Genomic DNA, 72,089 nt, shown 5'->3' with positions numbered 1-72,089 from the left:
CACATGAGCTCATTTGCTAAAGAAGTTGAAGGATGTTTAATTGCTGGTAGCCACGTAGGGGCTTTTGTCATTACATTTTGCATCTTAATCCCTCGAAACTAAGTACATGCAGTATTAGTTTATAGATAACATATTTTGTTGTTGCTGTGAGCTTATTCATATGAATTTTAGACATGCTTCTCATATGTTTCTGTCATATTATATGCTTTACTGAAGAACAGCAAATGTTGAGTTTATTGGCAAGAGAGGTTGATCATTACTTTACATTTAAGTTCATTGAAGTGCCGGAGCATAAACTTGTCTTGAAATATTAGCATCCAAAACCCTCCAAACCAAAAACGTGCAATACTAGACACGACAGGAATTCCTTGTTGTTGTGAGTTATGTTTCTTAAAAACACTGAATTTTTCTGCTTTTGCAATCTACTATGTTCAAAAACACTCTTGCACAATTTTCAGATTTCGTTTCTTTCTTAAGAGAAGAAAACGATGAGGTCATGTGAAGCATGTTCCTATAAGTTTTATTTCGTTAATAATTTTTCTTTACCCATCTCCTCAACCGTAAGGTGATACGGTACCTAAAAAGTCATAGGCCAAACGTGTTGAGCTTCACTTCCCCTTTTTAAAGTAAATCTAAGAGCTGGATCATTACTTCTATAAAGTTGGCATTTTAAGTTATGTACACCGAGAACGAGTCTTGCTGAATGGATTTCTTGTTGCAGTAGAATTGTATTTTTTATGAGCTTGATGGAGTATTAGACAATTGTATAAAGTGTTTGCAAAAACTGTTAATGTATTCCCTTTTGCTAATGTCCAAAGAGTTCATTTGCCAAGTTTTGATTGTCTTTTGTTTTAATCATCAGGGGTTTGTTTTATCATGGTCATAGAGGAAAGATACTTAATTATAAAAAAGCCTTCATATAAGAAGAGATACTGTAGGACACAATTTCATCAAAAGTTGTGATTTTCAACATTTCCAAAATGCAATTGATGAATATTTCTCCCCAGGGCACAGAAAGAAAGTAGTTACTGGTCTTGTTTTTTTTTTTTTTTTTTTTTTTTTTTTTTTTTTTTTTTTTTTTTTTTTTTTTCACGTCAGTATGTTTTAATACCCGCGGGTTTACGCCCATCCCACCAATTTCCCTCCGGATACTGTACCCGGCCCTGTTTTTTTTTTTTTTTTTTTTTTTTTACCCACACCGATGAAAATCGGCAGGGGGTTATGTGAAGGGTTCCGTATGTTTGTTTGTTTGTTTGTTTGTTTGTTTGTGTACAAGATAACAAGAGAACGGGTAAACGGATTTGCACGAAATGTTTGGGGGATGTTTGGATAATGGCAGGAAAGAATCGATTAGATTTTGGTGATAATCGGTTGACCCTTGCAAATTCTGTGTGACCTTGAAGTTTTGACCCCATGGTATAGTGACCACTCCGAAAATTTCCCGTTTCTCACTTTGCGATTTTCCGCTACCATACGAAAACGTAAACTCCCAAACGATCCGACTTCGCTGCTCAAATGTTCGTAAGAATTCCGAAAATTACGTTTAGGCCTATTTGAGGGACTATGTCCTTCTAGATTTATGAAAGTTCGTTCTCCGTCATCACAAACTGGCCCGTATTTTGATGATTTTTCAAATTAACATTGATTGTTTTTTTTCGTTGGAGGAGCATTTGCTCGGTCGCAGTCACACTGCACGATATGCGCGCTCAATGTCAATGCGTGTGCAAGGCCGCTGAAAATGCATCGCGCTCTACACTGTTGGTGCAAAATTGCATCGGGGACGTTGCGGCGCTCGTTGGTGGCCGAATACTGGTGCAGTAGACATTTGCATTCAACCCTTGCATTGAATAATTCCCGTAGACACTAATCATAGGGGTAATTGCCTAGGGGGTACTGGTGTACGTAAATTTTGTTTTTCTTTTGCACTTTTGTGGATACCATCAAAGATCGTACACTCATACGACCTTTGATATCATCACACTCTCGGCTTGCTATAATCAAAATATCCCGCAAGAAAACGGCGTATTTCTCGATTTTTAGCGCTTTTTCGGCGACCCGTCGCGTAGACAATACTCTTAAAACTGGACTTAATTCGCGCGCGCTTGGAAAAGTTCCGATTCTGCACTTTTGACGGAGGAATTTGGGATTTTCGATGGATTTTTGGAGGAGACTTGAGGACTTTCCTGTACGTGAATGAGTGTTAATACCGTATGTGTAATGATGTGATTTGCGTGTGATGTGACTGTAGAATCAAAGATCGTACACTTCAGTGTACGATCTTTGGTAGAACTCACTGGCTGATGATAAAGCACACTGGCAATTAAGTGGCCGAATTCTGGTAGATGACCGAATGCACATTATGTTTACCCCGACTTTGTACTTATAGGCGTGGGTCTGCCGCCTTTGACGGCCCCTCTCTAGTTTTTGTTTGTTTTACACTGCAAAGAAAATGAGAACACTGATGTTTCAGAAAAATCCCGACATGTTTGATTGGGCAATTCTTTTTTGATGTCTATTATTCTTTCCAAATAAGTTTTTTTTTTGGTTATCACTGAGGACAAATACAGATACCCTATTTCTTCTACCAAACCACAGCACTGTATATTCTCATATTTCTACAGTATTTCGTCTCAACACTTGCCCTATTGATATTTCAAAGCATGTTTCCCTGTGCGCTCAAGAAACTCCCCCATTAAAGGAGACCTCCGGGTGATTCTCAGATTTTTACATTTTTTACAACTATGAATTAGTTATACTGAGGACAGAGTTTCAGAATTTGTGATAATTGGGATGAAGAATAAGAATATTTTCAAAAAATAGAACAAATTGCAATGAACAAGGATGATGACATGGGAGAGTCACCATAAGAATGCATGAATTGGGGCTCATAAGGAAGCAGAACAAAAGAATAAGGCATGCATAGATTATAGACAGGTGAACTCGCAAGTAAGCGGTATTGTTATGGAATTACACTGCTATCATTTTCTGAAATATGTGAACCTTATAGCTGGTAAAATTGGGGTCTTTGATGTTTGAGAGCGTCTGGGGGGCTACGCCCCACCACTTAAAGCGTCTGGCAACGGTCATGCGTTTATTCTGTAAGTGTAAAAACAAGTTCCAGTGGGTTTCATGGGGTTACTTTCCTAATTTTCAGCTAGGCTAGCCTAGCTGGTAAGAGTTTGGTCTTTGGGGCGTCTGGCGGCTATTGTCTGGCAACAATCATTCAATTATCCTTTGAGTGTATCACAAGAACAAGTTCCAGTGGGTTTCAGGAGGTTATTTTTCCAGCTATGATAGGCTAGTCTAGCTGGTAAAATTGGGTCTTTGAGGGCGTCTGGCGGCTACCCCCCCCCCCCCACCATTTAAAACGTCTGGCAACGGTCATGCATATATCCTGTAAGTGTAAAGAACAAGTTCCAGTGGGTTTCACAAGGTTACTTTTTCAGCTAGGCTAGCCTAGCTGGAAAAATTGTGGTCTTTAAGGGCGTCTGGCGGCTACCCCCCACCACTTAAAACGTCTGGCAATGGTCATTCATTTATCCTGTAAGTGTAACGAACAAGTTCCAGTGGGTTTCATGAGGTTACTTTTTCAGCTAGGCTAGCCTAGCTGGAAAAATTTGGGTCTTTAAGGGCGTCTGGCGGCTACCCTCCACCACTTAAAACGTCTGGCAATAGTCATTCATTTATCCTGTAAGTGTAACGAACAAGTTCCAGTGGTTTTCATGAGGTTACTTTTTCAGCTAGGATAGCCTAGCTGGAGTTGGGCCTTTAAGATCGTCTGGCGGCTACCCCCCACCACTTAAAACGTCTGGCAATAGTCATTCATTTATCCTGTAAGTGTAATGAACAAGTTCCAGTTGTTTTCAAGGGGTTACTTTTCCAGCTAGGCTAGCCTAATTTTGGGGGGTCCTTTTTGTGGCCGTCCTGGTCACACCCACCACCGATGACCAGCCAGACGTGCATTTCCATACTCGGGGGCATATGTACTAAATTGCTATACACATAAAAATTGGTAACCTTTTCAGCTAGGCTGACCCCCGCTGGCTCCCGGACTACAACGTAACAAGAACTTCCTTTTCATAAATGGTATGTAGACAGTTGCGTGAAATGTGTTTCCAAGGAGATGTATGTAAGTAAACTGTTGTTTTGTACATTGAATATGACTTTCCTACAATAGTTAAATGGTACCTCTTGGCTATAAGGTATTACGACCTTTAAGAGTGGCAAACGGACATCGTAATGTACAATCGAATATGTGACATGTTAACATACACACAAGATTAACATTCACAAGTAAGCGAAACAACAACAGCAACAACAACAACACAAGAAACCTACTTTCATATTGCAGGAATAAAACCGCTGATGTAGCAGTTTCTTTTATGTTGAATAAGGTCAAAGTAAAGTAAGCAAGTTTTCCGCATCACAGGCTATAATCATTACTGGATGTTTTGTTCAGATCAAAACGTACATTGCACGATTTAAAAGAAATGTGTTACTCCAAATTATATATCATATAATAGGCCTACATGACGAAAAAAACCAAAGCAAGGTGTTTTTTATTATAATGAGAGCAATTTTAAACTTTACGCTCATGCATTTGCAATCGATTGCATGTTGCGATTAATTTTTCTTCGCTAAATAATTTCTCAATGAAATTGTACAAAACCTATTACAGTTTGCAACGGCACATCAGTGCTAATGCCCTCTCGTTTCCACGCAGTGGTATCAAACTCACCTTTACCAGAATTGCAGGGAGAGAGAGAGAGGGAGAGAGAGAGAGAGAGAGAGAGTCAGTGAGAGAGAGAAAAAAAAGAATGAATAGGATATTTGCAGTTATCCATGTAAACTTTAACCCAAAGCATTTACGAAAAAGCGTTTAGTGAAGTACTGGTGTGCTTTTTAATGTGGAGTGATTCCTTGAAGGAGACCTCCGGATGATATTCAGATTTGTTTTCATTTCAGCAACTATATGCCGGGTGACGAGTTTCAGAACTTATAGTGATTGGGATGAGGAACAGGAATGTTTTCAAAATCAAGAACAAATTACAATGAACAGTGATGATGACGTGGTAGCCTCACCATAACAATGTATGAGTTGCTGCTCAAGGAAGCAGAACATAAGAATAAGGCATGCATGGATTATACACAAGTGAACTTGTTAAGCAAGTGGTATTGTAATGGACTTTAATATTGCTACATTTCTGAAACATAAACATTATGTCATCATCACCAGTGATCATTGTTCAGTTAAATTTGTTTAAGGTTTGTCAAAGATTAAATTTCTCTGCTCAAGGACCACAATAAATTTAACAAATCAATGTACAGGGAGTTGTCGATGTGAAACGCTCCTTTAAGTTAATAAAGTGAATGTAGAAATACTAGATGAACACATTTCAGTGAAACCTTGAGGAAAATCCGACGATTTGTTAAAAAGTGATGAATTACTAAAGTTTTGGTGCCGCTACTTGTGGATATTAAGTGGACTACAGCAAAGCAATGAATCCAAAAGCAACGACACTCAACTCTATAGGGGGGGGGGATGCCACTTTCTTTCCCTTTGTAATAATCCTGGCAGGCTTCAAAACTGGTCAATATGCGGTATGCCTTACTATTAAGTTTTGTTACAAGCTAGGCTTTTAAAAGCCTAGAGCATTTCTAGATCTAACAAACGTTATAGTTTGACACTTCAGTCAATTTTAGGCCTAGGGTCCACTTAGTACTACAGCAGTCGTCCATTGTTAGTGTAGAACAATGTCCTAGCCAACATTTGGATGTTTTCTGAACGTCCTTGAAACGTTCCAAGTTCGTTATTTGCATGTTTTGTGAAACGTGTTCAGAACGTCTTTTTGTGGAAGATTTACGACATAATTTAAAACGTTTCAAATGAACGTTTTAAAAACGTTTTTTAAATGAAAAAAAAAATAAAAATCCGGCCCTTTCGGAATTTTTCAGGACCTGTAGAAAACCTTTTGGACGTTGTAGATGTCAGCAAAACTCTTCATGTGCCACGGTGGAAACCCCCGTGTGCCGCATTATTCTGAGATACCAACGAGTTTATGCGTTGAGAAAACAGTGTGTTTTTCAAACTATATAACTTTTGTATATTTATGTTAAATTGTAGACGAAGTGAGCAAAGTTGTAAAGAAAATGCCAAAACTATACATCGATGTAAATTCTGTGACAAATCTATAATTCCTTTTCTTTCAAATGCCCAGTAGCTACAATACCGTAAATGAATGACTTTTGCACCAAAAGCAGTGACAGATAGTTAGAATTTGCACGCAAATCCAGTGTGAAACACTGCTTGTTAGTCAATCAACCGGAATCCCGAGAAACGCTTCCATTGTACTGTGGCATTTGGTGATTTATCGATCGGTTTGGGCGGGTTTGTGCGTTTAAACGGAATATGCGAAGATGGCATGCCGCTTACTGTGTCGGATGTGCGAACGTGGCACATAAAGCCCCTGTCACACTTTGCCGGATAGGCCCACCGTACAAGAAACGGGAGATATTTTGCTCATCCGTTGTTCAAATTGTTAGTCCGGTGGACGAAGTGCAATGTTTCCGTTTTAGAGGAGCGTACATGCTCGGTTTAGGGGCCGAACAAGACGAAGAAATAATGCACCTGGTGCGATTATGTACAGGACAATGGAACGTAAGCAGACGCATGAGAAACGAATATGAACTGCTTGACCACAGGACAAAACGCGCGAGGAACATAGGCCTATATCCTTGCTAACGTTGTGAGACTTGAAAGTGAAGAGTGTGTAAAGCATTTCAAGAAATGACAAGGGGACTCTGAGACATTCCCGATCTTTATTCTCCCCCATAAAAAGGTTGTAGAAAAAACTGCTGAAAACACACCTTCTCATCAATGTTATGATCCCAAATTAAAGAATAATGTAGAAGAAGGATAGCTCTTTCAGAAAATATGAAAAACTCAATATTGACTCGGTTGACCCATTTCAAGCTTTGTGAGTCCTCACGTAAAATCAAGGGGTGCGATTTTTTTATTCGTTTTGTGATGTGCAGTCATATATATGAAAATACCTCTATGTAACACAATTTGAAATTGTGAATAACTGAACAATAACGCAGAAAAATTTATTTCTAACACATAAAGTTTGAACCCAGCATAAATCCTTAGATTTCAATCTCTTTTATCTAATTTCACTACTTTTCAACTCTTATATTTTCTATTTTGGATATTCATGATAAAGAAAACCAATGAAGAACACAAAGCGGAGCAAATACAATTTTTCTTTAAACGTTCATATTCATGCAGATTATCTTATTAGTAAAATTTCGAGGTGTGTCAGGATAGTGCACAAAGTAAAATATTGTTTGCCATTACGTGCTCTTATCATTTTGTATAATTCATTGATATTACCATATCTAATATATTTTGTGGTTGTTTGGGGAAATTGTAGTCAGTCTCAAGTAGATGCATTCATAAGGTTGCAAAAGAAAGCAGTTCGTATTTGCTCTTGTAGTGATTTTCTTGCTCATTCAGCTCTTTATTTATTTCTCAAATATATTGCGTAAATAACAGCAGCCATCATAGTGATACTCGTAAAAGTAATTTATTTCATAAAAAGTTATCTTTAAGGTTAATACAACTTTTGCTAAAAAATCTGTCCGTTTTAATCTCCCCGTTGTTTGGAATTCTTTTGTCAAATGACATAAGCTGTCAAATATTTTTAAAGATGTTCAAACAATATCTCAAAAAGTACTTTCTTGGCAAATACCGAAACATATCTTTTTCTGCACTTTTTCATATTGATTGTAACATCTATGTTTTTTTTTGTTTTGTTCTGTTCTTGTCTAGAAACTGTAAAACACTCAGTGTGTCTCCATATTCTAGTGCTCATACATGTACTTGAAAGAATGTATTTCATACAAGACCTCAAGGCTTTTCTCAAGTTATCTTGTTCATTTCTATGAACTGTTTGATTTGGCAAATATGTAAATTTTAACTTTGTCTGTCTGCATTAAGGTACTTATTTAATTTCGATAGATTACTGTTTAATGTGTTTTTAAACTACTAACTTTTTATTGGAATGAATTAACGAAATGATTAAACATAACAATTAACCTCGGAGCGGCATGTTTATTGATTATTTCTAAAAAAAAAATGTTTTATCCTGTTGCCATGGCACCAGTATTATCCAATCAGGAATCAGCTGTCGATAACTTAAAAACTAAAGCCCATAATTTCAAAAAGCTCAGTAAGCATGTCCTTCTGCATAAAGTGTACCACATTTGGGAAGAAAATATTGAAGCATTCTCAAGTAACAGCAAAATTTGTAAACAAAGGTATATAAAAACACATTTTGAGAAAACGGCCATTGAAAGGAAGATAGCATTTTCGTTAAAAAAAAAGGAAAATGCATAAAAAAAGTTGCATCCGTCGTACTTTCAAAACATATTTGACTTCAAAGTACAGGCAAGTGTAGTTCCTAGTAATGTATGGACACAAATATCCCTTCAAAATATATGTGAATACAGAGAGCAAAGCCAATGATCTATTCTAATGTTAGCTTTTGTGAGTATTACAGAGGGATGGTTATTCGAAACAACCTTGGAAAAAAGCAGAAGAAAGCAATTGATTTTCATGTTCTTACATAAATGTATTCGAAAATGCAGATAAATTCCAGTTTATTTACAGAAGGAATATATACGTACATTGTATTATCCACCATAGGAATTAATCTGCTCCATACGGTAACCTGGTGGCCTGTGCATTAAGTCTATGGGGATTTCAGAATTTAGTATGGAACGGGTTAAAAGCGTACTTTTGTGTGGGTAAGCTATTGTAAAAAGAAAAATAATAATGACATGTAAATTTGTTTTAAAACGTGGGAAAATCTTGGGCGTCCTTTCCCTTTTATCCACGCTAATTTTATAGTGTCGAGGTAGGTAGTTTAAGACCCCATCTACAATGGGTGATGTGCACGAAAGGCAAAGAGACAAACGTGTGTGGATTCAAGATATATTTTGTTTGTTTGTTTTTTCACTTTATCCTACTTTGTTGTGGCAAAATTATAAATGACTATTGTAAAATAGAAAGTTGTCTGACCCCGAAATTATTGGATATGTAAGATCATCATTTGTACTTGTACACCAATACAGTAACATACAAGGAAAAAAAGGAAGTTGACCCTCAGCATGGTTTTCACTAGTGTAATATTGTTCGAATGCGTATGAACACAAATGAATAGACATCAAAATCATTTTAAAAAAATGACAATTCTATCAAATTGTATAGGTTGAAAAATAACTTTTACGTTACACATTTACGACAACCTTGACAAATGGCTGCTATCTTGATTTTTTGTGTGGATGTTATTTTTGTCTTAAAATATGACACATTTGAAAAATTAATGCCAAATTTCCAGCTTTTATCCATTATTGAGAGATACCCTCTGTTCAATCTTATCTGCTTCTTAACAATCTATTTTAAAATGATAGCGAACAGCGTCACATACCACTTGGAATGAACAGCAAAGGCCGTACTGTCACACATTTCCGGGCAAGCCTTGCGTGCAACTTGCGAAGAACATTTTTTTTTTCTAACACGGAGTTCCCCGCAGATAACCCGCACATGACAGTACCTGGTATCTCGCCCGTAGTTACCCGTAGTTGCTCACGCAAGTCCTATTTATCCGCGGTCATGTTTAGGCCCTGTCACACCCTGTCACACACTTACGTTCGTCTTAAGTGCATTCCATGTGACCTGCTTGTCAGGCGCATGGGTGGCGAGTGAGGGCAGACAACTTGGTGAAGGAATTCTTCTGAACGAAATTGATTTACGTAGATCCAAGGGCAACTTACATACTTCAAGTGGGTCAACTACTTGTGACTTGCGGCAGCTAAGGGCCTCCTACTGGTGTTCTGCGTGGACCTTTGCAGGCGACGCCCTCGACTCACTCGGAAAAAAAGTTTTGGTTATGATCAAAACTTGGCTGCGGGTAAATCGGACTAGCGTGGGCACCTCCGGGCAACTATGGGCGAGATAGGCGGTAAGTATTGCCATGCAGGCTGGGGCCAACTGGGGGAGCTGCGGGTAGCTATTTTTTTTTCCCAACAAGTCAACCCTCAAGGCTTCCCCAGCCACGGTTTGACAAGGCCTTAAACATGCTCAAAACTTGTTCCGGGTGAGTCGCAGAGGTAAACGCAGAACACAAGTAGGAGGCCCTTAGTGGCAGCACCTCGATCGCAGGCAACTCCCACGCAGATATTTCACATTCCCCTTATGCCTCTCGTAACTGAAAACGGGTCGGTTTCGAAGCTTTCACGCAGGAGACAGGGAATGCACATACTACCTGGGGATGTTCCTGGAGGTCCCATCTACCACCCTGTGTGGTCAAACCTTTTCTGCGGGGAGGGTTGATTTATCAATTCTCCGTATGGCAACATTTACATTTTTTTTTTGTTTCAACATAATCAAACATAATAATATTCAAATATGAAACTCATTATAGCTAGTTTCAACAATTTCAACAATTTTGATTACAAATACATTTAAGACAAAATTACAATACAAGTCTTATGAATAACCATACAGAACGGTCGCCAATAATAAGCTATAAGCTTGACCCTTTGGCAACCGATAATACAATACGTTAATGCAATAAAAGAAGGGGGTCCAACATGATGCTCGTGGGTTAGGGGGATAATAGGAGAAACAGAAAGAGCAGGAAAAACGAACGAACTCCTTAAGCCCCTTACAAAAACTAGCGCCTTGACTAAATCAGGCTGAACTGCGTATCTCCTATAGAGACTTACGCAGTTCTGGCTAATTAACCAGGGCACGTCACCAGAGATACGCAACAATTCTGCCATATTACGTCGGCAGCAATTTGGCTGCGAATAATCAGGCTGAGCTGCCTAAGTTTTTTATATGGTTGATTATTACCATTAAAAAGGTCAAAATGCCTTTTTTCCCCCGGTTTTTTTTTTTTTTTTTTTTGCTGGTAATCAATTATCTCGACCATTGATGACCAAGAAAATAAGAAATTTGCAACTTATGATATCCCAGATAAGAAAGATTTCTGGTGTACTGGTTTTAAGGAGATAAGCAGTTCTGCCAGATTACGGCCGAATTTCATTTTCATTTCAATGTGTCATTTAATTATCTTAATTGTCACTTTCAATACATCACATACAGTAGTATAGATATAACATTAAGAAAAATAGCCATTATGCCAGAATATCTTCAGGATGATCTTAGGGGTCCTATACGTTATATGCAATATTGATCAATTTTGATTCCATTACTTAGTTCCCCGTGTCAATATCATAGGTTGCCTCAGCTGTTTAGATAAACCTATTTCACCAAAGGGTTTTATCGCCAGTTTTTCTCGTTGTCAAGGTCATGCTTCATTCACTAATTTTGTCCGTATTCGAGATGTTCATGCATACTCTGTAATGTAGCAGCGGATACAATCGTGTGAGAATAAAGTGTAAGTGCATGTGTTTGAAAGAGGAGTTAAACGAGTTATTAGTTAGTATGATTTTAAAAAAAAATCACATTTCAAGGCATATTAAGTTTGCATATTCAAACAGCTGAGTGACTACATAGAATAAAAACAAAAAAAAACACAAAAAAACTGCCCATTTTTTTTGCAGTTGTTTGCCTTATCATGGACTTGAATTCCTTTACGCTCTCCACGGCGGTGCTGTTGCGAATTTGAATGCGTTGCACTTGCATTGTTAATTTGAATGCCCTTTTTACACCCTTGTGTGTGAAACTTATGAAATCGCATGCTGATGAAACTGAATTGAATGAACTAGTTACCTTTCTGAATGTTGATCTCGGTGATCATTCAACTTCATTCGAACTTGAATGACGGCATCGCTAGTTCGAATGCAAATCCGATGAAACTGGGCGGAAATTTATAATATTACTATGGCTCTCGAGAATTAAACAACAGAGGACACTCTGAGCCCCCTTACCCCTAATGCTACTGTTGAGACCAATAGTCCCATCAAAATTGGGAGGTACGGTAGAGTTTACGCAACTAAAATACACTCTTATTTCTGCGGCGTCAAGAATAACTCGGAAAGTGTGAAATGTGACTCGGAAATGGCGCCAGCTGGGAGTCAACTCCTTCCGAGTGAAAGCTACTCGGACTTCCGAGTCAAATGATTTCACTCGGATTCCGAGTCACTTTCCGAGTCATTTCTGTGGCGTCAAATTAACTCGGAAAGTGTCAAATTTGACTCGGAAATGAGGTCAGTTTGGTGGAATCTATTCCAGCAAAATGACACGGATTTCCGAATCAAAAGATCACAATTTTACTCTGATAGGGTGTCGTTTCCCGCATTGTAAGTAACCCATTTTGGTGTAGTAATGACTCGGATTTGGTGTGCACTTTTCTAGAGGAATGCGGAATGGAGGAATACATAGGAGCTTTTATCGGTGAGTACCCACCTCATTCACAACACTCATATGAATAATTGCCTGAAACATGGTCTAAACAGTCAGTTTTATTTAGGGCAAAATGAACTTTCGACACGGACACATTTACTGGTAATGGCGTAGCCGTAGGCGGCCGTACGGTAGCTCGAATTAGCAATCAAGATCGTATATGTATTGTATGCATGTACAGTGGAGGTGTAGCTGGGTAGGTTCACATCTATTGTAGATTGGATCTAACGTATAGCATATAGCCTAGGGCTACGTACAAAAGGTACGAGCTACCGTACGGCCGCCTACGGCTACGCCATTACCGGTCAGTGTGTCCGTGTCGAAAGTTCATTTTGCCCTAAATAAAACTGACTGTTTAGACCATGTTTCAGGCAATTATTTATATGAGTGTTGTGAATGAGGTGGGAACTCACCGATGAAAACTCTTACGTATTCCTCCATTCCGCATTCCTCTCGAAAAGTGCACACAAAATTGTCCATCTTGAAGACAAAAAGTTGCAAGATATCTCGCGGCCGCGGCGGATCGTCGAGAAATGACGCTTTTTTTTTTTCGCGGGGGTACTACGTCACATAGGACACATGACATGTTTTGTCCAATTGTAGCGCGCGTATGTCATGTACATTGCGCTGGGTATTTCTGATGTGACTCTGCGCAGGTGTAAAAAGTCCGATAACCAAAATGATAACTCGGATTTGAGTCAGAAGTACACGGTTGGTGTTAAATTTACACGGATCGGAGTGAAACATTTTTGACTCGGATTCAGAGTTGAAATTTTGACTCGGCAGAAATAAGAGTGTACGAAGTAATAAAATGTAGCATCTGAATATGACGCAAGCAATGTCGTTTTGAGTCGTTTAACTTCCTTCTTATCTAAGGACTTCAGGATTACATACAATTGGCATTTCACCTTCATGTGTAATGCCCCTGTCACACTTTGGCAGATAAGGCAAACGCATGGGAATCGAAGGTCGATTTTTGGCATCAGTTGATATCCGTTAAAATGCGTTTCATGTCCTTTTTATCCTTAGGATGGACTTTTAATTTCCGGTGATATCCGTCAGTGCGGCCAGAAAACTTTGGGCATGCACAAAGTTTTTCCACACCAAAAATGGATACCGCGATCCAATCCTTGTGCTATACACGTTTTCTCCTGTAATGTACTATACTTTGTCGTTTTCCACAGGTTTCTATCCGCTAGGCCTCCTGTAAAGTCCGTTGCTGCAAAAGATGTAATGGATAAAACTACTTTGTACAGAACATCGAAAGCATATCCACGGCATAGCCACACGATAATTACCGGGCAAAACGCGTGTTGTTACGGATGACAAACTAATAGGACGGTCAAAAGTGATGATTACAGCACATCTACAGGATATCTACAGCACATCCACAGTAATGAATGGGAAATGAAGCTGATGTTTAACGAATGTATACCGCCTTCCTACAACTGAATCCTTAAAGGACATAAAACACACACACACAAAAAAAAAGTTGTAGGACCTCACCCTTTTCATCTGATGCCTCCTTGTCTCGATGAACTACAACCGGCTCCAAGTTGTACATCGATACAGGGCAGCCTTATAGGCAGATCTGTGCCTGCAGAATGCAAACATGACTCTCCGAAAGTATATTGCCGCCTGGATGAGGCAACGTAAGCAACTGAGAAGGCAGATACGATCCAGGAAGTGGCAACTTGGTCCTGAGAGATGCAGACAATTTGGTTTATATGACAGATTGTCATAGACACAAAGGCGAAACAAATTCCAACAACTTTGCTAAGTCTCCCATGGAAATGTTGTGTTTCAGGTGGAAAAGGTGAGAGGCACATCAAAGAGAAAGTGCAATACATCAGATGTCTTATAATGTTTCAAGGTCGGAAAGACCATCATCTTCTTGGGGGAAAAATTCTCATCCCTCTGTGACAAGAAAAGTCTTTCTGAAAAGCAAAATTTTCAGTCAGTTTGCAATTATGGCTGTTGTAAGATATTTGTAAATAATGACGAACTGCGGAGATCTGAACAAATTTTGGGAAACATCATCATCACCTATAATGCACTAGTTGTAGGTTTTATCACCAAAAAGGGCAGCCTTAATCATATTCGCTATCATGGGGCAATGAAATGCCGTATTCGATATGACTGGGCATCGGCTGAGATAAACTGTTGGATATTCACAGGTTAAAAGTTGTGAGTGGACTTGAGTCTAGTTGAAAATGAGAGAATGAGTAGAAGCCATTAAAAATTAAAACCAATGATGTCAGGGTTCGAATAGCACCATGAAATCTAAATGAGCCATCTTACTGTGATGCATTTGATTTGATGTATCACAAAAACTGTTTGAGAGAAAATAAAGACTGATTCAAACCTTGAGTCAAATGACCAAACTTACAAAATGTATTGCTGACATTGATATTCTGAATGCAGTCAAATTTACGATGACTTGAGGATGTTCAAATACAATGGATGAGTTCAATAAAGAATAATTACGTGCCTTTACTTGAGAAAATCAACGTTCATCCATAAAGAACATCTGAAAAAAAAATCAATTGGAAGCAAAACATAGAGAAGGTTAAATTTGTGGGTTATAATCGGGCATGAATGAAAGTAAGTATGCAAGTGAGAAACTTTTAGGTAAATCTGCGTGTAAGTGATATTCATGACCAAAATGAAGAACGATTTCATTTATTGGTTTCTTCATTATCAATTTACATGCATTTACATGTACATGCTATGTTGGTGCCATAATTTAGCATAAGCCTTAATTAAAATAGTTTTTTCTTCATTACCTCTACAATGTACAGCATAACGTTTCAGAGAGGGACATACATAAGTGTTAGTGTTGTAATACCAACCAATGTGTTTGTTGAAATGTGCTACATACTCAACACTTTACATATAATTTTCAGTGTACAGACCAATAAATTATTGCCTTTACTTTCTTGGCCCATAGCTTCATCCGGAACGATCTCCAAGAAATAGCATGGCAAACCAACCAAACAGTGAGTTCAAAGCTAGACTGGTGATCCAGCAATGCCTGTCTGCTAAGCTCCAAGTCCAGCCTGCATCGAGTGATAACGAAGCTGTATTTGTAGAGGTAGCCTATACACAGAGATGGAAACATTTAACATTTTTTTTCTCTCTTTCTTCCCATGTGTGAGTGCGTTTAATAAGTATGTTAGTGTGATGGTGGTGATGGTGGTGGTGGTGGTGGTGGTGTTGGTGTGTGTGTGTGTGTGTGTGTGTGCGTGTGTGTGTGTGTGAATGTGTGTATGTGTGTGTGTGTGTGTGTGTGTGTGTGTGTGAGGGGAAGGGTACCATTAGTCATGGCTATCTCTTGTAGTTGTAAATATGTATTTATTTTGTACAGTGTATGTACCTTGTGTGCTCGCCAATACAAGTGTGTGTGTATTTGTGTGTGAAGAAACATACCTATCACTAGAGATTGCTACTTATCGTAAAGATCAATTATCAAGAAAAAGTAGAACTAGAGAAATAACCAAAAAAAAAAATGTTTGATTACTTATTATTTCCGACACAGTAAAATCATCTATAAAAATCCAGTGTCCAACATAACATAACTGAGACAGTAATCAATATTGAAGCATGAAAACACAATTAAAACAAATTGGCAACTGACAATGGTGATTACACATAACGGTGGATATCCCATTTTAGATTTGAAGGTCATAATACATATTGTCTTCAATGGAGTCCAAGATTTATAAATCTATATAATAACGAACATGTCTTTAGTTCATAAACATCACAGCCATATCACAAGACAATTCCTCGGAACAACTCTATTCCCCTCCTCTCCTTTCCTCCCACCCCTTTTACTCATGTCAATCCTCTGATGGTATAGGGTAATGATATATATTTACATATAATATATGATAAACATGAGATATATATATATATATATATATATATATACATATATATAATATATATATATATATATATATATATATAAATAAACTGAACCACATTGTCATTTATTCTACAAATTTACAGTTCAGAATGTAACAGTCACGATTTGTAATATAGTCATTGACTGCTGGACTGCTGGACTGTGTAGTATAGACAAAGGTAGATCATTTTATATCAATTATTACTGCCACGTTGTAAAAGCTAACTTTATCACTTTGAGAATTAGATTTCTGTAATATCAATTTCTCATCTTGTCATTGTAAGCGAAGTTATCACGAGTAAATAGGTGCCATTTCATGAATATATATATATATATATATATATATATATATAATAGCATACATACTTATGATACAGGCCGGCAGTGCATGACAAAAGTTATAGTGCACGCAAAATATAACGATTGCCAACGACAACCCGCTATCGATTTGATATCGGTTTTTGCTCCCTCATTTTAATCATCGAGTACTGAATCCCGCACCTTATCGACGCGATTGCGCCACAACCGCGATATGCTTTGCTCGATATTATCGTTATTCTCAATTCTCGCTGGCTATGCCAGCAACTTATCTGTGTGGGACTAGACTTTCAGCGGTAGATTTAAACATGGAAGCTGAAATGAACAGGTTCGCTACTGTTACAGAGACTGATCTATATAAACAGTATCTTAGACAATAAGGACACATGGGATGCCATCAAATACGCCCTACGAATTTTGGACTCCTACTGTTCTGAAAAAGGAATCAATCCGACGGATATTGAGCAAGTCAACCCAAGATTTGTGCCGCTTTCTCCGTACATTCTACGCGGAAGTGCGCCGTGGAAATGGGCAGCGTGTGTACGGTATACGCTAAGCGCTCTTTGATCACGCTACGCTATGAACTTTTACTACGACATTTACAACACACTCTCGGAATCTACATGTGCAGCAATGGTGACTTCAATGATGCCTGGCACGAGCCTTGTGTTTAAATCCAGTAGATCCCTAATCCTATAAAACATCATCTAGTCCTGGTCCTGGACCCACAGTGCAGTAAGTAGGGCGACTAACGTGTTACTGTTAGATCCATGGTAGACCTACACTGTATTGCAGGGTCAAGTGTTAACTAACGTTAGCTCTGTCGCTCGTAAGTGCCGTAGATCTAGTAGAAAACGTTAGGCCAGGGCCCCTTGACCTAACCTATCGTAGGGCCTAGTTTCCTAGAAAACGTTAGATAACCACGTAGACCCTAGACTCTATAGTTGAATTTGGATCTTCAGAATTTTGTCTACACAGGTTCAAAGAAACTGGTATTATTGCTTGTCTAGACACGTGTAGAGTCTAAATGATCTAGGCTTTCGTATTTTTTCAATTTATCTCGCCTGGGTATGTATGCTATTTTATATAACACATAGTGCATGACATCTTATTGCACTATAGCAAGTACCAAGCACCTCCAAATTCTGAATTTGCCCTCAGGCAATTATATTCAATTCGGCCTGCGGCCTCATTGAATATTACCGGCCTTCGGGGCAAATTCAGAATTTGTCGGTGCTTATATTGTTATAGTGCATTCAGCCTCATGCACCATATATATATATAATATATAATTGTATAAAAGCGCCTTGTGCTGCTTTCTTCTACAGTTTCCTAATTGAAATTATCGTGAATTTCACTTATTACTTTGTGTTCAGACAACTTAACTTTCATGGCTATACTGCCTGCTCTGTCAAGCAGTTTTTGTAACGTTTCTACGTGGGCTTTGGCTGTTCATTGCAAAATCATTTTACAATAATCAACATGTGGCAGAATTACCGAATGATTATTGTGTCATGATTTGGCAATCAGCAGCCAAAGCCCACGTAGAAACGCTACAAAAATTGCTGAACAGAGCATGCAGTATAATATTTAAAGTGAAGTTGTCTGAACACAAATCAATAAGTGAAATTCATGATAATTTCAATTGGGAAACTTTAAAAAATCGCAGCACAAGGTTGATTCGTTGATGAATCCTCTCATTCTGCTCCTCCCCCCAAGAAAATGTATTGTATTACTGACCCCTTTTTTTTTATACACGATTGCCCAATATGTAAATTCCCAGTAAACTGTAAATCAACGGCAATGCCTAGACTTCCTACCCCCTCCCCCCAAAAAGAAAAACAATAACAAAAACAAAGACAAAAACAAAAACATTAAGATCAATAAACGATTTCTTTTTTTTTTTTGCATAAAAAGGGGTCCTCTACAATAGAGATTGCCGATCGTTTGAGTTAATGACCTGATCCAGCTATCATGACGACTTATGGACGGTGCGTCTCAAATTTCACAATAACAGGATAATAGTGTAGCTTGATGTCCGCCTTGGAAGAAGACGAGATTTCACTCACGCATGGTGACGTTAACGACGGTGATGTGGCTGGAGATTGCGAGTGTGATTGTTGACGCTCTGCTTGTTTGTGGGCATGAGATTGCTGTGAGGTGGGGTCCTGTTCTATGACTTCTGTCGATGTCATTGATGTAGATTTCGATACTGTGCTTTTCTTTGGCGAGCTTGAGAACAATGTCGCCAGTGTTCTCTTAGCGGGATTCCGAATAGCCTTAGACATTTTTTTTTCTCGAATATTCATCCGATTCTTTCATTTTGTTTTCCAGTAATTGTATTTTTTATGCCTCCGCCAACGAAGTGGCCGGAGGCATTATGTTTTCGGGTCGTCCGTCCGTCCGTACGTACGTCCGTCCCGTTTTGTTTTTGTCGATATCTCAAGAACTGTGTGGTGGTTTTACATCAAACTTGGTATGAGGGTATATCCTGGGGGATAATACTTTGTTGGATTTTAGGGTCACGGGGTCAAAGGTCAACGGTCACAGGTTATTTTGTGAAAACAAAGGTTGAAATTTCATGTTTTTCTCCATATCTCGCAAGTGGTTCAAGGTATCTTTATGGAACTTAGTATATATGCTTGTACCGATGGGCAGTGATTATCTAGGGAAGTTGGGGGTCATGGGTCAAAGGTCAGGGTCAAAGGTCAAGGTCAACTCCTCAAAAATCACAACTTTCTTTATATTTATGCAATGCCTGAAATGCATGTATTACCCAATATATATTCTGTGGGAAGTTTCTTGCCAAAAGGTCAAAGGTCAAAAGGTCGAAGGTCTAGTGAAAGTGCTAAATTGCACTTTCTCCTCCATATCTCGAAAGTAACTCAAGGCATCATCATGAAACTTACATATTTATGCATGTTCTACCTAACAGTGATTCTCTTTGGAACTGTGAGGTCAAAGGTCAAAGGCCAGGTTTAGATAATGCTATTTTACCATTTGATACTGAACTTATACGTTTTCTCAGTATCTTGAAAATAACTCAATGCATAAACTTATAAAAGGGTCAAAAGTCAAGTAAAAATCATCAGTTCCCCTAATACCTGCACTCTGATGTTGTAATCATTCATCGAGTTGAACTTAGTTCTAGGAAAGTGAACATTCAGCACATTTGTGGCGAACCTGTCATTTTAATATTTTGCCAATTGTGTGAAACTGTCATCACACTTTGTCAAGACCTTGTACTATACACCTATTAGGGAAATTATGCATTATGGCGGAGGCATACCAGTCGCCGTAGCGATATTTCTAGTTTCTCTTTGTTCTAGTAGTTTTCGTTCTTATTCCTCAATTTTGTTTAAAGTCTGGACATTGCAATCTTTCAGATAAAGTATTTTGGATTCACTGAGCTCAATTTGTGTCGTCATCATGGAGAGTTCTTCCTGATTTCCTTTATTTCTTGCTTGTTTGACTGCATCTTTCAAGGCACCGTCAAATTTATCATTTTGGAAGAAATTCGTCAAGGCGGCAGTCTTCGGCATGTCGTTCGAATAGACGTGAAAACGGGGAAATTGGGGGGGGGGGGGGCAGATTTTTAGCAAACATGACAAATCTAGCGAAAGAAGGCAAATGGCAATCATAACATGAGAATGACTAGTATGCTTGCTTCCTTTTGCCAAAGTATTATAGCTTGTAGCAAACATAAGAAAATTGAAGTGTTTGTTCGCAAAAACCGATAAGTCCATTTTTGAAGATTTTGAAGTACGGTCTCTGTCTTAAAGTAAAAAAATAATACCTTTTGAATGATATATTGGTCACTACATATAAAGGTACATTTTTGAAGTTATGTTCAAAAGAAGCAAAAATTTTCTTATTATTCTCTTTATTTTTCTTGACCTCTAATCGCAAATATCTCCATTTGGCAAATAAGGACTTATCGGTTTTTGCGAACAAATTCTTCATTAATGTTCTACTTGTATAACGAACGAGTCATGGAAGCATGTCTTCTGGTAAAACGTGAAAACACACACACACTATAATACGCAAAACTCGCGTGACAAACCACTTGAAAGGACAGAATGTGGTTGCCCCTGGACTACACATATTTCTGGATAAATTCTATTCTGAAAGGATACAAGTTGTTTCCGTGTCAGGCAGTAATTGCATATTAAACAAAGGAACACATAAATGGACAAGTTCACAACTTTGCCCTACTTCGGCAAAAGGAAGCAAGTGGCATCGAGAACAAATGCAACAAATGGGGAAAAATATGTTTTTGGGTAGGCCCTCCGACATGGAAATTTGTGATGAGAAAAACAAAGTCGGTATTCTTACAAGTCATATAGTGGTGCATTTATGACAATTCAAAATTTTGATATTCCCATAGAAACTCATAGTTATGTAACTTGCTTCTTGTTGCCAAAATATTATAGATTTGTAGCAAACATGAAAAATATGGCAAAAGGAATCATGTAACAATCATAGCATGAGTGATTTACTTGTTTCATTTTGCCAATGTATTATAGATTGTAGCTAACAAAAAATAAAAACGGCCAAAGGAAGCAAATGACAATCTTATCATAAGGATGTCGATTGCTTCCTTTGGCCGAAGTACTGTAGATTGTGTGGAAATATAAATAATTTGGCAAAAAGGAAGCAATTGACAATCAAATCATGAGGTTGTATCTCGCTTCCTTTTGAAAAAAAAAAAATATTTCAGATTTTTAGCAACCATGACAGATCTGGCAAAAGGAAGCAAGTGACAATCATATTATCATAAGGATTTTACTTGCTCCCTTTTGCCAAAGTATTTTAGATTGTGTGTAAAAATGATTGTTTTGGCAAAGGAAAGCAAGTAACAATCATATCATGAGGTTGTTACTTGCTTCCTATTGCCATTTTTGTAATGCAATTTCGTGTACTTGCTTCCTTTTGCCACCCAAATATATAGAAAAAATTGGTCCAAAATACTAACTTTGGGATTTTTCAGGTAAATAGAGCATGCCTCAAATAGGCCAAATCAATAAAAAGTCAGTATCCATAAAAACATAATATATATAAATTTCTTGCTTCCTTTGGCCAAAAAAGGTCAGAAAGTCAAAGAGGTTCTCGTCGAAGTTTTGGGTAACGATTTGATCTCTTCAGGCACTGGGAAAACCAGTGGCTTTTACCAGACACACATTGATTGCTGTTTGAGACATTATTTTGATCCATTCCCAGCTAAGATCTGGACGTTTTCTGAACTTTCTTGAAACATTCCAAGTTCCTTATTTGGACGTTTTGTCAAAACGTTTTCAGAATGTCTTTTTGTGTAAAGTTTTTGACGTATTTACAACGTTTAAGATGGACGTTATAAGAACGTATTTCAAACGAAAAAAAAAATATGGACCTGCAGAAAACTTCTTGGACGTTATAGACGTCAGTAAAACCTTTTAAGAATATAAAAAATGTTCTGTGGACGTTCTGCGGACGTCCAGAAAACCTTTAAACAGTCTAGAACGTTCAAAAAACTTTTAAGGAACGTCTAAACGTCTAAAAAGTCTTATGACCAGTTCTATATTGATATAGTCATGAGATTTTACAGGCTAATGTCCTACCACCTATTACCTGTACTACATTATATTTCCAATTGATGAATTTTTTTCACATTCTTTTATGTACCAGCAAAATATTGTAATGAATGAAGCCATGGTTACTAAAAATACAACACACACACACCTTTATTAGGCCAATCAACATATGAAAATACGATATGATGCTGTGAGAAACTGAACAATAACGTAGGTAATCTAATTTTTAACTTATAAAGTTTGAACCCAGCATAAATCGTTGGATTTCTATGCCTTTTATATATGTGACCCTGCATCACAAAGCAAACAAAAAGTCGCCAGACATGAAATTTTAGTTCAGGGCATATTTTAAAAGAGAAGGCTTTTAGCTTTAAAATGATGTATAATTCAAATCAAATGGACTCTCCTAACCTATTTAAATATTGGAAAGAAAGCACACACTCAGAAAAAGTATGAACTGAGAAAAGAGGCTCTGAAGTACAGTGTCTATTCAGGCGCTTAATCTTTACCAAGCCGTGCTGGCTGTGGGATGAATGGGACAAAAGACAGGATGTAAACAACTGGAGTAACAACAATGAAGAGATAATCAGATTAATTTGAAATTGAGCATGACATATTAACACATTCTGTCCATAATTAATGCCAAATTTCAAAGCAGTAGCATCATCCTTTCAAACGTTATTAGAGTTGAAAGTGAAGAGTGTGTACAAGGTGTTTCGAAAATGAAAGGGGGACTCTAAAGATGCACCTAATCACGCTATTCTAACAAAAAATGTTCGAGATAAACTGCATAAAACACACTTTCCTATCCGTTTTATGATCCCAAATTTTAGCATAATGTAGAAGAAGACTTGCCCTTTCAGAAAATATGAAAAAGTCAACATCGGCTATTTTGACCCATTTCACCTATTTTCAGTCCTCACACAAAATCAGTGTGTGCGACTTTTTGTTCGTTTTGTGATGCACGGTCACATATTTCCACTAGTTTTCAAATCTTATATTTTCTTATTTGACTATTCATAAAAAGACATGATATACTAATAAATAAGCATGCATGTTCATGATAAAGAAACCAATTGAGAACACGCAGGGGACCAAATAAAAACCTTTTTAGACGTTCTTTCGAGACGAAGTCGACGTAGCAGACCTAATAAAAATGTTTTGTAGGCGTTTATGAAGGACGAAGATGTAGCAGGCATAATAAAAACGTTTTGTAATGTCCATTGACGTTTTTAAAACTATTTTTCTCCCTTCCCCCAAACCCTGTGATTTGCCCCTGATAGCAGAGACTGGTAAAAATCACGTCAAATTTACGTCTTTTTTCTTTGTCACGACACACGTCACATTCGCGTCACCTGTGACCCGCTACAACAAAAGAATCTGAAAGTCTGGGAGGGCAATTGAAAATGGCATGACATTATTTTCATGCTCTTCTACTTTAATTTCATATATAGCACAACTCATAAAAGTACGATTTTATTAGCGCATGTCAAGTGGTTGTGGAAATCAGAGTTTTGAGAAAAACACATTCAAAGTTTTCCTTCCGACGCTATCGTGATCAAGGGGAGGCGAGACAGTTTTCACCACTTGACAATATAGAAGGTATGCTCCAAGCGACCTCCGCGATGTTCAGTCAAGCTTAGCGCCAGCGGTCTACGCATGACCAATCAGTAATCAGAATGCCACGCACTGACCAATAAGATCACTCCCTCTTTTAATACTAGGGGCGGAGTCTAGCTGCGGCGCTAAAAAAGCTACTTTTCCGTAACTGCCAAACGCAGTATCTACACTTAACTTGCACTTTCCCCAAGAAAAAAAACAACCGCAGTATCTACATGATGAATATTTCCCCAAGGAAAGCTAGTCTTAATTACCAGACACTGTTATTTATATGTGAATACTTTGCCGATTGTTCTGTAATTTGAACGTAAATTACTGTCTTTAGATATACTTGCTCAATAAGAAGACATAATGTTCAAAATATCTAATCGAAACAATACTGATTAGTAAATATTTTGATGAGATCGTGACCCTAAAATAAAACACAGTGTGTGATTAAGACTAACCGAGTGCACGTTAAAGCCGGTCTGCACTGGCCATTATTTTGATGCCAGAACTTTTTGTAAAGAGCGCCATCTATCAAAACTTCCGGTGGCCGGGTTACATCCATAGAACTCTAGTCAGAACTCTAGTTCTGTGGTTACATCGTTTGTGGCTGATCGCCGCCTGCATGCCGGTCAGCGCACGATCTCACAGCAGCTGTGCGCAGAGCCGAGAGAACACACACAAGCAGTGCATAATATGGTGGGGTACCGAGAGCCCAGCCCGGCCCGCCCGGCGCGGCCCGCCCGGCGCGGCCCGCCCGGCGCGGCCACGATCTTTCGGCCGATCGCGAGGGAACGGGTTACTTGTCGCAAGAGAGATCCGCGACAATCCACTCACTCTGCCAACTGACCTACTCGCTATACACCAGCGCAGCGAGCAGAAAAACATCGCTGGGCGGTGAATTTAGTGTAATGTGGCCGTCGGTTTCTTCGTCGGGCCAGCTGATTGAGATATGATGTGCAGTAAAATATCCCTTCAAATTTCATGCTCTTTAAGAGTTTTCATGAAGTCCAACACAATGAGTGATGAAAGCTCCAGATGCATTTACGAATATCTCTCACACATAAATCATTGCTACTACTAACAGTTAGACGGTAAGAGTTATAGATCTAAACGTTAGTAATAATAGGAAGTCTACTACTACTAGCGTTAGGCCTAGTAGTACCAGAACAAATGTACATGCGGTTCCTATATCTATGTGCTGTCCCCCTGCCCTGAATATTATTATCACACATGTGAGAAATGACACCAAGCTAATATCTCGAGATTGCAATTGGAAAACAGATAATATATCTTGAATTGATCATGATTTCCCTTCCTAGAAATTTCATTCGACAATTTGTTGAGGCTGGGTTAGTGAGGAACAATAACCTTAAAGTAAAACGCTAAAATGAAAACGTTCATACTGATTGATAGTGATACTGATAATTAAATATGGCCAGTTATGGGTCTACACCGTACACGTTCACTAATTGACTTAATCAGGCCTAGGTCTAGGTCTAGTCATTAAGTCATCATAGACACTTCTTGTCGTAAGTGGACGTCAGTATTTATTGTAATAATCACTGAAAAAAAATGTGAATAGGGGTGTTTTAAATCCTGTCATCGTTCGTCGCGATGTTATGAAGATCAACGGCAACGCAGCGGTAATTCGAGTAGCCTAGGGCCCAACGGTAACGAAACGTTAGTTGTTACATGGATGTGGAAGGTTGTAAATTCAGCGTTCAGTGAATGTCATTTGCAAATGAATAAAAAGTAGGTACAATTGTATATCATACAAGTTAAGTTTCACCCACCTTGGCTTATCAGAGGCTTCTGACTCAGTCTGAGTGCACGTGGAAACTTTCACGACGGGTTGATCCCGCAATCCTGGCACACAGCTTCACTGTATATAGGCTCGACGCCAGTGCTGATGCCCAGTGGTGGACATCCAGCAGCTAGCAGATGACCAGCAAAGTCATCCTGTGTTGAATGGCTTGATGGGCCGTCAAGGGCAACGTTTATCTTGTTTATTTCTTGCCGATAAACAGCTCGCATTTCCTCCCACTGGATCCAGCAGTTACCAAGTCGTATCCGCGACATACATGTAATCGCAGATTGAAGTTCGACACAACGATCAGAATAAACGACCTGTAGTGTCGAAATGTTTGAAAGCACCAAACGTATAGTATCATGCAGATCTATCGCGCATCGCGATAAAACACCATCTTCAGTAAGTGACAACCTATAATGGTATCGATATCTAGATATCTGTGGTACGTGAATGTATGCACTGGACTGCGCAAGATAATGCGGGAGCGAAGCGAGCCGCTGCCAGGCCATCCCCTACGGGAACCTGGTGATCTGTGTGTTAAGTCTATGGGAATATCAGAATTCAGTGTGGAACGGGTCAGTTTTGATGCACGCCGCTCGGCATTATGGGAGAAATGCTGGGCACCACAGAGAGAAATGAGCCTTATGATGGCGCTAGACATGTTTCTTACCAATGCAGACCCACTTTAAACTATACAGCACAACACTGACAGCTTGCAGCTAGCTGAACTGAGCGAGCGCATGCAGTCAGCACAGCTAGCTACAGGGCCCGGCTAGTCAGCACAGCCGGGCCCTCACAGTGTGAGTGTGTATCTTGGATTAAAACAAAATGTTGTCGCGGGGAAAATTACTCGTGAGCCTAGCCCTCAAGAAAAGAAAAAATTATCTGCAGATAATGAGTAAGTTATTCAAAACTATTTCAATATTGAAAGAATAAAGCTGATCGTTTGTCACACGAAGCGAGGTAAAAACAAATGCATATAACATTTGTGTTAACCTCGCTTCGTGTGATAAACGATCAGCTTTATACTTTCATATTCTACCTTGACGATGAACATCTTCCGTAGACGGTTCTACTAATTATCTACTATTTCAATATTAACTTGTTGTGTGAAGTAACTTTGTTAGGCCTAGGCCCTTGTCAAAATTCCTCAGGCTCCGGATCCGAAAGTTTCGTCGAAAGGCAATAGATCTAGAACCTACAATGTATTTGTGTTACACATTCGGATAAACATCACGTTATGTAACATGTTAGACCCTATATTTAGATCTAAGTCTAAGTCTAAGACTTGTCTAGACAGTAACGTTTGAGTCTTGCGTCTCTTTTCTGACGTTAGACTTAACGTTAATCAGAACAGGGTCCGTATTCCGAAAGTTTAAAGAAAGATCTAGTGTAGGACTAGAATAGGCCTACTCTATGGCAAGCCTGTTTATAAAACTAGAAAGTAAGAAGTCTAACACTTAACTCTTATGTGCCATGGTGAAACCCCCTGTGCCACGTTATTCTGAGACACGAAGGTAGTCATGTTTTGAGAAAGAATTCTGTGTTTCTAATTTGTATAACTTCTTCAAATTTCTGTTAAGCTGTACATAATAATGAGCAAAGTGTTAGAGGAATGCCAAACTTTGCTTCGATATACATTGTATGACAAATCTATTTTCAATATTTCTTTTAAATGACCAGTTGCTACTGTAGTAGTAGCGCCCCCTAGCGGTTTCACCCTAACCCCCCTGTCTACACAGGGGAGGTATAAAAGGGATTGCCTGTACGCGCATCCCTCAGTTGTGACCTGGAACCTGATTGAAAGACATACTGACTGAGCTACAAGACAAGTTACAGTTGCAACTCACCAGTAGTGCCGGTAAGTACTACCGTTACTACAACAGTGGCGTCACGGACAATTGTCCTACTTCCTGTGCCATTGTTTTCGTGGACATAGAGCCGCAATTTAAGCTGACTCCGCTGCCGCTATTATTTTCGCCAACAGGCGTTGCACTCCTATACCGCACCGATACGCGAAGGGTGGAGCACATGCGACGGAGCCGAGGCGAGAGCTCTTGGCAGCGCGAGGGAGCTTGGCGGTGTCCACGTTTGTCGATTGTTCCTGTAGTGTAATTTGTTTTGTGCTTGTTTTGTCTAATTGTCTTGGTGTAATCGTTTTCATTGGTAATTTTGCTTGTTGGGGAGGAGGAGTGTGCCGATTGTTTGAGTGACAGTGCGTGATTTGTAACAAACCAACATCTTGCACTAGACCAGGCCCACCTGTATTCAGGGAGCTCCAAATTCATTGAAATATCATCTTTTCTGATTGTTCTAGTTGCAAGCGTGTTTCGTTTTGTTAGTTTGATTGTCGGTGGTGTTTGCTGAAATTATTCTTTGGCGTGATTTCAGCTTGTGAGTGCGATTGTCATTGTTTGCGTGGTGCGTTTTTCTTTTTAAACGTGGTCCAGGTCTAGATCTCGGTCTAGCCCTGTATACGCGTTACGTGTATTTGCGTGGTGGTCGTCTGCGTGCTAGATCTACATTGTCATAATTGTTTCACGTGTTTCGTTCCACACGTGTGTCTCGGTGGCTTGGGTAGGTGGACCTCCCTTGCCCCATTCGTTGCGTGATATCACTGTATTCGTTGCGTGTTGTATCCCTGTGTATACCTGTGTGTCCCGGTTCAGGCGAGTTTTAACTTGCCTGATATTTCGCGCGATAGCGTTGCCGGATAGCTCGTGTGTGCGGTGCGTATTCACTGCATTCGCTAGCCGTTCTGTCAAAGCTTCCAGTGTGTTCAGGCTCTGGCGTGCACAGTTCTCCACGTCCATCGTGTGTAAGGAGGGAGGGTATTTCCCTGCGGTGAGCTGCGCGCCTGTTGTGCTGGACCTCTCTGGCATCGCGTTCCCCTTTCAGTGTGTATTCGTATAGCGCGGCTATTCGTGTTTTTCTTCGTGTTTTCTCTGTCGCGCTCTCCCACTTTTCGCAACCTGCGAGATTCGAAGCGCGATCTCCTTTCTTTCTCGATCGCGTTTTCTATTGTCGCGCTCATTCTTTCTTTGTTTGTTGCGTCGACATTTTCATTTTCTACTGTCATTCTGACTTTCCTTGCTACCTCTATTTTGCCCTTTTCCTCTCTGTAGGCTGCTTTACTCGTGGAACGTTCGTGTTTTTCTATTTTCGCAGGAGTATTTTGCCCCGCGATTAGTTAGTGGCAGCGGAAGTCTGTGCATTTCCCCACCTTTTGTGGGAGGTGTTCCCCCCCCCCTTACGTGAGGGAGTGCTACGTCCTTCTTTTCGATTGGGAAGGAGGGAGGAAGTTGGTGGGCACCATTCACTCCTCTTTGGTGAGGAAGGGCCTGTCATTATTTTCTCCTTTACTTAGGAGGATTGGATTGCATTTCTCCTTTCGCTGTGCGGAATTGCAACCGTTTATACAATAATTTTTAATTGTTTGTGTGACTGTCCTTTGACTGGTGCTACAATTTGGCTCATTCATTCTGCATCATGTTGCGGTGCTGAAGGACATCATTCCGGTGAGTACACTGTATCTGATACATTACTCCGTTAACTTTTGATTTGTTTGTTTGGACTATAGATTATTACTACTTGTTTTGAGTATCTGTAGTGTATAAACCTTCATGCTGTTACTGTCATTTTGGATTGCTTTGCAGATACGAAAATAGTTTTGTATCCGTAACCGCATCAGGCTTAGGCCTACTGCTCATGTGCTGGATTGCTGCTGTGTGTCGGGTGTGTCGCATACATTGATTGCGTGTTGTCCTTTTCACTTGTGCTGGTGGTAAAGTTAATTGTGACTGATTGTTTTGCTTCTGCTTTTGTGTTTGTACGGTAACTTCTAGCGTAAAGAGATTGTGTTTTCATAAATATCTGTTTTCCTGCAAGCACAGATTTATTTCTCTAGCATTGCCATATTCTATTCTGGTTTTATATTTGTAGGTCCTAGACTCCCGAGTCTTACCCAAGTTGAGTTGTTACTGTGACCTCCCTATTTTTGTGATAATAAGGGAGGAGTGAGATCGGAACAGCTGTGATTATTTTTCAAGTGACATCAGGCAATAGAAACGAATTGTCATTTCCCATTTTAGGTTCGTAATTAGTAGCCATATATGTTTACAAGTGTATCTGGTGTTTGTTTTGAGTACTAGAGTAATATTTTGGGAGTGTTTGAGTAGTAAAAACTAAAGTGAGTAATAGTTTATGTGTCAAATGATGTGTCACTGATTATGATAATTACAGATTGTGGTAATTGGTATATCATTGGTCAGTACCAGTGAGTATATGTTCAAGGTCTTTTCTTCATTAGTACATGTTGATTTAGTTTAGTTATTGGTACCTGTTTTAAACATATTCGTTGAGTGAATAGGTTGTTTGCATGGGTACTAGTCATGGCGATGCCCATTAATTATTTATCCCGTAGTGAGTTTGTACGTCTTGGATTGTCATTAACCCAAGTCAATGACATTTTGAAGCTCCGGAATGAGCATGGAAATGTCACTCGGGACTTGTTGGAGTCCTCTGACATTCCAGGGATCGAGGATCTCATCCCGAAATTTGTGTTCTGTCCGCAGGTAGAGCCTGAAGAGTCTTTACCTTCAGACACTGCGACTGCTGATCCCATTGAGACATCAAGGGGAGGAGTCCAATCTCGGGGGACTTCCCCGTACCCCCATGATGTATATCCTCCCCCCAGGGAGGATCAAACAGGGAAGACCCCATCTTCCCATGCAGGGCAGTTGCGTCACTGCTCAGTGCAGCAAGATAGATCCCAACAAGACACCCTATGTGGGAAGTCATATGGAGGTGCTTTCGATTATGACACCGCTGCCTCCGACTCCCAAGAATTTGAGGGTGTAGCAATCGGACAGAAAAGGTTTCAGCGACGTGGAGCTCCCAGAGGGAGGAGCTGGAATGATAGGGAGTACTCCCGAGATAGAGAGAATATTCACTCCCTACCCCAAGAGCATTCATACACACGTATGGGTGGAAGGGCACCGCGATGGGATTACAATGAAACCCAGTGGGGTAGGCAGGAGGGTTACCCACCTAGCTCTGCCAGGAGAAGTGACTCCCATGACCTCTCCAATGACAGGCCTGGGATGGACCCACCACACCACTGGGGTTGCGAATCCCTCCCAAAGACTGTTACCTTTGATGGAACAGGTAATTGGAGGGCGTTTTGCCGCAAATTTGAGGCTTTCGCAAATGCGAGAAACTGGAGCCCGGCCCAGCGTTTGGACCAATTATGCTGGTGCCTGTTGGGCAAGGCTAGCAATTTCTTTGAGCTCCTGATTAGTCGCGAGCCGGAGCTCAAATATTGCGAAGTCGTCTATCGCTTTGCAAAACGGTTCGATCGTCAGGAGCCAGCGAAGGCCGCGCAATTAGAGTTCAGCACTGCCAGGCAAAGCGCGGAGGAATCTCTGTGCGAATGGGCAGATCGTTTGAACGAACTTGCTAGCCGCGCATTTCCAGAAGTCCCAGAGAGAGCGGTGCAGCAACAGCTGGTACTCCGTCTATGCCAGGGGTGTACTGACAAGGAGGCAGGGTGGTATGCCCTTGACCGACACCCCCTGAATGTAGACGACGCAGTGGAAGCCTTACGGTGGTATCAACACTCCCGTATAGCAGTGTATGGCAGGCCACGCCAAGTCAAGACCATGGCCCTCAACCCAGAAGATGAGGGAGAAGCCCAGGACTGTAGGGTGGAAAATGCCCCCTTCCATTCAGGTCAAGGAGGTACACGAAATGGCCAACCTTTGCCCACAATGGAGCGCCGATTATCAAATTTAGAAGGCTCTGTTGAGCGACTGAGTAAGAGGTTGGATCGCCTAGCATCCATGGAAAACATACTGGGATCCATGGGAAGGAAGCTAGACAACTTGTCCTCCTTAGGAAAACAGTTGAATCAACAAATGGAGAGACAGAATCCCCGTAATTCTGGGGGAGCTCCAAACTCTCCAGGACAGCAGCCCCTTTGCGTCCACTGTGGAAAGGAAGGGCATGTTGAAAGGAACTGCCCAAATATGTCCAGACCTAACAACAAGAAGGTGCCACTCAGGAAAACCGAGGAGTCAAACTCCTCGGGGTCGGAGGATTAGGCCCTGCTCCGACCTGCACAACTGAGGGCCAACCTTCCACTGATATCCAGTACAGTGCTGGAGATGAGGATGGCAGTAGCCAGCCTGAATTTATCTCAGTATTTCCTATATTGTCACCAGACAGAGAGGGAGTAAACCAGGTAGGCGATGCACCTTCTAGTCAGAAAGGAAATACAGGTCAGTCAAGAGATGGAGATAAATCCTGTGGGGTGAGTCCCTTGAGGGAGTTGGACCCTCAAACACCCCTAGATGAGGTGGCTGTATGTAAGGTCAGATCAACTCCCTTGTTTGCAGTACCTATAAAGGTAGGTAACCATTCTTTAAAGGCAGTGGTGGACACTGCGGCGGAAATATCAATCGTATCCCACAAGGTGTATGAAAAGTTACAACCTTGTCCACAAAAGATCAGGGATGTGTTTATTTCCGCAGATGGCCGTGATTTGAGGATGCCAGGTATGATTGTAGACCCCATTCGGATCAAGCTAGGGGGTTGTGAGTTTTTGACGGAGGTTTATGTGGCCCCTATCGAAGGTGAAATGCTGTTGGGGTTAGATCTCCTCCGTAAGTATAGAATTATACTGCACCTACAACATTCACGGCTAGAAATTGGGAATGTTCGCATCCCAATGATGCATGGTGAACAGTCACCATATGGACGAGCTTCTTGCGTGTGCTTGTTGAAACGCGCAATCATCCCTCCAAACACCTTGAAGAGAATTACTGGTGTGATACACCAGCCAGAGAAAGATCTTGGGATTAAGTTTACCCAGGGTATGCTTGGCAGTATCCCACGCTACTTATCAAGTAAGGTGAAAGGGATGGGATAGGCATAGATATCAGGGTCACCCCCCTGTAAGGTGTTAACAGAGGTGTAACAAACCACCTCTATGCTTTCTCCTGTGATTGTGGAAGGTGGATTTATCACACCTTCCAGGTAGGGGTTTACCCTGCATAGCTTCCCAGTATACTGGGCGAGTAGCTTCCCTGGTGGTTAGGACACTAGGGAGGAGTATGTTTAAAAGGCGATGAGGAAGATCCCATCACCTTTCTTGGGTGTAAGAAGTACACCCATGATACAGCCCAATACCTGTAAAGAGAGTGGTGGCTGCCACCACTAGATATTAGTTTTATAACCTAATGGGAGGATCAGACCCCCACGCAAGGATAAAGTATAGTTTGTACAATGTATAGGATTTTGAATGATAAGAAAGATTTGGTTAGGTATTTGTTTGAAAAAAAAATTAAAGATATTTCTGGTTTATCAGTTTTATTTTTTTAAACAGATGCTGGGCTAGGGAAGTGTTTAATTTATTTTGGTGATATATTAAGGTTTTATGAGAGTTTTGGTGGCCAAAACAACATATTTGTTATGGTTCGCCAACTAAGCTTCTGCTGCATTCTATGCACGTCTTTGTTTAAAGAAGGTTTTCTTTGGCGGTTTTTATTTGTATATTGGTGTTCCTTGTAATAGGAACAGTCTTATATTTTGGGACTTGGGTCATCCCATGAGAGGGGTGTTTCCCCTATTTGAAGGTGTTGTTTTTAATGCAAGTCGGGGCTATAGGGTCTTTCTTTACTCCCTCCCAACATCAACGGTCCCTTGCACCTTCACTCAGTACATGAGTGACCTAGGCGGTGGCCCGCTGAACTGCCCTCGGCAGACCCCCGAGGGCTGGTCAGATTGTGCATTCCCATGGGTGGGGATCTGCGAGATCCCCGGTTGTGCGGGATTTGGGGGTTATAGTTAGGTTTTTATTTTGGCCGGGGCTGTTTTTTTTTTCTATTATGCCCCTTGTTTTATAAAACGGGGGGGGGGGAATGTAGTAGTAGCGCCCCCTAGCGGTTTCACCCTAACCCCCCTGTCTACACAGGGGAGGTATAAAAGGGATTGCCTGTACGCGCATCCCTCAGTTGTGACCTGGAACCTGATTGAAAGACATACTGACTGAGCTACAAGACAAGTTACAGTTGCAACTCACCAGTAGTGCCGGTAAGTACTACCGTTACTACAACACTACATTACTGTAAAGGCATGAATTTTGCACATAAAAGCATGACAGAAACTTAGAATGTAAACGCAAATCTAGTTAGGAAGACCGCTTGATAGTTAACAACCACATTGACTGCAAGTGCAAGTCGTAAGTGAGAGGAACAAAGGCGCGAGAAACGCTTTCATTGTACCGGGGGATTAATTAGCGATTTATCGATCGGTTTCGGCGGCTTTGTTTGTTGAGCAGAATATGCGAAGTTGGTACGCCGTCGACTGAGTCGGACGTGCGAACGTGCACATAAAGAGTTAAACTTAACCACTTAATCCTGGCTAAGTCTAGTGAAGTGTCAATATTCAAACTACTCCATACCATACTGTCTTAAAATTACATAGGGCCTAGTTGACAATAGATTATGTGAAAAATAGGTACCCACGGTAAATGGACAAAATGGAGACAGTTAAGAATAAGCTGTATTTTAATTCTTATCGGATCTAGACAGTGTCTAGACCCTAGTGAGACTGGGTTGCGTAAAATGCATGCATGATCCCATGCTGCATGCTCCAACTTACAAGTAAAAGTTACATTACAAATTTACATGACATAAAAAACTTAGGTTCAATCCAGAGGGAATAGGCCTAGAGAGCGGATGTCACTTCAATTTAGACCGGTTCTAGATGTATTTTTTTTTCTAATTAAAGAGTCCTGTCTCGTGTAGGGCTTAGACTAAACCTTCTGCAGTTCAAGTATCGTGCATGTATAGCCTGAGGCTGTAGACTCGTGTAGCCTGCTACGTAGCCAGCCTAGAATAAACGATATGAAAACTAGACCTAGTCTAGATCGATCTAGGTCCAGACATCCGATTTAGATTTATTTTTGTCTAGACAGACTGTAGCCTAGACTGTACAGATCTAGATCTAGTATTCTAGATGCTAGTTAGCGGCTAAGCCATGTATCATCACATTACAGCCCTGGCAAGCTTCATTAAACACGTAACGTTACAGCAAGATCGGTCTGGGAATGTAAGCAAAACGTTCAAAGAACGATCTGTTATTTGTTAATCTTATGAAGCCTGCTTTGTAATCAGGGCATAAATGGGGGATGGAGGATGCATCCCCCAGAGCCAGAGGTTGAGGATGGTGCATCGTGAATTACCTTGTACAATATGTATACATGCATACATGATTATGGCAGAAGATTAATCCTAGTCATTCCGCTGTAGATACTGCGTTTTTCCTTGGGGAAATTCGTTTCATTGTAGATACTGCGTTTTACCTTGGGGAAATCCGTCAATTGCATGGGGTTTCCCCAAAGTATCTACATTTTCATCAATAACTTTAAAACAAAACAAAAACACAAAATGATATTTTCCAGGAAAATTGGTAGCTAGATAGACTAAAATTCCACAATGAAGGAATTTTTCAAAAGAGTATATTTTCTATGGGCTTTGGCAAACATATAAAATGGTGAATATCTCGGTTGTTGAGAAATGCAGCTGGATGTAGATACTGCGTTTTTCCTTGGGGGGGGGGGGGGGGCAGATCTTCGGACACGTTTCTGTTATGCTGAAAGTCGGAAAATCATGGCCCAGAAAAAAACAAAAAACGCTGATTTCTTGCCTTTCCTTTAATCATTTAGCTTTGAAATTTCGGCAGATCATAGACAAAACATTAGACTACAAAATTATGCCACAAACAGAAATCCGATTGTTTTGACCAATTTTGATGATGTGACTTCAAACTCGATTTGCTCGGCTCAGCCGTCAGCGACTTTAGGAGCCTTTTGTTGTACATAGCGGGTCACATATATTTTCGTCTTATAATCGACAGTTTGCACCAGGATGAGACGTAAAATAAGACGTCATATTCTGACGTTTTTGTGACGTCTTATTTGTTGAAAAATGGCGTAATTATGATGTCTTTACGACCATAACTTTGCGTTCACACCGGTAAATATAACTTCATATTCACGTCCTTTTTTTTTGGGGGGGGGTCATGTTGCCGTCATATTCAAGTCATATATTTACGTCTTCTTGACAGTTTGCACCAGCGCAAGAATTGAAATAAGACGTCATAATTTGACGTCTTTTTTACGTCTTTTGTTACATATATCTATGAACTATAACAAAAAAAAAAACACTGGTAAGTGTTACACGTCATATTTACGACTAATTTCAAATCGTACTCAGCTAGATCTAGTGCAAAACCAATAATGATGTAATGTTAGCCTATTGAACATATAAATGACCTATCCTACATACCCTGGTACTCTAGATTCTATGTCTATGTCCTATTTCTTACCACAATCACAGTGCAACACACAGTTTATATACCTACGACAAATTGGAAAGCTTGAAGGCATGGTTACTGAACTAGAATCCATTGTTATCACATATGAAAATATTTCCCGAAACACACGTTGAAGCTTGAATAATGAATATCGCAATAAAGTATTCTTTTTTTTTACACATTTTAAGTTTGAATCAATATGAATACCTTATAGGTTAATGTATTTACTTATTGCAACTTGGTTCTGCATATTAGATCATCGTGAATATTGTATTGTATTGTATTTATTTTCCGTCATTAAAAAGATATACAGACAAAGATATATTACATAAAATAGACCTTCAACGGAGGGATGACCCTGCTCTTCACTGTTATTATAACAGCGCTGTTTTACAGAGGGGTCCCTTACATGAGAAATATAAACAAACAGTGTAGTTACATAAGAAAAAATACAAACATTCAGAGAAGTATATCAGCTGTGAATTATATGCAATTATAAACTTCGCTGATAAATATATAAATGCAAAAAAAAGACATCTACGTAGTAACATAAGAAGAAAATACAAACATTCCGAGAAATATTTCAGCTGTGAATTATATACAATTATAAACTTCAATGATAGAAATATTAACCCACAAACAAACACAAATCCAGATATCCACGTATATTCAACAGAGAAACAAAATTGAATGAGGAATATACATCTGCACGTTACATAAACAATAGTCACATACAAATCAGAAATACAAGTTTCTAATCCCTTTAGAAATATATCTCGACTTGAGGTCGATTTCAAGGTATAAGGCAGTGCACTGTATTGCATCGATCCCCTTATGGTGTGTTGTTCTTTTACAATAATCAGTACGAGGCTTTGGGAGAAGAATGCATACCTGCGCTACGAAGAGAATATGAGTAACGGGAAGTCTGGAATATATCATTCATAGATGAGGATAACATATTATGAGTTGATTTAAATACAAACATGTTCAAATGCTTCCTACGTCTAGATTCAAGAGAAGACCAATTTAAAACAGAATGAATTTGTTAATGAGACACATGTCCATAAGGATTTGTTTTCATGATAATCCCCCCATCGCGATTTTGAAGAATTTGCAATTGCTTGATATAATTTTGATGACTTGAATCAAATATAATATCAGCATAATCAAAAAGTGGCAAGATGATGGACTGATAAATCAACTTTAGATTAGATTCATTGATAAAATGACGAAGTCTGCCTAATAAAATACTTCACTAATTTTCCTGCTTTTTACATAAATTCTCGATATGAGCATCCCATTTCAATTTGTTATCAACAATAAAAACGAGGTATTTCACATGATCCACTTGTTGTATTGGTATACCGTTCATAAAAAAAACATCTAAGCTGTTACATCTATTCAACATGTGCCTTGATCCAATGAGTAAAGACAGGGTCTTTTCAAAATTGATAGTCAGGGGTGGTATTCTGAGGTCGTAATTAAGTCTATAATTAACTTCGTGATTAAGTCGTGAAGTTGATAGGCCCTTAATCATGGGCAAAATCGGTATTCTGAGGACGTAAATAAGGTATGATTAAGTCCCCTGTAATTATCTTAGGTCCCTCCCATCTAATTGTTATTCCATCCAATCAGACTCGTTGTTAGAAGCCAAAATGATGATTACATTAATCCTCCACGCCCCTCCACGCCCCCTGTAATTACAACCCAAGAGCTCCGTGCGTGCGCACACTCTGGTATTTGATTACTTTGATTACAACCCCTCACCTACGCACGCGAAGATCTCAACCTCTTTGCTCACATAAAATGACAAAATTCCTCGAAGATCGGCTATATTTTTTTTTCTCTGAATTCTACGGATACCACGATAACAACATTCAACCGCTCCTCGGTTACCGAAGACGGTAAGTATCGTTGTGGCAGAGAAAACACGATGTATTGCGTGATATCGGAGTAGTTAATGACACTCTTTGGTATCATTAAGTTTTCCATTAACTTTCATACTTAATTACACCCTCAGAATACCGATTCGTAATTAACTCTGTGATTAAGTCCTCTCAGAGGTGCACGCGCATTGATACGCGCAAACGCGTAGGTCGTTTCCGCCAAAACGCTTGTTGCTATGGTAGTTAATATACCCCCTACTCAATCATGCTCTCAGAATACCAATTCGGTAATTAAGTGCTAATCAGACACTTAATAAGCTCTCAGAATACGGCCCCAGTTTATTTGCACACATCCATTTGTAAACACAAACCAGATCATTATTAAGATTCATATGTACACTATCAATATTACTATCAGAAAAAAATACATGACAGTACCATCGGCATATAATTGGATTGAGCAGTTAGGCACATATCTGCACAAATTATTAATAAAAACGATCAACAAAAGGTGACCAAGAATCGATCCCTGTGGGACTCCATAAGTTATGGGGTAACGGAGTTGAAAGCTGTGAATGGAGTGACGTACAAATAGATCGCCCCTTCAGGTAATCAATGAACCACGGCAGACACTCATCTGATACCCCAATACTGCGTAATTTGGTTAATAGCAAATCATGATTAACACAATCAAACGCTTTTTATGCCTCCGCCACGAAGTGGTGCCGGAGGCATGTTTTCGGGTTGTCCGTCCGTCCGGCCGTCCTTTCGCCCGTCCGTCCTTCCGTCCGTCCGTCCGTCCGTAATGAATTTTGTTGACAGGGTAACTATCAAAACCTTTTGAGGTATCCCAATGAAACTTGGCATGTATGTGTATTAGGGAGTGAAGTTGTGCCTATCAACTTTTGGGTGCACATGCTCAAGTTCAAAGGTCAAAGGGTCAAGGTCAAATACATAAAATGTCACTATTTCCACCATATCTATGCAATGCCTGAAGATATTTTCTTGAAACTTAGTGTATACATTTATTACGCAATTAAGATTCTCTGGTAAAACTTTGGGTCATGAGGTCAAAGGTCAAAGGTCAAAAGGTCAAGTAAAAATATTAACACGTCGCCTTTTTTCTCTGTACCTTGGAAATTGTTCAAGGTATCTTCATGGAACAAAGTATATACACATGTACTGACTGGCAGTGATTATCTAGAGAATTTAGGGTTCATGGGGTCAAAGGTCAAGGGCAACACTTCAAAATTTCACTATTTCCGTCATGTTTATGCAATGCCAGCAGGATTTTTTTTTTAAACACTTGATGTATGCATGTATAACCTAATAGAGATTCTCTGGAAAGTTTTTTTTTTCTTTTGCTTTTGCCTCAAAGGTCAAAAGGTCAAAGATCAAGTTTTTCCTCCATATCTCGGAAGTGGCTCAAGTTATCTTGAAACGTACTACATATTTAAGTCGCGCATGGTCGAAGCCGGGAAAATCGAGTTTGAAGTCAGAGCATCAAAGTTGGTCAAAACTTACGATTTTCTGATTTTGATATATTATTGGAGTCTAACATGTCTTCTATCATCTGTCGAAATTTTGAAGCAAAATGATCAAAGGAAAGACCAAAAAATAGCGTTTTTCTGAACCATGTTTTTTGGCGTTTCAACGAAGCAGAAACTGGTTCGAAAATTTGGATTGAGCGCCACAGATAGGTTCCGCCCCTAACAACGACCAGAGTGATCTCATTGGTCAGTTTGCTGCTTGCTGCTAACCGAAGCGTGAAGCTCGCACACTGCCCAGTCGACTGGTGCGTGCGGGCGGGGTGCGCTATGCTCAGCCGCTTCTCACATCCTGGTCACTGATTGGTTGGTGAGGAGACCGCCGACGCTGATGTGCTTGAATGAACTCTTCGGGGGTTGCTAGGGCTTACCTTCTATTGTCCAGAGGTGAAAACTGACTTGCGTGTTCCTTGATCGCGATTGCGTCGAAAGGAAGACTTTTAGGGCGCTTTTCTCGAAACAGTGATTTTCCAGACGTCTCGACATGCTCTCTTTTAAACATCAATATCTCCGCAGCCGGTTATTTTTATAAAATGTGTTATATATCAATACGAAGCAGAAAGATTAGGGGATTACATAATGCAATTTTCAAATAATCGACCGCGCCCGACTTTAGGATCATTTTGTTGTAGCGGCTCACGCATGTTCTGCCTGACAGTGATTATCTTATGAATTTTAGGGTCAAAGGCCAGATGAAAATGGTAACAATTTACTATTCAATACAGAAATTGCACTTTTTCTCCATACCTTGAAAATTACTCTATGCATAAACGTTTGAATGGGTCAAAGTCAAGTTAAAGTCCTTAAATCCCAAGTACATGCTCTCCTCTTCATCCAATTAAACCTAGGTCAAGGAAGGTGAACGTTCAACACATTTGTGACAAACTTGTCATTTTAATATTTTTCCAATTTTGTGAAAATGTAATCACACATTGTCCACATGTACTATCTAGACCTATTAGGAGAATCATGCATTTTGGCGGAGGCATACCAGTCGCCATAGCGACATTTCTAGTTTTAAGTCTATGAATACGGCCCCTGTATATTTCCCTTCATTTATTGCTTTCATCCATCCACCTGTCACCTTGACTAAGGATGTGATTGTGGAATGATTTCGCCTAAATCTAAATTGTTTAGGAGATAATATGTTATTTTCTTCAAGGTAAGCCATCAATTGTCTTTGTACAAATCTTTCGAGCAGTTTAGAAACAGTGGGTAGTATTGAAATAGGACGAAAATTGTTTGGAGAATTAACAGTACCAGATTTATGAATGGGAATAATCTTTGACATTTTCTATTTTTGGAGGAACTTGTTTTCACACAAAATATCTATTAGTAATATGCGTTTAACAAGGAAAGATGGTGGGGACGCTTACTTTCAAAATCTTGGAAGAAATCTCATCCAGACCTACTGAAATGCTATCTCTCAAATTATTCAGTTCCTTATGTACGTCATTCTCAGATACTACATGAAATCTAAATTGTACACCACCATCAGTGTAGATATCATTTTCATAATAAGGCACAGTGGGCTGTTCTACGATATCAGAAGCAAGCTTTTCTCCAATAGAAGAGAAATATTCATTAAACTCATTACTCTTCGATTCACAATCTAATACATTACCTTGGGGATTATTACTTTGTGAATTAGGCATAACAGATTTCAAAATCTTTCAAATATCAGCGGATCTTCCCTTAACTGAAGAAAGTCTATAAACATAATACTTTCTTTTTGCTTTCCTAATTTCAGAGGTGACTTTATTTCTCAGTTTCCTGTACATATTCATTGTATCACTTTCCTTCGTTTTCTTTGATTTCCTTTTCATTTTATCTCGTTGTTTGATTAGATTTATAATCTCCGAAGTCATCCAAGGAGAATATTTACTTTTAACTTTCCTGGATTTAACTGGCATAAATAGATTACCAGTTTCCATGAGATAATCTTCCAATAATCTGAAAGCCTCATCAATATCTTTTGCGAAAAAAAGTCTTCCCAAGGCTGATTTTGTAAATGATCACAAAAAAACTGTTATATCAACATTTTTTAAAATTTCTGTAAATTAGTACACGGGGTAGACGTGGAGAATGAGTGGACGGAGATCCCCAAATAATGAAATTCATGGAATGGTCGCTTATTAAGCCAATGTGAATGACACCCGAGGATTTCACGAATTCGATTCTATTAGTTAACAACAAATCAATCAAAGAAGATGTCGCATCTGTGACACGAGTACTTTCTGTGATGTTTACAAGTTGCATAGAATAAACATCGTGAATCGTGAATCACACGTTTTGTGCCACCTTGATAGGGTCTCTTCAAAATGTCACAGTTGATATCGCCCATGATCACAGTACTGTGATTGAAACTATCGATGAATGACAAAAGTGATTCGTAGTGATCAAGTAGCTCAGAAGGACCACCCGGGGGCCGATACCATGTTACAAAAAATTACTGTAGTGTACTGTACTGTAGAGACGCATGATCTAAAATTTAAATATCATAGTTTTCGCGAACATATAAAATGACGCCACCACCATGTCGGTTTCTATCTCTTCGTATAATCTTGTAATGATCAATATCGATTTCATTATCCATAACTGTATCGTCTAACCAAGTTTCATTAAAAGCACCAGTACCTATTACATTATGAGACATGACAGCTCTCTTTTCATCTATATTTCGCAATAAACTTCTCACATTCAACTGTACCATTTTTAGACCTTTGATTTGCAATTGACTGCATTGTAATGATTGCTTGTCAACAGAGAAATCACTTTGATTTATCATAGTTTCGACTGAAGAGTGACTAATATTAGCATCTTGAGTTTTATGGTATGATGTATTGAAAGGCAGCTCGAGAAAGATACATCGATTACAAATCCAATCTTTGGAGGAATGAAAAAAACATGAAAAAAAAAAGATCTAAAGAGGAACATGAAAGATGTGTCCAAATATTACAAATAACGCATTTTATGGCACTTTGATTACTTTTCACAGATTTAGCACAGAAAAAACAAGGATATTTCAAAGTCATAATGCGCTTCGTGCGTTATGAGATTAAACAGTGAAAACATGTTTACAGTTTAAAGTCAATATCCGCGAGGCTGAAGATGGAGACCTTTTTGCCATCTGCATTGAGAGCAGTGATCCTTCCGTCAAACGTCCAGACTTTCTTGACTTTCGCATGAGAACGAAGCTTGTTGACGATCGCTTGTCTCTTGGTAGTGAGATCCCCGTGAATGAAGATATCCGTCCCCTTGAGTTTGGATCTCGCAGAGTAGATTTCATGTCGTGTGTTGTACCTGCAGAATTTGATGATGATTGGTCGCGGATTCTTTGATTCACGGTTCCAGTACCTCGGAGTGACACGATGACCACGGTCAATGTACCCAGGGTCAAGAGTGATTCCAAGGTGGCGGCGAGCGGTGACGATGACCAGTTGATCGGTATTTCGTTTTGTTCCTCGGGGATTCCATGAATACGAAGACATTGTCTCGGCGAGTATTGCTCGTGGTCCTCACACAGACGATGTATTTCCTTCAGCTGCAGTGTGAGATCGTGAACAGGTGATTCGAGCGTTGCAAATTTCTCCTGCTCATGAATGTCCAGCTGTATGGCCTCGTAAACTCGTTGAGTACAGCATCGACAATAGCTTGAATGAGTCCTCGGTTGATTGACCAGCTGGAGTAAGGGGAGAACTCCCGAAGGAGGCTTGCCGGTCTGCTCCCGGTTCATGTAGTTCTTCTCTCCGTACCTCAGGCTCCTTCTTTGGGGAGGGATCCTTGGATTCAGAGTCCTTCCTCTCACTTCTCGTTTGAGCCCGTCTTCTCATCTTTGAGACAAACACTGACTTGTTGAAAAAACAGGTAGATGCTATTGCTGGATTCTTATCCACATGGCAAAGTGTGACGTTAATAAACAGTGTGGCGTTAATAAAAAACAGTAATTCAATCCAGATTTTGAAGAGGTGAGCAGATGCACGTCCACTCCAATGCAATTTATGATCGATATAGTAGCAAAACGTTTGTCAACCTTTGAAGACTTTATGATATCTTAAAAACGTCTTTATGACCAAAACACACGCATTTAGACTGGAAGAATTCATTAAATTAATTAAAATTATGGAAAATGAAAGTTTGAAAAAATGTAGAGTTGATATTCGATTTTTAAAATATTTTGTACTTATACTCTCTTAATGAAAATTCATGATTGACATAAAAAAGACAACACTCAAGCTCCTACTGGAATCACACTTTTTAGTTGTACATGGTCTCTTAGTGAAGATGCATGATCGATATAAGAACCAACAGAAATTGCGTTCAAACTGAATAACCTGCCCTTTACTGAGGCACACAAGTGCGCGTGGGCGCGCGTGCACACACACATACACCCACACACAAAATATTTTATTTTATTTCATTTATTTCATAATCCATAAAACCGAAAGTCTTTGTAATTCAAGCGGTATACATAAATACACAAACTTAAATGACAAGTTCACCTTCATAGACATGTGGGTTGAGTGAACGCAGCAATATTAGTAGAACACATCAGTGAGAGTTTGAGCAAAATCGGACAATCCGTTAAACAGTTATGAAGTTTTGAGGTTTCTGCTCAGTCACGGCTGGATGAAAAGACTACTATAGCTTGTGATGTCACATGAGTACAACGATATAAAGAAAGAAAGAAAAATTTACATATTTCCATTTTTTCGTATAACAAGAGAACACTCGACTTCTCTCTTTCAGAAGGCAGGGGGAATAATATTACCCTTAAAGCCGGTCTGCACTAGCCATTATTTTGATGCCAGAACTTTTTGTGTAAAGAGCGCCATCTATCAAAACTTCGGTGGCCGGGTTACATCCACGGAACTCTAGTTCTGTGGTTACATCGTTATTTTATACTGTGGCTGATCGCCGCCTGCCGGTGGGCGCACGATCTCACAGCAGCTGTGCGCAGAGCCGAGAGAACACACACAAGCAGTGCATAATATGGTGGGGTACAGAAAGCCCGGCCCGGCCCGCCCGGCGCGGCGTCGATCTTTCGGCCGATCGCGAGGGACCGGGTTACTTGTCGCGAGAGAGATCCACGACAATCCACTCACTCAGCCCAATGACCTAATCGCTATACACCAGCGCAGCTCGCATCTCCTCCCACTGGATCCAGCATTTACCAAGTCGTACAGTCGTATCCGCGACATAATCGCAGATTGAAGTTCGACACAACGATCAGAATTAACGATCTGAGTGTTGAAGACAGTGCACCGAACAGACTGCGAAGTGATAAGTGACAACGTATAATGGTACGTACTACGGTACTATGGGACGTGGTATACATTACGTATGCACTGAACTGCGCAAGATAATGCGGGATCGAAGCGAGCCGCTGCGCTGCTAGGCCATCCCCTACGTTTACGGGAACCTGATGATCTGTGTGTTAAGTCTATGGGGATATCAGAATTCAGTGTGGAACGGGTTAATTGCTGCACGCCGCTCGGCATTATGGGAGAAATGCTGGGCACCACAAGGAAAAATGAGCCTTATGATGGCGCTAGACATGCTTCTTTCCAGTGCAGACCGACTTTATATATTTAGATAGTAAGTTTCGTAGCCAAGATTATTCCTTTGTTTAACCTCGAATGAAATGACATATGTTAGTATTCCAGTTCATTTAATAATTTCACGATTTAGTAAACTGTCAAATCTTCCAGTTTTTACCAGTGCCCTGCTTAGAATCCGTCTGGTGTGAATTTACCCAGTTTGGTCTATAAATTGGTCCAAGGAGTCAACTGGTATGCTATTTGGCGTGCCAGTCCGTTACCTTGTTTTAAAAATTGAATCAAATATTCAATGTGTTATTTCTGTCCAGCCGATTCCAAATGATATCAAATACTATTTCTAATAGAGAGACGTGAAAACATGCCATGAATAGTTGTAACGTTGTTCAAAAAGTAAACAAAAAGAAAAAAAAAACACAACTAACTTTTGACTTAATTAGCGGCAAATAGTTGGTTGAATAATTGACGCAAAACTTCCATCATCTGATGATCATGAACATAACGAGAAAAAATGGTTGAATAAAGAAGTCACATTGACATCTGTAGGACCGCATCAGTTGCTATGATGAGAAAAACTGACGTAAATATTACGACATAAATACGTCGCTAATATGACGTACTAAATACGTAACAAAACTGGCGTGAATTTTTCGTCATTAATAAGTTGCTAATATGACGTGATGAATAACTTCATGTTAGATATGACGTGATGAACAAGTCACAAAACTAACGTGAATTGTACGTCATAAATACGTCACTGATATGACGTGATACGAAATAGTCATTAAAACTGTCGTGAAATTTAAGTCATAAATACGTCGCTAACATAACGTGATGAATACGTCCCAAAACTGACGTGAAATATACGTCATAAATACGTGGCTAACATGACGTGATGAATACGTCCCAAAACTGACGTGAAATTACGTCATAAATGCATAGCTGATATGACGTGATGGACACACGCGCCGGTACGCAACAAAACTGACGTGAAATTTACGTCCTAAATACGTCGCCAATTACATGACGAGATAAGTAGTTCTGGCTGATAAACCATGTGTTTAGCCAGAACTGCGTATCTCTAGGAGATAAGCATGTTGCGACAAAGATTGTCGCCCCCTGAAATAGGCGACAATTTTTGACGGAGTTGGCGTCTTAAATTGTCGCCCCGTCATAAATTGTCGCCTGGCGACAATTTATGATGAGGGCTGGCGGCAAAAATTGTCGCCCGCCCTCGAAACACATTTTGCTGGGTAATATCGTTCTTGACATAGTCATTGAAATACCAACACATAACTTTCATGGCTACATCCATGCAAACATGCCATGTAAAAAGTCATGGTGAGGTTTGAAGGAAGTGTGTATGTGCGCGCGCACATGACAATTTTGTGTCCGTTTGTGCGTGTGTGTGTGTGTGTGTGTGTGTGTGATGGAGCGCTGTGCGTGTTGTGGGAATTGTGTCGCTTGAATGTTTTGTTCCTTTTATCTCCTGCGTGCTTACGTAGACACACGAACGCTCGCACACAACACACATACGTACGTAGCCCACGAACACCAAACCCCTCCGATATACACTCATGCAGGCACAAAACTGCGCCCATAAACACGCATCACCACACAACCTATAGGCCTACACATACGCCACTACCCACATATACACGTACGCATACAGGCACACGTATTCACACAGACAAACAAACCACTACCACTATACAACCACATTATCACCATCGCACATCAGAGTTTATTCCCCCCTGCAGACTTTGTATTGTTACGAATCTAGTACGTCCCTACCTTTTCCTCGGGTCGGCCATATCTTTTCAAGCAATGCTTACAATGGCGGCCCTCCGCATTATCGCTTCTTAAATATGATATTGTTATTGTAATCCCTGCTGCATATGCATGCATACTGTAATATTATATCATTAATTTCCTTTATATCGTTTTTTTATGCGAGTCAAACGGCTCTGTATTAAATATACTTTGTATGTTTCCCATGTTGATGATTATGTAATTTATGTACATTGATTTGTAGAAAATAAAGTATCTATCAAACAAACCACCACACATGCACAGTTTCCACATATTGTATTATTATACTCCAAACACACACACACACACACAAAGCTATACGCAAACGCATACACAAGTCACATATTATACGCACCTGCAAATCATACACAACACAGCTACCATGCAGCTGCCCCCAACCCACACAGCTATACGTAAACGCATACACAAGTCACATATTATACGCACCTACAAATCATACTCCGCACATACCATGCAGCCACCAACACACACACACACACACACACACATACGCATAACTTACAAGCCATACCCACCCCACCAAAGCATAATACCGGAGCAACCAACCCCGAGCCGAGGGCGACAATTTTTGACGGGGCGACAATTTATGTCGCAACAATTGTTTTTGCCATCATAAACTGTCGCCATCGAGGTCAACAATTGGGAACTGCACAAGCATTAAAAAAAAAAATGTCGCCAGACGACATTTCATGACATGGCGATAATTTATGATGCAAACTCCGTCGAAAATTGTCACCCCGAGCCGGGGGCGACAATCTTTGACGGGGCAATCTTTGTCGCAACATACGCAGTTCTCTTTGATAAGCATGTGGTTAACTATGAAAATATGCGTAGTTCTGCCTGATGAAACACGTACTTATCAGGCTGAACTGCGTATCTCCTAGAGATACGCAGTTCTGTCTAAAACAAAAACAAGACAAAAACAAACCAAAACAAACCAAACCAAACCAAAAGAAAACAAAACAAAACGCATGGCCAAAGACTTAAGCAGTTCTGGCTGATCATCCTTGGCACGTGACGAGAGATGCACAGTTCTGTCAGATTACGATCGCTGACATTTGGCTTCGATTCATTTGGCAGAAGTGCATAAGTTTTTATTGAATTGTTAATTATTACTGCTTAAAAAGGTCAAATTGTCTTTTTTTTTTGGGTTAATCGATTCTTCAGACCAATTATGACCAAGAACGAAAGAAAATGCAACTCATCGTATCCCAGTTTAGAAAGGTGTAACATTGAATCTGTAAAGCCGATTTCTGACGTAATGGGTTAAAGGAGATACGCAGTTCTGCCAGATTACGGCCCCCGGAACCGTTCCCTTCAGAAGAATCCATGGACTGTCCGGGTGTCGCTTACCAACAGCGCGCATCTATACCGGGCAGTGTTAAACAGGATCGAAAGATATGTGCACTTGGTTCAGAGGACGTGCAGTATCAGCGCTGTAATATCTTTGGAAATCAATTGAAATCACATGAAATGTACCCAGAAAGATAAAAAAGTGCAACCGTGTCCTATTGATGAGTAGAAACTATTGAGACATGCATCGCCAGCTAAAATCATCTAGTTTCAAAAGTTCCCTGAAAAAATTCTTCCCGTAATCCAGTAAAATTTGACATCGCACACTGCGTCATACCGTCACTCTGAAATGTAACAAGTTCTAACGAAACAATTGCGACGCCACTTGTTGACACTGCGCACTGTTGCTTTGTACCATCACTCCGTGAAATGTAACAATTGTGTCAATTGTGACGTCACAAAGGAAGTCTGACATTGCGCACTGCTTCCAGCAGACACTGTGAAAAAAAAAAATCAATTGTAACAACGCAGAGCTGCAGTTCTGCCGTAGTGCCTTGTAGGGTCCCTTCACAACATCGCACCCACCATACACACGACTTTTTGCCTCGCATTTCTTCTATCACCCCTTCGTTTGGTTACATTTTTTATCCAAAATTCAAAATAGATATAAGCCCAAATGACTAATTTCGATTTTCTGTTTAAAAACTACATGCATCGGTGCCTCTCAGTGATTTTTTTTTTTTTTAAATATAGGAGCCACCTCTGTCCATAGTTCTATGAAAAACTCTCAAGACAAATATATATCTGTATATCATATCCAGTAATGGGTACACAAGCCCGCAGTTTGTTAACTCTTCATGTGTCATGGCGAAAACCCCCTTTGTAAGTAAATCTTTGATTTCTCTTGAGCTGGACAAATAGTGAGTAAAGTTGCAGAGAAAATGCCAAGCTTTGCACTTATGTATTTGTATGACAAATCTATGATTTTTGTTCTTTCACATGACCAGTAGATACATTACTGCAAAGGCATGACTTTTGCACCCAAAACAGTGACAGGAACTTAGAAATTACTCTCAAATCCAGTAGAGAACACCTCTTGATAGTCACTACATGAAATGCAAGCTATAGGTAGGAGGAACAGAAGTGCGAGAAACGCTTTCATCGTACCGCGGCATTTGGCGATGTATCAATCGGATTAGGCGGATTAGTGCGTTTGAGCAGAATATGCGAAGTTGGCAGGCCGTCGACTGAGTCGGACGTGCGAACGTGGCACATAAAGAGTAAATGTAAGCAACAATTTTATGTTAACTTTAAATGGAGCAAAATTTACTTGTGAGTGCAGTATCATTCTATTTTTATCAGTATTCCTTTAAACGTAATAATCTTGTTTCGTCTTTCATTTTTTCTTTATTTTTTCAGATAAACAGCGGAATTATATTATTCGTATGTTTCTTGAGAGGCGCCGATCGGGACACTGTACAGAAAATGGGTAAGCAAGACTAAGGGGAAAAATGAGAGAAATGTTTTTCCACAAATGATTGCGATTTCTATATGGAATTGTGTGGATGTTTATTGATGGCTAACATAAGTGTCTGAACTGTCCGTAGTGTTGTGACATGTTTTAAAGTTGTACTTCTCTAAGGGTGCTACATTTCCGTGAGAGAGAGAGAGAGAGGAAAACGACCAGGAATAAGTTTTGCACCTCCGTTGTATATGTGACCGTGCATCACAAAACGAACAAAATGTCGCACACACTGATTTGACGTGACTGAAAATAAGTGAAATGGGTCAACCTAGCCGATCTTGACTTTTTGATATTTTCTGAAAGAGCAAGTCTTCTTTTACATTATGCTAAAATTTGGGATCATAAAACGGGCAGGAAAGTGTATTTTTAGCAGTTTATCTCGAACATTTTTGGTAGAATAGTGGGATTAGGTGTGTCTTTAGAGTCCCCTTTTCAAGCTGGAAAAACCTTGTAAACACTCTTCACTTCGAACTCCCATACCTTTTGGATGGATAATGCTACTGCTGTGAGAGTTGGCATGAATTATTAACAGAAAATGTTAATGAGGCATGCTTAATTTCACTTTAATCTGATAATCCCTTCATTGTTGTTACTCCAGTTGTTTACTTCCTGTTTTTGTCCCATTCATCTAACAGGCAGCACGGTTTGGTGAAGATTAAGCGCTTGAATAGACACTGTACTTCAGAGCCTCTTTTCTCAGTTCACACTTTTCCTGAGTTTGTGCTTTCTTTCCATATTTAGATAGGTTAAGAGAGTCCATTTGATTTGAGTTATACATCATTTTAAAGCTTAAAGTCTGTTCTTTCAGAATATGGTCTTAACTTAAAATTCATGTCTGGCGACTTTTTGTTTGTTTTGAGATGCAGGGTCACAAATACAGTTACAGGAGAATACCGATTTGTACAAGAGACTTAAAAAAGAGAGAAATGGTCTCAGAATAGCTCCCCATTACTCTCTGAGTTCTTTTGTAGCTTTTTTTTTTTTCTGTTGTGGCAAAGTGGATAAGACTCCCGACTCCTAACCGGACGACCCAAGTTCGAGTCCTGTTCAGTGCTTACGTCCTTGAACTAGATGTTTTCACTTATTGTGCCCCTCTAGACCTAGGTGTAAAGATTTGGAACCTGGCAACGTTAGCTTAATAATAATAGTAGGGCCCTCTGGTAGAACAGTTGTAGCACGGCCGAGGCTACTCTTGGCAAACAAGGCTTTATTATGATTATGATTATGATTATGATTGTATATGATTGTGATTATGATTGTCACTATTATAACCATTATCATCATTATTATTACTATAGGTTTTCCCGGGCAATTTCACACTTTTGTCAGTCCATTTGATAAAAGGTTCATTCAATTTAGCGAAAATCCTCGTCACTGCTCATTCTGTCATTCAAAATTGCAACTTGTTCGTTCAATTTATCATTTCGATCAATGAAATTCGCAAATGTCCCTTTCAAATTCGGAAAACGGGCATTCAGATTGGCACGTGCTCTTCAACCATTCAAATTCGCCAGCACTGGCGGAAAATGGTATTTCAGTCATTCAATTTCTTGCCGTATGGGCTTTCAAATTACAAACATGTTCATTCAAATTGGCGTAATGCTATTACTATTTTTTTTATGTGATTTTTTTTTTTTCATCCACACACTGTTAAGTATATAGTACAGGTATCTTTGACCCTAAATAACTCAAGTTTGTTGTTGTGTAACACCCCTCTTCATCAGAACTATACATGCACCAGTACCATACATTCACTTCACTTTCTTATATCCAGTCATGGCAGCACGAGTTAGATACAGGGGTATCTCTCAAGAAGACAGGGAAAGACTCATTGAAGCATTTGAGGGTAATACCATTGACAAAGTGATGGCTAGAGCTGATCCAAGAACTTTATTCCTAATGATGATTAACGCAATATAACACCCACCAAATGAAAATAATGAAACATGCAGATGATAGAAATAATCACGATGTAAATTGAAACCTCCTTCTCCCAACTAATGTCAAAACAAACTTAAGATTAATGTATCTGTGAATGAAATAATTCTATCGCACATTATAAACACATACACCTATTTTGAAAGTACTGTTGCGAGGGTGATATCAGAATAAAGAATAAATACGAAAATATGAAACGTTATGATGCTTGCAAACGATACATATGATGAATGAAAACGGAAAAAAGGAATAAAAGCGTAAACGTGTCTGCTAAATTGACTGCAGTAAATGCGAAATTTGATGCCCAAGAATGAATTCGAATGAACGAGCACAGCGTATACGCGATCACGTGGCTATATATCCTGCTAAATTGAATAAACGATTTGCAAAATGGTGCTTGTCTTACAAATTTGAACTGAAAAAGTGCTGATTCGAACGATGTTAAAGGTAATTTGAGTGCTCCAAAATGAATTTGAATGAAAAGATTATAAAATTGAAATACCGAACATGCCATCTAGGCTAAATTCTGCTAAATTGAAAGCAGCAATTAGGAATTCGACTGAAAAAAAAGTGCGAAATCGGCCGAGAAAACCTATATTATTGTTGTTATCATACCCAAACTTCCGAAGTTATCGGTAAGCCAAAAATGAAGGCGGTACTTTATCGTAGAGCGACAGCAGCTTCAGTGATGAGTGTAATTCGCAAGTAAAGAGTTCAACATTTCGTCTAAATTTATCAAAGACTTCCTTCATTATGGTTGCTATGGAGTTTTATAACCCATATTTTACCCATTCCTTGCACATTCCTTGCGCAGTTTTTACTTATATTAACGTTTCATAGATAACTTTCTATTACGTTATCTCATTATGAAAATAAAATCATTTGAGCTGAAATAGATAGTCTGGCGAAAGAAAAAAAAAAACTAATTGATGTGTCCATATTTAATGATTTGGTTTTGACAGTGAAATCTGCTTTGAATATCAGACTGAGCAAGTTAGCATCCTCCAAGCGTGTGTCAGTCCTAAACCTTCCAGGAGATGTCCTTGTTGTTCCCCAGTCCACCCTTGGGGGTAAAGCCAATGGAAAGATGGTGCAGTACCACTCCAACATTGACAAAGAGTCTGGAGCAGAACTCTTCCGGATGTTTGTGGAGCTGTGTGCATGTGGTCTTGCGAGCAATGACAGAACTTTGGAGGCGGGTTGCAAAGTTCTCAGTGGGAATTACGGAAGTCGTCATGAGGTGCTTTCAATGAATACATATGTGTATGGACCACTTACTCACATCATTGATTTTTGATGTTGAATTGTATGGTGTAGGTCTAGGGTGTCACTTTTTTTTTTTGTTCGTTTGCGTTCTTTTCATCTCATATATCAGGAAGGAGTTTATCTCCGAGTTTTCAGTTAATAGTACAATGCTTTGATTTGATTTAGTGTTCATTTGATTTATTTCTGCAATCTTCACTAGGTATATAAAACGTAGCAAACAATTTTCAAATACTAATCACATCATATTACAAAAAACATGGATATAGATATAATCGCATACAATGGACTGATAACGACATATTGTATAGTAGAGTTATAACCATATACAAATACGATTGGAAAATCATTGATTATTCAGTCGAAACAACACAAACAAAAAGCAGAAGACTGTCATCTGAAGCTGAGCTTTGAAAAACACATGGTTTATACTTCATTACATATCATTTCATACATATTATATTGTACAGGGTAGGTACCAAATACAGTACTGCAAAGGTTAGATAGGGTACAGATGTTTATGTTCACTTTTGCAGTTTTTAAATTGTATTGTTAATGCTTAAACAAAGCAAAGCAAAAACAAAAAAAAAGTTGTACATTAATTTCAATACAGAAAAATGTATGAATATTGTTTATGTATGCATATCATGTGTATTGACATGAGTCATGTGATGAATCATTGTAATGGAAGGAATAAAGAGTATCTTGACACTGGTAAACTGTGCCCACATATCGTATTTAATTAGACCTGCGACCCCTCAAAAAGTTTCAGATCTCAACTCAGAACTAATTTGTGAAACAATTTCAAATTAAGATTATATGTTTTCTTACTTTATTTTCTTAATGTAAGAACTAACATATTCAGAGCTGGTTTATTGCCGCCTTAATTATAAGTTGATTTACATAAGGTTGATATTTATGGAATGAATTATTGTAATGGAGGGAATAAAGTGTGCCTTGACAAAAACAGTGCCCACCTGCGTCCCTCAAAAAGTTTCAGATCTCAACTCAGAACTCAGAATGATATTAAATGCTATTAGAAATGGTATGAAATGCTGATAGATATACATCAAATGACATTTTGTTAAGTTTACTGTATACTGTTTACTGTTTGTGTATAAAAAAACAACTAATGAATTATCATCTGATGGTAATTCATTAGTTATTTGTTTACATGAAAATTCCGAGATTATAATAGAATAGGCCTGCAATTTTCAGAATTCTGTTTTGATGAAGAAAAGAGTTGGTATGAGCAAAATATCCGGCGTGGTTTATGATTCTTATTGCACGCTTTTAAATACGAAGAAGGGGATCTAATCATGAATTAATTGTATTTCCCCACGCGAAAATCCCATAATTAAAGTGTGAAGATGTTAAAGAAGAATATATGTGACCTTGCACCTCAAAACAAACAGAAAGTCGCCAGACATGAATTTTTAGTTAAGACCATATTCTGAAAGAACATACTTTAAGCTTTAAAATGATGTATAACTCAAATCAAATGGACTCTCCTAACCTATCTAAATATTGGAAAGAAAGTACAAACTCAGGAAAAGTGTGAACTGAGAAAAGAGGCTCTGAAGTACAGTGTCTATTCGAGCGCTTAATCTTTACCAAACCGTGCTGGCTGTGCGATGAATGGGACAAAAAACAGGAAGTAAACCACGAGAGTAACAACAATGAAGAGATTATTAGATTAAACTGAAATTAAGCATGCCTCATTAACACATTCTGTCCGTAATTAATGCCAACTTTCAAAGCAGTAGCACTATCCTTTCAAAAGTTATTAGAGTTGAAAGTGAAGAGTGTGGACAAGGTTTTTCAGAAATGAAAAGGGGATTCTAAAGACACAGCTAAACACACTATTCTTCCCAAAATGTTCGCGATAAACTGCTAAAAAAACACACTTTCCTGCCCGTTTTATGATACCAAATTTTAGCATAATGTAAAAGAAGACCCGCTATTTCAGAAAATATGAAAAAGTCAAGTTCGGCTAGGTTTACCCATTTCACTTATTTTCAGTCCTCACGCAAAATCAGTGTGTGCGACTCTATGTTCGTTTTGAGGTGCACTGTCACATATGAAATGCATATGTGTGTATACGTGGTATCTTTTTTTTTATTCCAGATATGCACGGTCCGTTGTTCTTGTTGTTGTTGTTTTTTTCCCCTATGTCAATACCGATGTTTGAAACTCATGTTAGTATTATGTGAATGTTTACAAGGCAGACTGCTATGTTTCTGTTTTCGGTGTATTTTTTTTTTCTAAGTCTCACATATCTTCCATCGCATCCGCTATAGTTTTTGGTTACATTGATTCCTCTTACTCTTCACTAGACTGAACACTCCTCTTCTTCTCACCTTCTTTCTCCCTTGCATAGTTATCCCTCCGTTCTTTTGCGCGCGCGCTCTCTCTCTCTCTCTCTCTTCTTTCTGAATACAATTACGGTGGTATCTTTTGTTTCCAAGAGGATGGTACGGTTACTGTTTCGATTGGGCTTATGGGTTCCAATGTTTTTTTTTTTTTTTTTACGATGATTTCGAGATAATGCGAAATATTTTGTTCGATATGAAAGAGTGTAAATTTTATAGAGGAATTTGATTTATTTTATGAAAATATGTATATTTGTAATTCCGTTAATTGTTCTAGTCTTTGTACACTTGATAATTTCATAAATTCCATTCTTTTTCTTCCGCGGACTGTTTATATCTTTACTATGATATGAATTATTTTATGGAATTGTTAATTTATTTTTAATGCTTCAGCATTTTAAAGTAATGAACAGTTGCATACAAATAATTGAACTTATGTATCTTAACTGATGATGTTTATGTTTTTTTTCTTACGCGGACTCCCGCTTTCTCTTTTTCATCCACCCTCATTTCTGCCCCCATAATCCCTATCAGAACGTTTGTCTGTCTTTCTTCCCTTCCTCACTTCCTCTCGAGTCCATATCCGACTGAATATAATATGATGTGTTCATAATGGAAATGCTCTTTGTAATTTTATCATTATTTTATCTGTATTGTGTATGTGTTATACTTTGGTAACATCGTGCAATTCAGTCTCTGGCTGCAATGCGATCGAAATAAAACCATTATTGAATTGAATTGAATTGTGTTTGGAATAGCTGAAACATCTAAAAACAAAGTAAAACAAAAAGATCGTAATAAAATGTGGGTCCCACACTATAGGGTCGCTCTGTTTTGGATATATCAGCCATTTCAAATCGATTTTCGTCAAATAAACGTTGAAATCCTCATGGAATTACATGCTCTTTAATAATTCATAAGAGGTTTCTCACTAACTCACCAAAAATGATAATAACCTGAAGTTAAGTCTCAACCAAAACTATACGATCCCTTTAATGTATAAGATAAATAAAAGTGGGCCCAAGAAGGAGCCCTTTGGGGCTCCACATGAAGTAGGTTTCATCTGCAAATCATAGGCATTAATGTTAACAAATTGTTTCCTATATGTTATACAACTTTTAAACCATTTTAAAGGCGTCCCGCGGATTTCATAATGACACAATTTACAAAATAAAATTCCATTATCTATCGTATTGAAAGCTTTAGAAAAATCAAGAAAAACCCTAATGGTATGCTCAAAATTATATACAGCATGAGCCACCCTGTGTATAAAAGTAAGTAAAGCATTGGTTGTGTTATAATGTTTTTTGAAACCAAACTGAGAATCTAATACAATGCTATCATTTGTGAGGAATTTCAATAATCGCGTGTAAACTAACTTTTGAAGGATTTTACAAAATTGAAGTCAATAAAGATAATTGGTCGGTTATTATTCACCAAATCTTTCTGTCCCTTCTTAAAGATAGGGACAACTTTTGCGACATTCATCTTATTGGGGACTTTACCATTAGATAAAGATTGATTAAGAATGTATGAAGGAGGAGAAATGATTTCATATAAAACATTTTTAAAAGAAAATTTGTAATTCTATCATATCCCGAACTTTTTTATCTTTCAAATTCTTGACGATATCTACAATTTCTTCTTCAACAATATGTTCCAAAAGAAATATTGATTGAGGATTCCTAATATTTAAATATCTATAATATTTAGTTGGTAATTTCGGGATTTTACTGGCAAGATGTGGACCAAGACTTGCAAAATAATCATTAAGAGATTTCGCCATAATGACCGGGTCGTTAATCTGGCGGCCGTCCGCTGAAATATATTTATTAGGATCGGTATTATTTCTGTGTTTCAGCGTCTTGCTAATCACCTACCACGACACCCGTACTCTTTACATCAGATTTGTATTTAACAAACTGCCACGAAAAATAATTTCGTTTGGCTACACGTATTAAAGGACAAATTTACCTTCATAGACACGTGGGTTGAGTGAATGCAGCAATATTAGTAGAACACATCAGTGAGAGTTTGAGCAAAGTCGGACAATCCGTTAAAAATTTATGAATTTTTTAAGTTTCTGCTCAGTCACGGCTGGATGAAAAGACTACTATAGCTTGTGATGTCACATGAGTACGACGATATAAAGAAAGAATAAAGAAAATTCAACACATTTCCATTTTTCTCGCATAACAAAAGAACACTCGACTTCTCTCTTTCAGAAGGCAGGGGGAATAATATTACCCTTTGATACGTCAGTAGCAAGTCGAAGAACTGTTCACTTTATTCAAAAAGTAAAGTTTTGTGAAATTCTCTTTTTATTTTCCTTATATAGTTGTACGCATGTGACATCATACACTATAGTAGTCTTCTCTTCCAGCAGTGACTGCGCAGATACTTAAAATATTCGTAACTTTTGAACGGGTTGTCTAATTTTCCTTAAACTTTCACTAATGTGTTCTACTAATATTGTTGCATTCTCTCAATCCTTTGTATATGAAGGTGGACTTGTCCTTTAAGGATGTCAATATATTTCGATAACGAGTATATCTTAATTTGTTTTAAAGGGCATGGATCTTTGCGATATTTGTGAAAAAGATTATTCTTGCGGTTAACTCTTTATTTGCCATGGCGGAAACCCCTGTGTGCCATGATATTCTGAGACACGAAGGCAGGCATGCTTTCAGAAAGGATTCTGTTTTTCCAATCTATATAATTTCTACAAATTTATTTTAAGCTGGACATAATAGTGAGCAAAGTTAAAGAGGAATGTCAAGCTTTGCTTTGATATAAATTTTATGACAAATCTATTTATATTTTTCGTTTGAATGACCAGTTGCTACATTACTGTTAAGGCATGGCTTTAGCACATGAAACCCTGACAGAAACTTAGAATTTACATGCAAATCTAGTTGGGAACATCGCTTGATAGTCAATCCCCACACAGAATGCAAGCTGTATGTAAAAGGAACAAAAGCGCGAGAAAAGCTTTCACTGTATCGCGGGATTAGGCGATTTATCGATCGGTTTAAGCAGTTTTGTGTGTTTGAGCAGAATATGCGAAGTTGGCACGCTGTCGCGTCGACTGAGTGGGACGTGCGAACGTGGCACAGAAAGAATTAATGGACCTGAGAAGAGATTTTGTAACCCATGGTTGCGTGGTACTTTTTTATAATGAGAATGGTGAGCCCTTTGGAGATTAATACTAGAATCAAAATGAGTGATTAAAATATTCATAAAATTTTCAAAGGCTAAATCAATCGCTTTGTCTGTATACGGTGGACCAATCTTCTGAACTTAATTTCTCCCTAAGTTTATTAAGGTTGGATTCAGATATTACACGAATACCAGGATTATGAGTGTGAAAAACATTAGCAGTCATAACATTGGACACAAGGACATAGATTGGAAAATGATCAGTGACGTCAGACACTATAATGCCAGATGTCATGTCAGAAAATGAGTTATTTACAAAAATGTTATCAGTAAGAGTAGATACATCATCAGTTATTCGAGTCTGTTTTCTTGAAAGGGGAATAAATGATTTCGACAACATAAGGTTAAGAAAATCTGCGCATAAGGGATTATCACTGTAATTAAGAAGATTTAGGTTAAATTCACCCAAGACAAAACATGCCCTACCATCAAAATAACTGCTCGAGATAAGACCGCAGAATAACTCTAAAAATTCAGCAGGGTTTGAGCTTGGTGGTCGATAAATCTCTCCAAGTATAATGATATGTGACCGTGCGTTACAGAACGAACAAAAATTCGCACACATTGATTTTGCGTGTGGACTGAAAATAAGTGAGATGGGTCGACCTAGCCAATCTTGACTTTTTCATATTTGCTGAAAGAGCAAGTCTTCTTTTACATTATGCTAAAAACTGGGATCATAAAACGGGCGGTAAAGTGTGGGGTTTTTTTTAGCAGTTTATCTCGAACATTTTTGTAGAAAAGTGTGATTAGGTATGTTTTTAGAGTCCCTTTTTCATTTCCGAAAAAAAAAAACTTGTTCACTCTCTTTAATTTCAACTCCAATAACTTTTGAAAAAATAGTGCTATTGCTTTGAAAGTTGGCATGAATTATGGACGGAATATGTTAATGAGACATGTATAATTTCATTTTAATCCAATAATCCCTTCATTGTTGTTTCTCGGGTGGTTTATTTCCTGTTTTTTTGTCCCATTCATGGCACAGCCAACAGGTTTGGTAAAGATTAAGCACTTGAATAGACACTACCTCAGAGCCTCTTTTCTCAATTCACACTTTTCCTGAGTTTGTGCTTTCTTTCCAATATTTAGATAGGTTAGGAGATTCCGCTTGATTTGAGTTATAAATCATTTTAACGCTTAAATTCTACTCTTTAAGAATATGGTCGTAATTAAAAATTCATGTCTGGCGACTTGTACGTTTTGTGGTGCAGGGTCACATATTACCTTTATTTGAAGTTTTGACCTCAATAAATACACTCTCAAAAGGTTCTGACATCACGCTGTATTTTTCCAAGAAGACACAGTTTATATTCTGTTACACATAAAATCCGACTCCTCCATCTTTCTTCCATGTTCTATCATTTGTTATGAGTCTAAAGCCGTCTATTATAAGCAGCGAAGAGGGCGATGTCTCCTTAATAACAAGTGTCACTAAGCCCAATGATATTGTATTTGGATTTTAACGTGGTCACAAAAAAAAAAAAATGATAAAGTTTTTTATTTAAGCTTCTGATATTAAAATGTGAAATAAAGAGTTGATTTACGCCGGTATGAATGAGTGAAAAAAGCTCATCCTCTGTGTGATTAGTGAGTGAATACATTTTGGACTGCGGCATCGTTACAGTCAAAATCTAGTCTTAATTCGGGAGTTTGCATATATCTAAAAAGGTAACGATGTCAGAATATTCACCCTCCTCTCTGTCTACTGGAATTCCTGGTGCTATATCAGCAAATGATTGAGGGTAAGGGATGCCAACAGCAGCAGCGTTCGAGTTTACAGTGGTATTGGGATTCATCATTGTGAAACAGGTGAATATAAAGATGGGCTGTTAATGGAAAATAGCTGCTTATGAACACATCTGCTGTTTGGTTTTAAAGGAAGAGAAGTGAAAGAGCATTCACCCTGATGATAAACGATTAAGGACATGAAGGAATGTCCAGTGTCCATACGCAAAACAAGGCATGTCGAAAATTAAACGGTAACTGCGTGAGCATAGTGCGCAGGGAATGAGGTTGTTGGTAGTCTATATGGGGGCAAAATTACACTGAACAGTTCAAAGAGGTAAGTGCCAGGACAAACAGACAATAAATTATTGTGGATTATCGAAAACACCGTAAAAACACGTTTGTGTATACACATTGATAACAATTTGCTGAGGGTAGGTGACAAATTACATAGATGAGTCAGAAACACCGGGATTGCATAAACATTGATAACACATTTCTGAGAGGATTTGGAAGCACCGTGGTAATATATCTTTGCATAATGCAATAACAAATAGCATATACAATAACATATAAATGGTCCAAGTTATCACAGTGCACACATCTCAAAGCGTTTTTGATTTTTTTTTCCCGATTTTCTGCAAACTACACGTGGAAATTTTACGGACATGCCTTGTATGAATACAAAAAAAATAATACTTACAAAAATAACCATTGAAATGTGAAAAAACAACAACATAATGATTTGGAATATATAAAAAGTCTGTCAGACTTAATTGGAAGCGAAAATCAGACATGAAATCAGCACATGGATACAAATCATGAACGCTTTAGAGGGAAGAATGCGTTGCGAATCATTCTGTTTTATTTCTGTTTATAGTTCTATTGTTTGTCACTTTGACCTTCGCAATCACTCGACCATCGCTTGTCCAAGCAGTTTCCACTTTCGGGTGTTTTGTACATTGCTGCGGAGTTCGCGGTTCACTTTCGTCAGGTGTTCTTGCATGACGACACCAGAGCCTTTTGAACGACAGGAATTTTAGATGATTAATTGTCTGGTCCTTATGAAACAAACTTGACGACAATTGGACATGGCCGTTTTATTCCGTACGGTCCGTTGATGGACGCGGGAGCTTTGTTCGGGTTCCCAATTTGATGCGAACGGTCTATGTCACTTGTTGTCATGGTAGCCCCCTGTCGTTTGTTGACAAAGTCTCGGACAATGTCAGTTGTGGATTCCTTTTTTGCCCAGTAAACATAATTGTTTTCTTTGCAAAAATAGTGCGAGTGCGGGGAAGGTGTTAGGCGTCGCTCTGACGAGTGGGGTAACAGTGGACAGAGCGATTTCTTTGGTAATTCATTAGTTGTTTGTTTATAAATGAAAATTCCGAGATTATGATAAAATAGGCCTGAAATTTTTGAGAATTCTGTTTTGATGAAAAAAAAATAACAGTTGGTATGAGCAAAATATACGGCGTGGTTTATGATTCTTATAGCACTCTTTTGAATACGAAGAAGTTAATCTAATAATGAATTAATTGCATTTCCCCACGCCAAAATCTCATAATTAAAGTGTGGAGATATTAAAGAAGAATATATGCTCTGCAAAATATAAACAGGGAACAATTAACCCGTTCCTTCCGCAATTCTCTGAGTGCCTTTAATGCCCCCAAACACGATTTTTTTTTTTTGCCCGTCGACAGAGAGGCAGACAAGTTGGTTCATCTGTGTGAAGGAAGTCGAGCGGTATTGTATCCCCTTTCCGCGGTCAACTACATGTGCCAGTGAACAATGGAAATATCTATCGGATGCGAGGTATGAATAGAGCGTGCGCTGGTGACCTCACAGAATCTTTTGTTCTACACAAAACCAGGCACCTGGATGGGGTGACTTGGGTCAGTGAACACAGAAATGTAACAGATCTTAGCCTTGATCGCTTTGTACATGTTCGTACGAGTTTACAGCAGAACAAGCGAAATTAAATCAGGAAAAAAGGAAAATGATAATGTGCAATACAATTTTTTTTCAAACAGAAGGAGAGCAAATGCTGATAGAATAAACTCTGATCTTTTTATCAAACCCACTTACCCCACATCTTTGCATATAATGACAAATAGCATATACAATAACAAATAAATGATCCACGGTATCATAGTGACACATCTCATGGCGTTTTGGATTTTTTTTTTTTACCGGTTTTCTACAAAACGCGTGGAAATATTGCGGGCATGCCTTGAGTTAATAAAAAAAAATATGATAATTACAAAATAACCATTCAAATGTGAAAAACACAAAAGAATATTACAGAAGAATGTGGAATATATAATAATTAAAGAGGGTATCAGACTTTGGAAGCGAAAATCAGACATGAAATCTGCACATGGATACAAATCATGAACGCTTTAGAGGGAAGAAAGGTCAGATGCATTGCGAATCACTCTGTTTATAATAGTTCTAATGTTTGTCACTTTGACTTTCGAAATCACTCAACCAATCGCTTTTCCAAGCAGTTCCTACTTTCGGGTGCTTTTGTACATTGCTGCGGAGTTCGCGGGTCACTTTCGTCAAATGTTCTTGTACGATGACACCAGAACCTTTCAAACTGCGGGAATTTGAGATCATAAATTACCTGGTCCGTATGAAACAAACTTGACGACAATTGGACATGGCCGTTTTATTCCGTGCGGTCTATTGATGGACGCGGGCGCTTTGTTTGGGTTCCCAATTCGATGCGAACGGTCTATGTCACTTGTTGTCATGGTAATCCCTAGTCGCTTGTTGACAGTGTCAACAGACAATGCCATCTGTGGATTCCTTATTTGTACTTTCGGCGATCCCAAAGAGCTGAAGACAGTTTCTACTCGAGTATTGCTCGAGCTCATCCGATGAGTGACGAAGATTGCCGAGCTCGCTTTGGTGCCTCTCAAAAATACTCCTCTGACTCGTTATCTCGTGCTAGCTAGCATTGTTAGTCATCCAGGCGATCGTGCAATTTGGAGAATTCCTTTTGGACTGCATCTTTTATGGTTACATGAATAAAGCCTTAAAGCGCGCGAACATCTCCATCAGACTTTGGGTCAATTCGCCAGTCGCCATTTTGGAATTCCCGAATGTATAGTATCATGCAAACACAGAACTTAGATAAGCGGTACAGGATACAGTTACACCTCAGGACTAATAGCAATGGATTTTCAAATGGATTACGCAGTAAATACTCAAACAACTGCTAAAATTGTAATTTTATTCAGGAAACTTGTCATCCGGTGTCGACAGTATGACCAAGAGCTTCTTCACGACGGAAGCACAATGATTTCCCCTGACTGACTCAGCGCTCACACATTATATCAATTACTTCATTTATGTTACTCTCTTCCTTATAAAAAAAGATTAAAAGTTTGTAATGGTTTCATGGTTTTTACTCTTAACAAGTATCAGAATATTCATTCTACTTTTTCCTTTTTGCTTCTGAATTTCATTAAAAATAAAAGCAACATGTGAACAGTTTCACACTGATGTGGCGTTTATACCCTTCACAAAAAAATCTAATCCGAAGAAAGTCTGCATAAAACTACTCGGTATTAGCTTCAAGAAATCTAGCATTAGAAAAAAAAAATTTAAATGTCGACCAGAACTCAGGGCACAGTACTCCAACCTTCTGTATCATTCCACTAGGTCGAAATGCCGTAATTATGATAATGCACTTAAAGACAATACTGACGATCACAATCCATGCTACTCCTGTCGGCTTTCAACTCTTCCCACACCACCAAGTAGTTTAAACATTCTAGACAAACATCATTTTCATCTCATCATCTTCTTTTTTTCTGACCTTACGTTCCTCTTCATTTGGATATTACCCGTATGTGAACTTCACATACAATGTTTCTGAAGAACATCTGAATGTTTCATATTTCATCTTCATATTGTATTGTTCAAATGGAGTCGGAAAAATGGAAAGAAGTATCCAATGTTTACGTGAGCAACCATAGTAAATAAAAGCCAGCATAATAATCCTTCTTTTATTTAGTCATTCTTTTGTACAAGTCTCCTTCTTTGTGAATTACATTGTCATTTATAAACAGACAGCAAGTAGACACAATACGTAATCGAATCTGAATCAAGATAAACAGAGGACACAGAGGTCTCTTTATTCCACGCTGGTTATTGCTTGTCGTGGATGTGGTGAAAATGATGACGATCTGTACCGGTAATGTAAAGCAATAATGGTTAGTTGTTTAGAAATGAAGAGAATGTGGTGATAGTGCTGGTATGTATAGTAACAATTTTTTCCGAAGTTGAGGATGGCGGCGATATATATAATATATATATGACCTATATAAATATCAATGTGTAATTGGTCGAAATGCAGTCACGTGACCATGGTCACAAGGATGAGAAGCGTTATTATACAAATGATGCACAGGATAGAGTGCGTTAGTGTAGGCGTAGCTCACTCTCGGGTATTTACAATGTAGTGCAACATGCACGAGGCGCGAAATAATCCTGTGCATCATTTGTTTTATAAAATGGGTCGAAAATTCGAAAACTAACATCATTTTTCAGCGTTTTTCACGTACCTTTGTGGGTCAAGACGTCCGAAGATGTTCGTCCCAAACTTTTACGCACGTCGCACTCGCGGAAGTCCCGCACATACAGTATAAGTATAATGGGGGGTTGGGTTTCCGGACACCCGCATGAAAACTTACTTATTTTACATAGAATATGCACCCTTTACCTTAAAGACTTGATATAGACTCCTCATATAGGCCTACTAGACAACATACTCTGAAAACGGCGTGAGAATTAACCTGCTAAATCGTTGGATTTGCTCTTCAAAGTGACTCCATGTACGCGTCCGGTCCCATAACGCTTGGTCTACTGTACTGTACAAAGTGTACGTATAGTATACGAATAATTTATGAGTTGTGAGTGCATAGGGCACGAATATCGCACGAGGCGCGAGATGAGCCACTGGCCTATTCAACAAGGCGCGTAGCGCCGCGTTGAATAGACCAGTGGCGAATCTCGCGCCGAGTGCGGTATTACGTGCCCCAATGCACGAACAAAATCATAAATTATTCGTTTTATACAACACCTTGTCCACAATCACAATACAAAATTAGTGACCGCCAACTCAGGAAGGCCCAAAAATAAATGTAACAATTAGGCAGAGAATTGTAAACCACCCTGTGTACTGCTTTCAAACACTCGTCATGATTCGACCACACAGTCACAGGAATCACGAACTCCGCAGGGTCTATACCCATTCTACGCTAACGTTAGATCGAGTTAGGCCTGACTGTTAGGTCGATCTGAGATGTCGGTAGATCTAGTAGTAGGTCTAGACTTTGTCTATTTCCGAAAATGATTTTGTATAAAAACACAGAAAAATAATCAAATTACGGTTTCTCAACTTGAAATGAAGTCTTGATGTTGGGATCACTGTGGTCCACGTAGCAGATCAGAGTCAAAAGTAAAAACACAGCAGTACCGCTAGGTGTATACAGGCCGCGCGATACACACATGCAACTAGCTAGGTAAAGTAACTGCGCGTACACGTTAACGTTGCAGTACTCCGCCGCGCCTGGTCTGTGAGACTTACCGGCAGCGCAGCGCAGCCGGCCAGCACGTACACTGTACAATGTAGTTTGCTGGCGCTTTGCTACGGGTGTGAGCCACAGAACTCTGTGAGCGGCCATGCATTAGTAGCCCCCCGCGAAGCCGTGCTATAGTACCTTCGAGCCGTGCTATAGGCCCATACCAGGGGCCTATTGTATGGCTGTCACTCTCAATGAGTTTGATAGGTATTTTCTATTGAATGTCATGTGACATGTTCTTGGCCAATCACAATTCGACATCATTCTGAGGTGTTGTATAATACAGTATACGTACGTACGCCACATATGTTATGCACAAGGGAAGACAGGCCGGCCGGCCGGCAGCTCGAACTAGAAGTTGTTTACAGGATTGACAGCGCGTACGCGTATGCATGCAATTCATCAAAGGAGCCGCCGCGCGCACAGACGATCGGCAATCTACCATAGGATTACAGGCAGTGCAGTTGTACTGAAGTAAAGGAAGGAGGTGTGTCTCATTTCAGCGCTTCCTATTGGCTACATTCTTGAACCCATTTTATAAATTTTCATAACATTACGTAAATTACGTACAACCATGGCATATATCAGCGACTACCTTACACAAATACAAAAGGTGTTATGTCAAGAGGGGTGACGTCATCAAAAACCAATTGCTATGATGCGAGCAACATACACAGAGACGCTTTGCACACACACGAACCTAATCGCCGTGACCACAGTATACAGCACTCTACTGTAAAGCGGTAGACAACACTTCATACACAGCATACACGCGCTACAAGCGAGTATTGCGAAATTGCAACAGATTTGTTTTTGTCAAACTGTTGAAGGACATAACTGGTATGGCAGCTTGAGAGAGAAACAAACTGGTGAATGTGTTGGAAGCTATAGAGCCTACTACTCCCGTTAATGTTAGACCGTCGTGACATGGCCGGAAGGCAAAGGATTTCCCATTATACTAGTATTACCACCGCCTGAACTGAGTAAGTTTCTTTGATACCGGTAGTTCTATGCTACTAGCGCTGGACCTGGACCAGGGCCAGGTCCGTAGTCTACAGCTCATGTACCATGACTGCAGATAGAAGAGATTAGGCCCTACTTTGTCAGAAGAACACAATCAGCATACAGAAGAAATCGCAGTGTTGAGACAGCTATGATACTTGTTTTTAATGACCTCCTTCTTGCAGCAGATAGGGGCCAGGAGGAAACTGTTGGTGATGATAGATTACTCGTCTGCATTTGACACTATTAACCATAACATCATGCTCGATCGTCTTTCATCGCATTATGGAATTCTCGCTATCGCCAATGACGTAAAAAGTACCCGGATGTTGACTTAAGCGTCATTTACGGTGCATTATGGGATAGTCCGGTAGCAAAGTCACTTCCGTTCGTACGCGCGTGATACGTGACTAATGCGATTTACACACACAACCGACTGTATTCTACGTGTACTTCCGGTTTTCTCGACTTGAATTACAGCTTTAATATGATTTGAAATTTCTCCATTCTTAAGAAATTGCTGTTACTAAAACTATTGGTTGTTGCTGCGAAGCTGCCATGTGTTGTTCGCACGACAATAAATGAAAAAAAAAATCTGCAGAAATAGGACCCTTACTGTCATGCGAGACGTGACGTGGCAGCGTGGCTGAAGTTTGCGGGTGACTCCACAGCGCAGTACGTGCACGCGCGACTTACTAGTAGTGGTAGTAGCATTAGGTAGTAGGCCTAGCACAGTGCCTACGTACATTGTACGTACTTACTTGGAAGAAATTGCTTTGGAGACAGGATAAGTTCGAGATCACTGTTCGTTCCCGATTGTGTTCGCGACATTTCGACAGAGAACAAATAAAGAAAAAAGATGGGCATTCCATGACGATATACTGTATATCCAGGTGGGTGAATATTTTCCAGCATATTTTCAGCGTATGCAGAGATGACTGATCTGTGATGTACGCCGTACCGGTATGTGTTAGCTTATGCGCTGCGCGCGTGGTGAGTGGCTAGTGGCGCATGCATGCTAGCTATAGCAAGAAAGGCCGGCCGCCGGCGGCGGGGACTACAGTGTACGAGTATGACAGGCCTGGCCACTCGCTGGCTCAGGCAGTACAGCGGCCTACTGTACTAGTACATGTACTAGTATCCGTGGTCGGCGCTGCGCTATAGGTAAGGTACACGTACGCGCACGCTAGCGTTGTGCAAATTATGCCCCGCGCCGGAAGTGCCCTTGCTACCAAGTGAACTAAATCCTGACGAGAAAGCCACATCCGGGTACTTTTTACGTCATTGGCGATAGCGAGAATTGCTGGTACTGCATTTGATTGGTATCGGTCGTATTTTAGCAACCGAACGCAGAGTGTGTCAATCAATGGTACTGCATCTGCCCCTTATGTTCTCAAACAAGGAGATCCTCAGGGTTCTGTCTAATAGGACCACTGTGTTTCATAATGTACACAGCTCCCTTAGAGGATGTAATAATTGACAAGTGTGGTATAAGTAAAATCACATATGCTGATGACGCTCAGATTTATCTTTCTTTGCCAGAAAGCACCAATTCTGATGTAGCAGTTGGTCAAACGTGACAGTGCACCTCAAAACGAACATAAAGTCGCACACACTGAGTTTGCGTGAGGACTGAAAATAAGTGAAATGGGTCAACCTAGCCGAACTTGACTTTTTCATATTTTCTGAAAGAGCGGGTCTTATTTTACATTTTGCTAAAATTTGGTATCATAAAACGGGCAGGAAAGTGTGTTTTTTAGCAGTTTATCTCGAAAATTTTTGGTAGAATAGTGTAATTAGGTGTGTCTTTAGAATCCCTTTTTCATTTCTGAAAAACCTTGTCCACACTCTTCTCCTTCAACTCTAATAACTTTTGAAAGGATAGTGCTACTGCTTTGAAAGTTGGCATTAATTATGGACAGAATGTGTTAATGAGGCATGCTTAATATAAGTTTAATCTGATAATTCCTTCATTGTTGTTACTCTGGTGGTTTACTTCCTGTTTTTTTTTTTGTCCCATTCATCGCGCAGCCAGCACGGTTTGGTAAAGATTAAGCGCTTGAATAAACACTGTACTTCAGAGCCTCTTTTCTCAGTTCACACTTTTCCTGAATTTGTGTTTTCTTTCCAATATTAAGATAGGTTAGGAGAGTCCATTTGATTCGAGTTATACATCATTTTAAACCTTAAAGTCTGCTTATTCAGAATATGGTCTTAACTAAAAATTCATGTCTGGCGACTTTTTGTTTGTTTTGAGGTGCAGGGTCACTATAAATTTCTGTTAAGCTGGACATAATTATAGTGAGTAAAGTTGTAGAGGAATGCCAAGCTTTGCTTTTATATAAATTGTATGACAAATCTATTTCTAATTTTTCTTTGAATGATCAGTTGCTACATTACTGTGAAGGCATGACTTTTGCACATAAAACCGTGACAGAAATTTAGAATTTACACGCAAATCTAGTTGGTAACACCGCATCACCGCATTGAATGCAAGCTGTATTTGAGAGGAAGAAAAGCGCGAGAAACGCTTTCATTGTACCGCGGCATTAGGCGATTTATCGATCGGTTTGGGCGGCTTTGTGCGTTTGAGCAGAATACGCGAGGTAGGCACGCCGTCGACTGAGTCGGACGTGCGAACGTGGCACATAAAGAGCTAAGCTAGCTGAGCCTGAATGTATTGCATTGACAAACACAATCTAACGTGTGGCGGAAAAAAGAAAAGAAAAAGAATACAAGCTTAAGGTAACAATGAGTTGAAGGAACATGGCGAAGATGAAATAATGGAAAAGGACCTGAAATCTAACAAATAGATTAACATTTCCAGAGATGGTTTATAGTCACCCCCAGCTGTTAAATCAGTTTTGCTGTAAATGGAAGAAAAAGAAGTTAGCTGATATGAAGACAAACAACCTGCTTCCTGTGCAAATCAACACAATACACTGTTGTCTCTAGCCATTGGTCTGGGACAGCGTGATGATAGACGTGGCGTTCCCAATCCATCTCTTTATCTCTGAAGAAAGGAACGACTGACCTGACACTCATCCAACACTGACTGGACTTACGACTGGACATGGCGTCCGATGGTGAACTAAGTCCCTTCAGTGGATAATACTGGGTACCACATTTTATTAGGACCACTTTGTTCTGATTTGTTTCCGGATATTTCAGCCATTTCAAAACTGATCTTCATGAAATAAACTGTTAATTCCTCTCAGAATTGCATGCTCTTTAATATTTCAGTAAATGGTTTCTAATTATCCCGTAAAAAGTTAAAACTTGAATCCTCATCTCAAATAAAACTATACCATCCTTTCAACTATATAAAAACGGTACGTAACTGTTGGAAGAAATACATTGAAATAATCTTCTGATTTCTATGAGCCTTTTAATCGATGTTATTATGTTTGAAAAATATTTTCGTCTATTTTAGCGTATTTTATTAGCCTTGTTTGCATTTGTTCGTGGAATACAGATAGTATAAAGAGAGAGAGAGAGAGAGAGAGAGCAACAGGGGGGACAAAACGGGATAGAGAGAGATGTAGCGGTAGATGTTTTTGGTGAATATTGATATGTATCGATTGAATGTCACTGTGCATTTTGTGTTTCAATTCACACCTAAAATATTAATATAAAGCATCGTTGCATTGCAAACCGATTGTGTCGGATTATCATGATGTCGTATTCTTTACACAATACACTTCGTATCATTAGAGTGGTATAAAACAGAAGGAAATCTGAAGTTATGTTTTTAATGAATATAGAGACGGAAGACAGCGCGAGAAGTATTATGTGGAACGGAAATCAATCTTTGATTAATGTATTTGCATTACGATTGTTGGCTAGTTACGTAGTCAATCAATAAAAAAAACTTTTTCGACAGTTTGTAGACATGTAGGGATAAGGATCACAAGGGAGATTGACAAGAATTGTTGGGAAGTGCTCTCTACAGTAGCTCAACGTACAGTGTATCATAAATCAACCTGCAGCCTTTTGTGATCATGTGTAAGGTAAGTTGAAAGAAGGAGGGGCTTTGGACAAAATAAATGTGACCATGCACCACAAAACAAACAAAAAGTCGCCATACATAAATATTTAGTCAAGACCGTATTCTAAAAGAGCAGACTTTAAGCTTTAAAATGATGTACATAACTCAAGTCAGATGGACTCTCCTAACCTATCTAAATATTGGAAAGAAAGTACAAACTCAGGAAAAGTGTGAACTGAGAAAAGAGGCTCTGAAGTACAACGTCTATTCAAGCGCTTAATCTTTACCAAACCTTGCTGGCTGTGCGATGAATGGGAAAAAAAGAAACAGGAAGTAAACCACCAGAGTAACAACAATGAAGGGATTATCAGATTAAATTGAAATTAAGCATGCCTCATTAACACGTTCTGATCATAATTAATGCTAGTTTTCAAAGCAGTAGCCCTATCCTTTCAAAAGTTATTAGAGTTGAAAGTAAAGAGTGTGTACAAGGTTTTTCAGAAATGAAAAAGGGACTCTAAAGACACTTGTCACCTAATCACACTATTCTACCAAAAAAAAAAAATGATCGAGATAAACTGCTTAAAAACACACTTTCCCGCCCGTTTTATGATACCAAATTTTAGCATTATGTAAAAGAAGACCTGCTCTTTTAGAAAATATGAAAAGGTCAAGATCGGGTAGGTTGACCCATTTCACTTATTTTCAGTCCTCACGCAAAATCAGTGTGTGTGACTTTATCTTCGTTTTGTGGTGCACGGTCACAAGTGGTCCGGTTCCAGGCACCGTTAAGCGACGCGACACTACCACTCATTTGGTATCAGACTGCCTACATACATTCTCGCTGGAAAAAAAAACAAACAAACAAAAACAAACTACATTTGTATTCAGAAGGCATATTACTACACCTTTCACTTTCCCCAGAATTTGGGATGTGTTGGAAAAAAAAAACACCAACACCAACAGACGCACCAAACGTTACGCAACAAGGAGTGCAAAAGGAACTGACTATCATAATCAGGTGAAAGAGGATAGAAAAATGATGAAAAGCAAACAAGGGGCGGGGTCTAAAAAACAGTCTACCTTTTCTATAACCACAACGCGCTGTCATACTTGCTGGTAAATGACGTAAGCATTAATGATTGACAAGTCACTTACAAATAACATAGATCAGACAAACAGCCTGCTCCCTGTATCAGGTAATACACTAACCACTTTATCGTACTCAATTGTGATCAGGAAGCATGAAGCTATGCTGAAATCATTGCACTGGCACCGACATGCCAATCTCACACGTATCCCTTTGTCTCAGAG

General features: G+C 39.2%; 1 protein-coding gene across 1 annotated transcript; it reads left to right on the top strand.

The window, feature by feature from the left end:
- Nucleotides 1-15,416: 15,416 nt before the first annotated feature.
- On the top strand, nucleotides 15,417-52,906 carry LOC139733902 (D-aminoacyl-tRNA deacylase 2-like). The gene is made up of 3 exons (XM_071644715.1): nucleotides 15,417-15,530; nucleotides 49,566-49,635; nucleotides 52,572-52,906. The coding sequence occupies exons 1-3, from the start codon at nucleotides 15,417-15,419 to the stop codon at nucleotides 52,904-52,906; spliced, it is 519 nt and encodes a 172-aa protein (XP_071500816.1).
- Nucleotides 52,907-72,089: the final 19,183 nt, after the last annotated feature.

Source organism: Diadema antillarum, unplaced genomic scaffold (assembly GCF_040938485.1).
Source record: "Diadema antillarum isolate AM-2024a unplaced genomic scaffold, OU_Dant_1.0 scf00000025, whole genome shotgun sequence".
Lineage (NCBI taxonomy): Eukaryota > Metazoa > Echinodermata > Echinoidea > Diadematoida > Diadematidae > Diadema > Diadema antillarum.
The sequence above is the reverse complement of the archived record's forward strand: the minus strand, read 5'-3'. Positions and strand labels throughout refer to the sequence as shown.

What these genes read in the sequence shown, in the direction of transcription:
- LOC139733902 (XM_071644715.1), top strand. Translation starts at nt 15,417, where the DNA reads ATGGCAAACCAACCAAACAGTGAGTTCAAAGCTAGACTGGTGATCCAG. An exon ending in ACGAAGCTGTATTTGTAGAG is followed by an intron (nt 15,531 to 49,565) that starts GTAGCCTATACA and finishes TTATTTTTTCAG; the next exon opens with ATAAACAGCGGAATTATATT. An exon ending in GGACACTGTACAGAAAATGG is followed by an intron (nt 49,636 to 52,571) that starts GTAAGCAAGACT and finishes TGGTTTTGACAG; the next exon opens with TGAAATCTGCTTTGAATATC.